This window comes from Coregonus clupeaformis, chromosome 28 (assembly GCF_020615455.1).
Source record: "Coregonus clupeaformis isolate EN_2021a chromosome 28, ASM2061545v1, whole genome shotgun sequence".
Classification (NCBI taxonomy): Eukaryota; Metazoa; Chordata; class Actinopteri; order Salmoniformes; family Salmonidae; genus Coregonus; species Coregonus clupeaformis.
The window spans coordinates 35,642,485-35,698,317 of NC_059219.1; the positions used below are offsets into that span (position 1 = coordinate 35,642,485).

At 42.3% G+C, this 55,833-nt stretch overlaps 1 protein-coding gene across 1 annotated transcript; it reads right to left on the reverse strand.

Annotated features, from left to right (window-relative positions):
- Positions 1-334: 334 nt before the first annotated feature.
- LOC121542522 (ras-related and estrogen-regulated growth inhibitor) lies at positions 335-52,761 on the reverse strand. The gene is made up of 5 exons (XM_041851917.2): positions 52,485-52,761; positions 48,254-48,427; positions 9,068-9,124; positions 5,304-5,377; positions 335-2,295 (listed from the first exon to the last, which is right to left on the reverse strand). Exons 2-5 carry the CDS (start codon positions 48,312-48,314, stop codon positions 1,885-1,887), a joined length of 603 nt encoding a protein of 200 aa, XP_041707851.1. The 5' UTR covers positions 48,315-48,427; positions 52,485-52,761; the 3' UTR covers positions 335-1,884.
- Positions 52,762-55,833: the final 3,072 nt, after the last annotated feature.

Consider the following 55,833-nt stretch of genomic DNA (forward strand, 5'->3'; position numbering starts at 1 on the left):
ATCTTCAAAGTAGTAGGCATGTTGTGTAAATCAATTGCAGGGTTTGAAGTAGCATTAACAGAAATAGCCCTTTGCCTTGTAGCCTTCGAGGGTGGTTCCCCCATGGTTCGATTCATGGAGGGCACCTTTCATGATGATTGACAAGTATTATGCAAATGTGACATTTCCCGCCACTCTAAACCACAATAAACCATAATATTCGTCATGCAGCTCCTAATAGTGTATTTGTTAGACTGTCAAAAAATAACATAGACATTTGTTTATGCATGACAACATACTGTAACAGATGAATCAGAAAGGAGACATTTTCAAACTCGTGTTGGATATACATGTTTCTAATGTTTAATTACAATTGCACAGCAAATTTGGCCATTTGATCCCATGCTCAAAACTCAGAGACAGGTTGGGTACATTGGAGAACAAAGAAACAGCATTTTGTTAAAATACAGGAGTCATGTCCACCATGTCTGCCTCTGGGTTATGTACTGTACACTTCTTTGAGATAAATGATAAAGGCAATATTATACATAGTTTACAATTAAAGGTACATTTAACGTCCATAAACAACGTCCCTGGAATGTGAACCGGAATGATAGATGGCAACTATTTCCCTGGACGGACGGTACCATGAAACAGTATTAGCATTGATTTACAAACTGAAATCTTTGGGCCCCTCCGCTCAGCCTCTGTGTTATTTGATCTTGTTTTAGGTTCTTTAGATGAGAATGTATTTGAGATAGGATCTCTATAGCTCTATCCTGGACAAATACATGGAGTCCTTCTATGCTTGATATGACATGGTGGTTGAGGTTTGGGTGGGGGTGACATTGTTTGATGTCAAAATAGTATGATGGACATTATCATGTGGATAGATGGTGAATAATTGTTTATTTGACAACTCATGTCCCAGCTCAGAGGATATGTCTAAGGTCAACAAGTACCCAAGGCCAACAGAGCTCTGCAAACGGACAGCATAGTGATGTAAGACCATGATAACTCTGTTGATGTTTCAATGAATCCTTCAACGCTCCTCAAAGAACAACTATACATCCGTTGGCCTAGAGCAGTGTTTCCCAACCCTGGTCCTCGACTACAGTACACATTTTCATTGTAGCCCTGGACTAACATACCTCATTCAACTCATTGAGGGCTTGATGATTAGCTGACTAGTTGAATCAGGTGTGCTTGTCCAGGGTTACAATAAACATGTGTACTGTTGGGGGTACTGGAGGACCAGGGTTGGGAAACACTGGCCTAGACCATATCAAAACATTATCCCACAAACAATCTACAGGGAGAGGAAACTACAAATCGTTTGTCCATCATTTCTGATAAACAAAAGGTTGGGTTCATGATGGACATTATTTTGTATATTTTGTTTAAAGTTGGTGGAGCTATAGATACAAAACTGGCGTATTCACCATGCTGCTCAAGAAGGAAGAATTGGGACTTCTAAATAACGGATTCTTTCTACCCTCTTCCTTGGCAGTTTACAGAAATGTCCCAGTTGGCTATGAAACAAAAGCATCTTCACCTCCCTCAGGGACAAAGTAGTTCCCATCATGTGATTCTTATGTTCCCCTTTGTTGTGGAGCATGGTCAAAGAGAAAGTAATAATAGCCAACAGCTTTCCCCTTTAGAATCAGTGTTGAATGAAGAGCGATTTTCGGCACACTCGGTATCAATGCAAATCTTAATTGATTGTGCATTGATACTAAGTATGAAGAGGTTCGCTGTTCATTCATAATTTAATCATCCTGCTCCTTAGCAGCTGGGATGGGTGTTTGGTATATTTCCACACATCTAAACCCTTGAAATCAGTCACTTTGTTCTTTAGTTGGTCTTGAGTTTATCCTCTTTGTGAAGTGTGCTCAGCAGCTCCCCCTAGCTGCTGATCTTGGTCAGCATCTTGTTGATGGCCTGCTTGACGTGGGTGGTGGAGCTACGGCGCCTGGCCTTGCCCTGGACCGCCTTGCGGCGCCTCAACTCGCGACACAGCTCATGGAATGCTTCCGCCACCATGCCACCCTCGTCGGCGCAGGCCGAGCACTCGTAGAAGGCGCACGCCATCTCGGCGGCCAGCCGCTCGCCCTCCTCTGTGCCCACCTGTCGGGCATGTTCCAGGTCGGCCTTGTTGCCCACCAGAACCAACGGGACATTCTTGGGTTTCTTAACTTCCTCTAGGAGGCCCCGTAAAGGAGCCACTTCGTCGAAGCTGCCCCGGTCAGTGATGTCATAGACAATGACGAAGCCGTCGCCCCAGCGCATGTGGCTCTCCTTCTGCTGCGTGTCCTCCTGATGTAAAGATACAGGAGGGAAGGATCTTGTTAGCGACAATCTGTTGGCAACTAGCTAGCTAATTAGAATACTGTTGACCTTTGATGTTGACCAATAGGCCACATGGCAAAGAAACAGTAGTTCTCTGCTGGCCTTCATTGAACAAGTGATGGAGAATTGAGGCATCTGAACTGAACAGAGCTTTTTATACATGTTTGTAATGGATTCAAATGCTTTATTTGTCCTTTCTCAACATAACACTTGTTAAATCCCCCAGATTTGAACAGTCGGCTACCCTTCTGAACTGTGTGCAAATTTCAGCAGCTGCTACTGATTTCATCAAGTCGGAACAGCCAGTCCTGTCGTAACAAAACGTACTGGTCGTGTGATGAAAAAAATGTGTCTTAAACTAAGCAGGAGCCAGAGCCAGAGATATTCTTGACCTCAACTGTTATTGGCAATAATAACACTGTTACAATAACTGTTGCATAACTCACATTGAACACAGTGATTGATACTTGACATCTATATAACTGACCGACTTTTGAACTTATCTGATTTATGAGGTATAAAGATGCCTTCGGGGTCCAAGAAGAATCAAGAATCAAAGGCTTGATATGTACTCTTACCACTTTTAACGGCTTTGAAGCTCAAGAGCGCGAAGAAACCTCAACTCTACACTGGCTCTCTGACAGAAAGACAGGTCTAGCAACGCTCGGTAATGCCCTCACCTAAACTCTCACTCCCTGCACTCTCAAAATAGAATACAATGTAATGAGAGAAGGATGTCTTGGCTGGACGTGTCACAGGGGAAATTAGCAGCAGGCAGAACACCTACAGTGAGGGAAAAAAGTATTTGATCCCCTGCTGATTTTGTACATTTGCCCACTGACAAAGACATGATCAGTCTATAATTTTAATGGTAGGTTTATTTGAACAGTGAGAGACAGAATAACAACAAAAAGATCCAGAAAAACGCATGTCAAAAATTGTATAAATTGATTTGCATTTTAAAATGAGGGAAATAAGTAGTTGACCCCTCTGCAAAACATGACTTAGTACTTGGTGGCAAAACCCTTGTTGGCAATCACAGAGGTCAGACGTTTCTTCTAGTTGGCCACCAGGTTTGCATACATTCTCAGGAGGGATTTTGTCCCACTCCTCTTTGCAGATCTTCTCCAAGTCATTAAGGTTTCGAGCCTGATGTTTGGCAACTCGAACCTTCAGCTCCCTCCACAGATTTTCTATGGGATTAAGGTCTGGAGACTGGCTAGGCCACTCCAGGACCTTAATGTGCCTCTTCTTGAGCCACTCCTTTGTTGCCTTGGTCGTGTGTTTTGGGTCATTGTCATGCTGGAATACCCATCCACGACCCATTTTCAATGCCCTGGCTGAGGGAAGGAGGTTCTCACCCAAGATTTAACGGTACATGGCCCCGTCCATCGTCCCTTTGATGCGGTGAAGTTGTCCTGTACCCTTAGCAGAAAAACACCCCCAAAGCATAATGTTTCCACCTCCATGTTTGACGGTGGGGATGGTGTTCTTGGGGTCATAGGCAGCATTCCTCCTCCTCCAAACACGACGAGTTGAGTTGATGCCAAAGAGCTCCATTTTGGTCTCATCTGACCACAACACTTTCACCCAGTTCTCCTCTGAATCATTCAGATGTTCATTGGCAAACTTCAGACGGGCCTGTATATGTGCTTTGTTGAGCAGGGGGACCTTGCGGGCGCTGCAGGATTTCAGTCCTTCACGGCATAGTGTGTTACTAATTGTTTTCTTGGTGACTATGGTCCCAGCTGCCTTGAGATCATTGACAAGATCCTCCCGTGTAGTTCTGGGCTGATTCCTCACCGTTCTCATGATCATTGCAACTCCATGGCATGGAGCCCCAGGCCGAGGGAGATTGACAGGACTTTTGTGTTTCTTCCATTTGCGAATAATCGCACCAACTGTTGTCACCTTCTCACCAAGCTGCTTGGCGATGGTCTTGTACCCCATTTCTGCCTTGTGTAGGTCTACAATCTTGTCCCTGACATCCTTGGAGAGCTCTTTGGTCTTGGCCATGGTGGAGAGTTTGGAATCTGATTGATTGATTGCTTCTGTGGACAGGTGTCTTTTATACAGGTCCCGAGTGGCGCAGTGGTCTAAGGCATCGCAGTGCTAGCTGTGCCACTAGAGATCCTGGTTCGAATCCAGGCTCTGTCGTAGCCGGCCGCGACCGGGAGACCCATGGGGCGACGCACAATTGGCCCAGCGTCATCCAGGGTAGGGGAGGGAATGGCTGGCAGGGGATGTAGCTCAGTTGGTAGAGCATGGCGTTTGCAACGCCAGGGTTGTGGGTTCGATAAAATAATGTGTGCGCTAACTGTAAGTCGCTCTGGATAAGAGCGTCTGCTAAATGACTAAAATGTAAATGTAAATGTAACAAACTGAGATTAGGAGCACTCCCTTTAAGAGTGTGCTCCTAATCTCAGCTCGTTACCTGTATAAAAGACACCTGGGAGCCAGAAATCTTTCTGATTGAGAGGGGGTCAAATACTTATTTCCCTCATTAAAATGCAAATCAATTTATAACATTTTTGACATGGGTTTTCTGGATTTTTTGTTGTTGTTATTCTGTCTCTCACTGTTCAAGTAAACCTACCATTAAAATTATAGACTGATCATTTCTTTGTACAAAATCAGCAGGGGATCAAATAATTTTTTCCCTCACTGTACGTACTAGCAGCAGCAGCACATTTATCTTGGGATGGAAGGCCTATGCTGCTGGGTTCTCTCCCAGATGGCTAGTATAATATGTTTACCCAAGGCTGATTAGAACAACACAGAGCAACGCTAGCGAGGATTTGGTCTAGCGAGGACTGCTACTGCAAATATGCCCTGATAAGTCGTCTTTATACAGTAGGGTTGAATTGGGATTTTCAACTGACTATGAATTATTCTTATTCTATTACCAGACACAGTACAAATATTTCTCTACGCAAACGTCTATGTTTTCTGTGCAAAGTTGCCGAAGCTCCTACCTGTCCGGCTGTGTCAAGGATCTCCATGGTCACAACCTCATCGTCTATGGTTGCTTGATGCCGATATGTTGATTCTGGAAAGAACAAAAATACTAAATGAAAACAAAGTTAGAAGATGCTAATATGTTTATGTCTATCATGCACCGTTGAGCCCACCTGGTTGTTTAGGCAGTCAATGAACCTCATTAAGTTGAATTACCTCTGGCTTGCCTCAGGGCAGCTTGACCAATAGGATGAGAGGTGGTCAGGTCTTACACACCTGGCTGAAGGACACAGGTGTGAATGCTGGCTATGACCCTCTTTGTTTTCCCCTGGTGAGGAGTCATTTACCTGAATTGCCCCTTGTAAAAAACCCATCTGTGTAAACTCACCAAAACTTCAGATCTCCCTGTAAAGAGGGATTTCACTGCTGTCTCGACTGGAGAACATGGCATTATTTAGCAAGCCTATTGTGTTTGTAAATCTCATTTTAGGCTCCGTTTCAGATTGTGACTCAGTGTCTGTTCAAAACATGCTTTTTCAAGCACGGTGGGTGGCTACTATTCGAGACGGCGGGTGTCTGGACTTTAACCGTCAGCAACACCAGAACGCGCTGCTGGGGTGTTAGCTAGCTGCGCGTGTCATTTTTACCCAGGTGCAATCTGGGACATAAAACGCTGCGTGCGTGCCTGCAAGATGTCACAGAGCGCCGTGAGCGACTGCTAGGGTGTTGATTTACTGCCCTATATAGATGGAAGGTAGCACCTTTCTGAGGGGCGAAGCCAGGGTCTCACACTGAGTCTCACGGGACATCCCATTTCAGCTTCCACACATTCACACACATGCAAGTGCACCCCTCCACCACACACACCTACTCTGTGTGTTTGGGTATTGACAGCATGGACAGGAGGGCTTAGGGATGATTTAATGGTCCAACCTACATATCTGAAGATCTTAAGGAGGGCCAAAACCCCAGTCATTTTCCTGGCAGCAAATAACTCATTTCCTAGCAAGAGCCTAGAGCCTCTAGCTGCTGTTGGTGTTATTTTAGAATGCGGAAAGAGAAAGTCTCATACCAGAATATTAACTGGAAACAACAACAGATCTGTCAATTGCAGCTTTTATCAGCCCCCCATCTCAAGCTGTTTGTACTTGTTAACTACTACGCTTGTTAGAAATGTTTTTAACTCACTGGATTGCCAAACATCCATGATATGATTCAGCCAAGCAGCTGCTTTCCTATTTGTTTCTACCTGTGCTATTTATTACCCTTATTGTGCAATGTCATATGACCTCAATAAATTGATTAATAGTAGATTTCTAGTAGGTAGTAGTTATAGTAGTAGATTCCTCTGCCCCTTGTATTGAGGAGTGACTTGGTAAGAGTTAATTCCATGAGGTAAATAAGATTAGATCAGAGAGGGTATAAATTGTTGTTCACAGCTACTTTCGGCATATGCATGAACATAAAGGTAACCTTTTATATTAATGAAATGCAAACTTACATAATTACACTGCTCACATGCTTCCCATTGAGTGACAATGAATGGAATTATCTTATTCCTTTTCTACAGTAGAGAGGAGATAATATTAGCGGTTGCGTGTGTTAGCTGGGCAGGGTGGAGTCGGATAAATAAATAGCTTACAATTTAACAATAACAGAGAACCACCAAATATGAAAAAACATAGAAATGCATTACTCTGTTTTTTAATTCTGGGGGGGGGGAAAGTCTCCTGACAAGACTGCCGCAATGAGAAGGGTGTGCCGCCATTGTCAAAATATTGGTGTCATGTCAACAAGCATGACAATGCTCCGGTCCAAAGCCAGGAAAATGCATTCACTGACATATATTCTATGACTATGGGAAAGGGGTATGCTTATACTGTATGTTTATGTATTTATATATTGAATTGTGTAAACTCCATCCAAAAAATGCTTTTCCTGATGTTAGTCACTGTAGCATTCTTTTGTAATCATATTTAATTTATCCCCCTTGCACAGGTTAAATCCTAACTCCTAACCTCTGATAATACAGATCAGAATTGAGGGAACATCAAAAAAGAAAACAAGGTTTAAACAGCAATCATCATATTCCTACAGTTGAATTATGTAACAATATGATAATGAAATGGTAAGCGCTCTGTTGTAAAACAGCTTCATTTTGCACGGCTGTCTAATTCCCCCCCAAGAATCTGATAAAACAAATTAGCAGATGGCGTCTCTTAGAAGTCAAGAGAAAGATGTGGTAGCATTTTCCTCCAGATTTCCTTTTATTATCATACCTTCATCAAATTCATTTGTGTGTGCAGACTGTGCACCTACGCAAACTAAGTGCTTCTTGAATGTCAATCGAAACAGATTGCTGTTCATTTAATTACAGGCATTTTGAGATTGACAGCCTGGGGTTGATGTAATCAGAGAGCTCCATTTTAGGGGTTATATCATCATATGATGAAATGACCAATTTAGTAGACTACAAGGCACGTTATTAAAATCATATTACTTTTCTGGACTCAAATAAAGCACCGAAGGATATGTGTAACCTACAGTATACACACTGGGTACTGTTCGCAAAAACATGAATAAATTGCTTCCAGAGGCTGTTTTGAAACTTATTGTCCGGCGTTGTAATTCAATATTCTCCTCAATGTCCATCTCTCTCTCTCTCTCTCTCTCTCTCTCTCTCTCTCTCTCTCTCTCTCTCTCTCTCTCTCTCTCTCTCTCTCTCTCTCTCTCTCTCTCTCTCTCTCTCTCTCTCTCTCTCTCTCTCTCTCTCTCTCTCTCTCTCTCTCTCCTCTCTCTCTCTCTCTCTCTCTCTCTCTCTCTCTCTCTCACATATGATGTCAGGACAAAAAAAATATACATATCTGCAAGATCCAATTTCCTAACATTGAAATGTCTACATGCAATGAGGCTTAATGCCTATATCATGTTACTGCTCCCCATGCCAACAGTTGGGTCTGTACCATGGTGTTATTCAACTTCTAATGAGGTACGTAGCATGCCATCGAACCATGAACAAAACAACCCCAATATTGTTCTAGCTTCAAGCAAAACATGCCACAATAGGCTTTTCCTATCCAATGACAGGATGTAGGCCTACTACACAAACCTCCCCTTACATGGTCACTGTGGTCACCTAGCCTAAATATGAACCTGATTAGCCTGTGGCTACTATCAAATGCTACTGTCTACAGACCTAGATTGTAAATCTTCTGTAGCCTTCCTGCAGTGAGTGAATTCCCTTAGATTGTAAGTGCTATTCTACACACTGCAATGGGCACACCTTGACTTAGCCATAGTCAAACACATTTCTCTGGAAAAATGTAAAACCGACAACTGGCGTGACTGAATGATGCTTCGCCCTTAAACCTTAAACTTAAGGCATCGCCTCTCTCCCTGTCTCATAATCACATAGCATTCATAGCATGTTAAATCACCGACCAGGCTTGTGATGTAGTTTTGCTTAAAAAAAACCCAGGTCAGGCCTAACCTAGAAGGCATTTTGTCAGGAAATGAATCGGTATGATGTGTGGAGGAGCTATGGATGAAATATACTACCCCATGGGGAGTGATTATTATTATTTTGGTTGATATCTTGATATGATAACTCGCAGAGATAGAAGGCCTTTGAGGTCCGATAAAGCCTTTGATACCCAAAATCATAGGGAGAGTGGTTTACGTGCTGCACGAAAATCACACGAAGACTAGTGTTGTGCAGGTTGTTTTCAATGCTGCCTAGGACAGATGGAGGAGAGCAGGAGGAGGAAGTAGGGTGTCTTACCAAGCGTTGGGTCATACTCCCAGATGAAACGTCTGGTCAGAAACCTCACCACTAGAGCTGTAGAGATGGAGAGAGGGATAGATTGGGGGGAGAGAGAGAGAGAGAGAGAGAGAGAGAGGTATTAACATACTGTGCTGTAATTTAATTCAATCAATCAACTTAAATATAGAGAAAGTAAAAACATGAAGATAGGATTATGTCTTGACAGACAGAGATAATCAGTTTGGGTGGGATGGAACACTCTCCCCACTCAGTATCAGATGCACAGAGTGCTCATCTGATTATGCAACACTTTCTTCAGTTCAGAGGGACAACAACCTCGCTCTGATATGCACATCTAATCAGAGCCACTTACAAGCAGCAATGTATGAGACAGATGCTTGTAAGCCTTAAAGGGACCATGTGCATACCGTTTTGATACAGCAGCATGTCATCTGAATACAAATATGTATTAGCGGTCTGAATTGTTTTACATCCTCAAATACAGTGTGTGTTCAGAGACAGCCTGCTAGACCAAACATATGTTCCCCAAATATCTAATTACCCCTATCTTTTCATATAAAGTCACTTTGTGTCTGTTGTCATAATTGTGAAAACCACGAGACCATGCTATCCAATGATAGTCATTCCCATAGAAATAGAATAGAACACTACACTCAAAAAAAAATGCTGGGTTGTTTGGATGACCCAACTGCTGGGTTGCAGGCATTGGGACACTTAGTTGGGTTGTTTTCTTTAAAAACGGATGGGTTATTGATGCTGGGTGCTGGGCTTATTGAGATATTGAGATATGACCCAGCAGGTCAGATCAGAAGACTGGCCACCCGTGAGAGTAAACGTGATAACAATACAACAGAACAGATTAACATGTTAAGGTTGAACACTGACACCTTTGTGGTTTAAATGAGGCTTACAAGTGTTTGACTTTCTAAAGAGCCTATGCATATCCCAATGTTGGGATAAATAATACATATCCTAATATTGTATCTCAATGTTGTGATATGTAAATAATAATGTTGGGAAATGTATATTTGAATATGTAATGAACAAAAATATTCAAGAATTTTTTTAATTTTCCGTGTACAAATTTAACACGATGAACAGGAATTATATTTGCTCTCACGGGTGTCCAAAAATAACTGAAAGCCACGCCCCTAAAAGGCCATGCCTCCTGAAAAGACCTAGCTGCTGGGTCAAAATAACCCAGTGTGTGTTCTGTCCAATATTTACCCAGCGCTGGGTTACCAAATAACCCAAACTGGGTTGTTTTTAATCCAGCATTTTGTAGAATGGTAGCGCTATCGTCATTCCGAAGGTAGAGTCCCAGTTCAAATAATTAAATATCCATATGTGCCACGGGAACATTGACCTCCTGTCCTTATTGTAGAATTAAAAACCCATTGGCTGTAGTCGCTGTAGCCACTTCCCTGTGGTTTGGAAGAGTGCTGTCTTACAAAGGTAAAAATAGCTTCGGAGGACGATTAGGTTTCTATCTATGATTAATCCCACTCCTCACTTCAGTTGGATAATACTTTAAATGATTGATATTATTATGGCTGCACCATAAATTATCATGATAAAAGTTAATTTATTAGGCTACTGAAAGGCTGTTGATTGTGATCTGATACTTTAAGTGCATGTAGGGCCTTTATTTGACATTAATAGAGATAAAATAAGTGTTGTAGAGTGTGTTATTTATAGTGTTGACATTATCAAGTTGATAGTCTAGTAACTCCAAGTAAATGCAATAACTGCAATAATTGCCATTCAATTAGGTTGAGATGTGAAGATAATAAGAGCTTGGTAATTCCATCCAATATCTTATCTATGTAATAGGTATTCGAGGCATTAAAGAAAACTGTGTTTTCCACAAGTACATAGAGTAGCCAGCCAAATAGAAAAAGTAGCCAGCCAGGCGCCCCCGGGCCGGGGGGCTTGCCACCCAGGGTTCGAAATGTTTTGCAGAAGGAGCTCTATTTTAGTGGTCTCTGGTACATTCTAATGCCTTGAGTCTGTATACCCAGCTGATTAGCCGATGGCCGGCACTAATGGAAAACACTGCTGCAAATCACAGCTAGCTTTCAAATCTGTCAACCTGATGTCCACTCAGTCAAAACAGTTAGGGACAGTTCTAAATTTACTGGGGTGGTCCAAAATAGGGGAGGGCGGCAGGTAGCCTAGTGGTTAGAGTGTTGGGCCAGTAACTGAAAGGTTGCTGGTTCGAATAGCTGACCTGCGAAAATCTGTCGATGGGTCCTTGAGCACGGCACTTAACCCTAATTTGCTCCAGGGGTGCTGTACTACTATGGATGACCCTAAATAGAACATCTTAAATTGTCAAACTTTTTTTTTGCTTTGGGGAGGGTTGTGTGTTTTTTTTATTAGGCAGAGGGGAGGCTAATGCGTTTTTTCCCATGGTTTACATTTGCTCTTTTGAAGGTTTTACTATATAATTTCTTCCATCCTAGCCAAATGTCCTCATCTGCTTGCATGCGCCTCCCCTATATCAAAGTGTTTTGGTACTTCCTTTATGCACTATGCTTTTCCGCACGCTAACTTTTACTATACCACAGGTATATATAGTCTACCAGTCTGTCTATCCTACCTTCTATCCACCATTCATAGTGATAGCAATAGGCTAACTAGCAATCATACCCCACATAAAAGCATTTAATCAATTTTCAATATCAATCCACAACAACAAATAGGAATTGCTGATAGGCAGCGGAGAGGCCAGGTGCATCATTGCGCATGAAAGAACAGTGAAGACATGAGACACGCAGCTCAAAAAGCTCCCCTTTCAATAAATACTGAGGGTCTTATTTCTGGTGACATGATGATGATCGTGCAGACTATACATGCACTGTATCTGTGAGCTGAGTAGGCATTCTGCTATACCTACGTAAAACTATTTGTGACAAAACCTTCAGTAGGCCTAGAGTTGAAAATGCCATGGAAACCCATTTAACTTGTATTTTTTATTCAGTACATGGGAATTTAACCTTAAAAGTTATTTTTATGTGCACTACCTATTTACGCACAGACTTTTATCTGCAACAAGTGAATTTGATGGAAACACAACTCTGATGGAAAATGTGCATATTGTTTTTATGCAGATTTTTGAATACTTGCATGAAAATCTGTCGCTAATTGGATGGAAACCTAGCTATTGACACCTTAAAGACTCTGGCAAGTGCGCTAGTCCAGTGTCACTTTGATTATGCCTATACATCATGATTCACCAGCAGCCCCAAACATCTAAAGAATAAGATACAGACCAGCCAAAACAAGCTTGTAAGAATTGTACTTAAACTACCCGCTCATACTCATCTGGAGGCGAGCATTTTAAGCAGCTAGGATGGCTATCTGTGGTAAAAAAATAGTAGTATTAATTCAGCTGGGTCTGGTCCACATAATTATCACGGACTCAGCCCCTAGGTACCTTTTTTGTTAGGGATGTCCACCAGCATAATACCAGAGTCAGAGACTCTAATATTCACTGTTTTAAATTTAAGAGTTTATTTGGTAAGAACACATTTTTATACACCGGTGCTGTTGAGTGGAGCAAACTACCACAGCAACTCAAAGCCATACCAACCACTTTTAAAAAGCATGTCAAAAGCTGGCTAATGTGTGAACAGTATAACCTTTTTTTGTCTGTATCTCTAATGTCTGTATCTCTGTAATGCCTGTATCTCTGTAATGCCTGTATCTCTGTAATGCCTGCATCTATGTAATGCCTGCATCTCTGTAGTGTCTGTATCTATGTAATATCTGTATCTATGTAATTGTATATGTATTTGTGTAAATAATAGGGACCGCAATGGAAATAAGTCCACAACTTTATTGTGCAATCCCGGTCACTTTTAAAAAGCTTTGTACTGTGTGTATATACAGTTGAAGTCAGAAGTTTACATACACTTAGGTTGGAGTCATTAAAACTCGTTTTTCAACCACTCCACACATTTTCTTGTTAACAAACTATAGTTTTGGCAAGTCGGTTAGGACATCTACTTTGTGCATGACACAAGTAATTTTTCCAACAATTGTTTACAGACAGATTATTTCACTTATAATTCACTGTATCACAATTCCAGTGGGTCAGAAGTTTACATACACTAAGTTGACTGTGCATTTAAACAGCTTGGAAAATTCCAGAAAAAGATCTCATGGCTTTAGAAGCTTCTGATAGGCTAACTGACATCATTTGAGTCAATTGGAGGTGTACTTGTGGATGTATTTCAAGGCCTACCTTCAAACTCAGTGCCTCTTTACTTGACATCATGGGAAAATAAAAAGAAATCAGCCAAAAAATTGTAGACCCCCACAAGTCTGGTTCATCCTTGGGAGCAATTTCCAAACACCTGAAGGTACCACGTTTATCTGTACAAACAATAGTATGCAAGTATAAACACCATGGGACCACACAGCCGTCATACCGCTCAGGAAGGAGACGCATTCTGTCTCCTAGAGATGAACGTACTTTGGTGCAAAAAGTGCAAATCAATCCCAGAACAACAGCAAAGGACCTTGTGAAGATGCTGGAGGAAACAGGAACAAAAGTATCTATATCCACAGTAAAACGAGTCCTATATCGACATAACCTGAAAGGCCGCTCAGCAAGGAAGAAGCCACTGCTCCAAAACCGCCATAAAAAAGCGAGACTATGGTTTGCAACTGCACATGGGGACAAAGATCTGAGTTTTTGGAGAAATGTCCTCTGGTCTGATTAAACAAAAATCTAATTGTTTGGCCATAATGACCATCGTTATGTTTGGAGGAAAAAGGGGGCAGCTTGCAAGCCGAAGAACACCATCCCAACCGTGAAGCACGGGGGTGGCAGCATCATGCTGTGGGGGTGCTTTGCTGCAGGAGGGACTGGTACACTTCACAAAATAGATGGCATCATGAGGAAGGAAAATTATGTGGATATATTGAAGCAACATCTCAAGACATCAGTCAGGAAGTTAAAGCTTGGTCGCAAAAGGGTCTTCCAAATGGACAATGACCCCAAGCATACGTCCAAAGTTGTGGCAAAAAACATTTGTGGGCAGAACTGAAAAAACGTGTGCGAGCAAGGAGGCCTACAAACCTGACTCAGTTACACCAGCTCTGTCAGGAGGAATGGGCCATAATTCACCCAACTTATTGTGGGAAGCTTGTGGAAGGCTACCCGAAATGTTTGACCCAAGTTAAACAATTTAAAAGACAATGCAACCAAATACTATTATTCTGACATTTCACATTCTTAAAATAAAGTGGTGATCCTAACTGACCTAAAACAGGGAATTTTTACTAGGATTAAATGTCAGGAATTGTGAAAACTGAGTTTAAATGTATTTGGCTAAGGTGTATGTAAACTTCCGACTTCGACTGTATGTATTATTTTAACTGACAAATATAATTTCCCCCTAGTTGATCATTGTCTGCAGCCGGCTCTGATCGTAGTGTAGGCAGGGAGAGTGAGCTCGTCCGTGGTGGTCGGCGAACCCTCAACCTTCTGGCCCGTATCCCGGCGAGGCATTGACTGTGCCACAAAAGCATGCTGAAGTGGCAGTCGATATCCACGTTTCTAAACACAGGGTCGCTATAGTTATTGTTATTTGTGGTCGTAAACATTATTTTGAGTTAATTATATGAGGAGGAAGGGTGTGCAATGTTTTTTTTACAGTACAATGGGAGGGTCATGTGAAAATATTTTTCATATTGGGGAGTGGGGTGCATTTTATTTTTTACGACACCTTCAACTGTCTCTTATTTATTCGATTTGCTTCCTCTTGACAACGCTTCACTCCAACGCTTTGCTTGAAATTTGCATAAAGTAGAGCAGAGCTGAACTTTTTCTACCACTCCACTAGCAGGGTTCTCGCCGCTCACCTTCCCACAATCCCCTGCACATTTCTCTGCGTGCCCTCGTTGAAAATGAATGGGGGCGGAACTTCTCCTGCCAAATTCGTTGTTGGTGAAAAGCCACTGTAAGGCGAAGGTCTCAGACTTCAATGGGAGTATGGCGGCAGGCGGTAAAACGCAAGCAGTTTTGCAAGCGCCATGGTACGTGGTGCTCGCTCCAGTGAGCGGCGCCGCTGGCTTGGCGCGCCAAAATTAGCTGAATTCTTGAGCGGCCGCCACGCATGGTTGACCAATGTGCAGAGTTCATCTTGTCAAACAAACAATGTTTTAATGACAACATTCGAGCTGACAACAACCGGGACTACTGGTCTCTACACACGGTAAGTGGATTTTCTTGCGGTTCAATTGCCGTTTACCGCGGTCCGTCTGTAAGAGCCTTTAGACTCATGACCGAGTGATGCTGCCGCACCGCGCAGAACCCCAAACCTGGCTGGCTGCAGTCTGATTTGCCTTATCATTAAAACAGGCCACACGCTCCCGTTGCGCTTCCTCTGTAGCTAATTATACAGTCATCTACCCCCGGTAATTTAGCACCACGCACCACCGTGTAATCCAATTAAGATTGGAAGAATTTTCACATGACCCTCCCCTTGTACTGTAAAATAAATTGAACACCCTCCCATCTCATAGAATTAACTCAAAATAATGTTTACGACCACAAATAACAATAACTATAGCGACCCTGTGTTTATAAACGTGGATATCGACTTTGCCACTTCAGCATGCTTTTGTGGCACAGTCGATGCCACACAGGGCTACGGGCCAGACAAGCACACTCTCCCTGCCTGTTTCATTACACTACGACCAGAGCCAGCTGCAGACAATGATCAGCTAGGGGGAAAACAGATTTTCAACATTTTGTTGCCATATTTATAATTATATAAAATATATGCAACGAATTTTCTATCAACAGGTTTCTGTGCCAATGCACCACACAACCAATAAACAAAGCATACCGACATCGGGCACTTCAATATCATGGTTTGCGTTTTCAACACCACAATAAATAGACTATGTCAATCTGGACAAACAGAGAATGCATCCCTCCCTATCTTGTAGGCTTACCCAGTATCGATGGATTGGTTTGACAATCTCCGAATGTCATTCAACTTTTTGGTGTTTTGTAACAGATGTCTCTTCCATTCATCAATTGGCCACTGCACAGTTTGGATTGATTGATTGATTTTATTTGTCAGTAAAAAAAAATACATATACAGTGGGGAGAACAAGTATTTGATACACTGCCGATTTTGCAGGTTTTCCTACTTACAAAGCATGTAGAGGTCTGTAATTTTTATCATAGGTACACTTCAACTGTGAGAGAAGGAATCTAAAACAAAAATCCAGAAAATCACATTGTATGATTTTTAAGTAATTAATTTGCATTTTATTGCATGACATAAGTATTTGATACATCAGAAAAGCAGAACTTAATATTTGGTACAGAAACCTTTGTTTGCAATTACAGAGATCATACGTTTCCTGTAGGTCTTGACCAGGTTTGCACACACTGCAGCAGGGATTTTGGCCCACTCCTCCATACAGACCTTCTCCAGATCCTTCAGGTTTCAGGGCTGTCGCATGGCAATACAGACTTTCAGCTCCCTCCAAAGATTTTCTATTGGGTTCAGGTCTGGAGACTGGCTAGGCCACTCCAGGACCTTGAGATGCTTCTTACGGAGCCACTCCTTAGTTGCCCTGGCTGTGTGTGTCGGGTCGTTGTCAAGCTGGAAGACCCAGCCACGACCCATCTTCAATGCTCTCACTGAGGGAAGGAGGTTGTTGGCCAAGATCTCGCGATACATGGTCCCATCCATCCTCCCCTCAATACGGTGCAGTCGTTCTGTCCCCTTTGCAGAAAAGCATCCCCAAAGAATGATGTTTCCACCTCCATGCTTCACGGTTGGGATGGTGTTCTTGGGGTTGTACTCATCCTTCTTCTTCCTCCAAACATGGCGAGTGGAGTTTAGACCAAAAAGCTCTATTTTTGTTTCATCAGACCACATGACCTTCTCCCATTCCTCCTCTGGATCATCCAGATGGTCATTGGCAAACTTCAGACGGGCCTGGACATGCGCTGGCTTGAACAGGGGGACCTTGCGTGCGCTGCAGGATTTTAATCCATGACGGCGTAGTGTGTTACTAATGGTTTTCTTTGAGACTGTGGTCCCAGCTCTCTTCAGGTCATTGACCAGGTCCTGCCGTGTAGTTCTGGGCTGATCCCTCACCTTCCTCATGATCATTGATGCCCCACGAGGTGAGATCTTGCATGGAGCCCCAGACCGAGGGTGATTGACCGTCATCTTGAACTTCTTCCATTTTCTAATAATTGCGCCAACAGTTGTTGCCTTCTCACCAAGCTGCTTGCCTATTGTCCTGTAGCCCATCCCAGCCTTGTGCAGGTCTACAATTTTATCCCTGATGACCTTACACAGCTCTCTGGTCTTGGCCATTGTGGAGAGGTTGGAGTCTGTTTGATTGAGTGTGTGGACAGGTATCTTTTATACAGGTAACAAGTTCAAACAGGTGCAGTTAATACAGGTAATGAGTGGAGAACAGGAGGGCTTCTTAAAGAAAAACTAACAGGTCTGTGAGAGCTGGAATTGTTACTGGTTGGTAGGTGATCAAATACTTATGTCATGCAATAAAATGCAAATTATTTACTTAAAAATCATACAATGTGATTTTCGGGATTTTAGATTCCGTCTCTCACAGTTGAAGTGTACCTATGATAAAAAATTACAGACCTCTACATGCTTTGTAAGTAGGAAAACCTGCAAAATCGGCAGTGTATCAAATACTTGTTCTCCCCACTGTATACACACAAATATTTTTTAAGTGACTGGGATTGCACAATAAAGTCGGGGACTTATTTTCATTGCGGTCCCTATTTTTAACATAAATACATATACAATTACATATATACAGACATTACAGAGATACAGACAAAAAAATGCTCAACCTCTAGATGAATATGAGGGGGGAGTTTAAGTACAATTCTTACAAGCTTGTTTGGCTGGTAGCTTATTCTTTAGATGTTTGGGGCTGCTGGTGAATCATGATGTGTAGGCATAATAAAAGTGACACTGGAGTAGCACACTTGCCACAGTCTTTAGGGTGTCTATAGCTAGGTTTCCATCCAATTAGTGACCCTTTACTCAGTACTTTGTTGAAGCTCCTTTGGCAGCGATTACAGTCTCAAGTCTTCTTGGGTATGACGCTACGAGCTTGGCACACCTGTATTTGGGGAGTTTTTCCCCATTCTTCTATCCTCTCAAGCTCTGTCAGGTTGGATGGGGAGCGTCACTGCACAGCTATTTTCAGGTTTTTCCAGAGATGTTCGATCAGGTTCAAGTCCGGGCTCTGGCTGGGCCACTCAAGGAAATTCAGAGACTTGTCCCGAAGCCACTCCTGCGTTGTCTTGGCTGTGTGCTTAGGGTTGTTGTCTTGTTGGAAGGTGAACCTTCGCCCTGGTCTGAGGTCCTGAGCAGGTTTTCATCAAGGATCTCTCTGTACTTTGTCCGTTCATCTTGCCCTCAATCCTGACTAGTCTTCCTGCCGCTGAAAAGCATCACCACAGCATGATGCTGCCACCACCATGCTTCACCGTAGGGATGGTATTGGCCAGGTGATGAGCGGTGCCTGGTTCCCTCCAGATTTGACACTTGGCATTCATGCCAAAGAGTTCAATCTTGGTTTCATCAGACCAGAGAAACTTGTTTCTCATGGTCTGAGAGTCCTTTAGGTGCCTTTTGGCAAACTCCAAGTGGGCTGTCATCTGCCATTTACAGAGGAATGGTTTCCATCTGGCCATTGTACTATAAAGGCCTGATTGGTGGAGTGCTGCAGAGATGGTTGTCCTTCTGGAAGCTGTGTGCCTTTACAAATCATGCCCAATCAATTGAATTTACCACAGGTGGACTCCAATCAAGTTGTAGAAACATCAAGGATGATCAATGGAAACAAGATGCACCTGAGCTTAATTTCGAGTCTCATAGCAAAGGGTCTGAATACTTACGTAAATAAGGTATTTCTGTTTTTGCTTTGTCATTATGGGGTATTGTGTGTCGATTGATGAGGGAAAAAAAATATTTAATCAATTTTAGAATAAGGCTGTAACGTAACAAAATGTGGAAAAAGTGAAGGGGTCTGAAATCTTTCCGAATGCACTGTAAACGTACAGAAGGAGGGTAATTTGTAGATTTCCGATCCAATTATTTTGTATAAAGATAAGCATTATATTGTTGATTATAGGAGTAACTCTGGTAGGCCTGAAACAGTCTTCCTCACCTCAAGTTCAACTGTCGGAGTCAGTTGGAGCGCCGGGGCGCACTGCCTTCATATCATAGGCCTGCAGTAGCTAAAGCTTAATAATAGCCGCACCATACCAAACCTTCACAAACATTTCTAAACTTGATTAGGGTAATATCAAAAGTAAGTCAAGCCATTGTTTATGAGAAAAACCCACTACTCTCCCCTGTGCCCCCTCCCCTCTTTTGGACCACCCCTCTCCCCAGTAAATTTCGATCTGTCCCTTACTTCAATCTTAGGTTTCACATGGCCCCCCCACATTCTGAAATTGCATTTCTGTCCCCCACAGTTTTAGCATTGGAATGTGATACATTCCAATTGAGTGGTTCTTCACTAAATTGGGCTTTTCTGTCACGATCGTCGGGAACAGAGGACCAATGCGCAGCGTTATTTGCGAACATATTTATTAAATAAGATAACACGAACAAAAACAACAAAACGATAACGTGACGTCCTTAGATAAACACAACCTACTTGGAACAAGATCCCACAACCACTGTGGGAAAACAGCCTGTCTAAATGTGGTTCCCAATCAGAGACAACCAGCAACAGCTGACACTCGTTGCCTCTGATTGAGAACCACACTGGCCAACATAGAAATACTTAACCTAGAATGGAAAACACATGAAAACTCACACCCTGGCTCAACATACTAGAGTCCCCAGAGCCAGGGCGTGACAGTACCCCCCCCAAAGGCGCGGACTCCGACCGCGCCAACCAAACACCACAGGGGAGGGACCGGGTGGGCACTCCGCCTTGGCGGCGGATCTGGCTCCGGGCATGATCCCCACTCCCTCTCTAACCCCCCAAAGTACCCCTGGTCCGGTCTGGCCCTGCTGGCCGGAGCTGGACTGAACACTGGTGGAGCGGATTGCTCTAGCTCCGGCGTGGAGCAGCTGACCGGTACCGGACCAGGCACCGGTGGAACAGGCACGGGCTGTGCCGGACTGACGACGCACACCATTGGCTTGGTGTGGGGAGCAGGAACAGTCCGAGCCGGGCTGGCGACGTGCACCATAGGCTTGGTGCGGGGAGCAGGAGCGGGCCGGACCAGGCTGACAAAGCGCACCACTGACTTGGTGCGGAGAGCAGGAATGGACCGGGCCGGGCTGGCGACGCGCACCACTGACTTGGTGCGGGGAGCAGGAACAGGCCGGGCCGGGCTGGCGACGCGCACCATAGGCTTGGTGCGGGGAGCAGGAACAGGCCGGGCCGGGCTGGCGACGCGCACCATAGGCTTGGTGCGGGGAGCAGGAACAGGCCGGACCGGGCTGACGAAGCGCACCATAGGCTTGGTGCGGGGAGCAGGAACAGGCCGGGCCGGGCTAGAGTCCCCAGAGCCAGGGCGTGACATTTTCAATACCTTGTTTGACTTACTTCGGTTCTGCTTGGAAGCAACACATTTTGCCACTAATGTGGTTAAAGTAAACTCAAAAAGCAGCTACAGTCATGCAACTAGCAATTAGTCCCAGACCAACCTCAATGCAGAGCACAATATCATTTGTCATTTTGGAGAGCAGGTAGCCAGAGCTGTCCAACTAGGCTACAGACCCATTTTTCTTCTTCTCTTGTTTGCCTGAAATTCCCGGCGACCGTCTAGGTCAAAGTAGTTGTGCCTTTTTCAGGTGGAAAGAACAAGCAATGGAGTGTGAAGCCTTGTTCGAGGTAACATACAATATCTGATGTCAGTGCTGTTCAAATTGAACCAGACTCAAAATGCTCAAAAGGCTTTGGATGAATTCCTAGAAAAGTAGAGCTTTTACAGATAATGTGCTTCCTTCCATAAGAGCTCCTTCAAAAGCAAGAATGTGTTATTGTAAATGTCTCTTATCAGTCCTAGTCTAAAACCACAAGCTTACTGAAAAACATGGTGCAGGGCTCAAAAACACAATAATGGCTACTCCACTCTTTTCCTGCCAGGCTGTGTTTCAGTAGATGATAAAGCTCTTATAAACCTGTGTTCTATTAGCACAGGCCAAGGGAAAACAGCTTAATCCTCCCCATCTGAATGGTGCCGCGGCTGCTACACAATATCTAGTGACTATCTGTCTGACACACTGACTACTAGATCAATAGCCTCAGAGGAGCGAGGACTGTGGCCTGTTACAACTGGGCTGTCGTTAAGATCAATAGCTGAGCCTTGGGAAAGAAGAACATCATGGCAGATTTCACAATAAAACGGAAAAACAGAAAAACAAAACAAGCCCAGACTTGTTAGAGAATTGACTCAACATGTAACCTAGGCAGGAATCAAAAAAGAAACTACCCGTTTTTATAACCTGGGCCAAAGTGTCAGAGTAGGAGTGCTAGGATAAGGTCCCCTCTGTCCATGTAATCTTATTCATTATGATCTAAAAGTCAAAACGGATCCTAGATCAGCACTCCTACTCTACGGGCCAAAGACAAACAGAGAGAGGAGGACCTTTAAGTTTGCTGTCTCGAGTCAACATAGCAACCATGGGAGGTGATTAGAAACAGGTTCCTTTTGTCTCGGGGTGAACTAATTACCTTTATAACATCAGAGGGAGAATGTCTGTCTGATAACAAACAAAGCAGAAGCAATTAGCAGCTCCCAAGACCTTGTTCTGGACCAGTGCCAGTGTTATTTATTGAACAGGCCCCTATTGATTCCGCCACAGCCACCAGACAGACACCCCACAGCCCCAGGGTTCCAGCTTGCCTTCCGGGGTCACAAAAACTGCTGTGAGGTTCCTCTCTCCCATGAAGACCTAATCTCTGTCTGGTGGGTAGTCTACACTAGCCTGGTTAAACCTGACTGAATTTGAGTGCAGTGTTCAGTCTGGTTTTACCAGGCTAAGCCTCCACAGTACAAATATTTACAAGTAATTTCCCCCCTCTGTGTTTGATATGAATCTTTCATTCATTTATTGATGTTTTATGACTACAGAGCTGTCATGTTTGTTGCAGGTCCATTTGGGACATTGCTTTCTCATGGTTTACATTAACTGGCCTGGCACTGAGATCCAATCAAAGTTGAAGTAAATCATTAACTGGAGTGGCTGTTTGGGTAGTTTTAATTGCATTTCTCTACACAGTATCCTATCATCTCACTGCTGCTCCATTGAAATGTTGACTGACTGACATGTAACTTGTAGGTAACATGTATGCCGGTCACCAAACTCTTATAATGAACTCCTCCACAAAATAAACAGTGTTACTCCACTCAACAATATAAAACCCACATCAAATTTGTTCTTAAAGCAATTTAAAATGTATGGGGTCACAACCATGGAAACAAATGTATTATTTGGCACAGCTGAGGACATGACTGTATGTAATGTGAAAAAGAAAGCTTATTGGCTACAGTGCAGGTCCAATGCGTCATGCACTTCATGTGGCCGCCTCGTGACATTCCCCCTCCTCTCATGTGACAAATTGATTTTCAGATCAATTATGGCATTATGGGGTGCATGTAGGCCGGGCCCCATAGATCTTACAGCGATCACCATGACGATTGATTGCTGTTGTCCAGCTGATCTGCCCTACACAGGAACCAGGGCTGGTGGAAATCAAATAACTGTCTATTTAGTAAGAGGAGTAACAGAGTAGGAGGTGTGTGTTTTCATACATACTTGTTTTCCCATTGCCCAATCCTATCTCACCAGTCATTTGTCTTTGACAGTAGGTGCAGTGCCAAAAGGCGGTTTGAGTTGGAATATCCCATTGATCAAATCTGATCTGAAGAAAGTACGGTCTTATTCTTGAGGACATGCCTGTAGCTACAACTACTTCAAGAAAATAGCAAAAACTGAGATGTATTTAAGATCTGTCTAAGTGTGATTCTGGCAAATATAGACTGGGCTCATTCAATTTGATCCTCTAAGACCTTACCAACCTGATGCTCACTGTGAGGATGATTATAACTACAGTATGCGAGCTGGCGTGTCACCAGGTTTACAGAAAATATATGGTATGCAATGTAAAGGTAGAATTCAACTGTACAGAATACTGTCGAAATATTTCAATATGTGGTCTCTTAGTAGGTCTCAAGTTAATTTATCCTTTGAATAACACAAACCTGTACACTACCATTAAACACTGCATGTTTATGCTTCTATTTCTAACACTTTGTTCTGTCTGCCTCTTTACATGCAGCTTGAGTTATGTAGCAGGCATTTTAACAAGATGAATATACAGTGAGGGGAAAAAAGTATTTGATCCCCTGCTGATTTTGTACATTTACCCACTGACAAAGACATGATCAGTCTATAATTTTAATGGTAGTTTTATTTGAACAGTGAGAGACAGAATAACAACAAAAAAATCCAGAAAAACGCATGTCAAATATGTTATTAATTGATTTGCATTTTAAATGAGGGAAATAAGTATTTGACCCCTCTGCAAAACATGACTTAGTACTTGGTGGCAAAACCCTTGTTGGCAATCACAGAGGTCAGACATTTCTTGTAGTTGGCCACCAGGTTTGCACACATCTCAGGAGGGATTTTGTTCCACTCGTCTTTGCAGATCTTCTCCAAATCATTAAAGGTTTCGAGGCTGACGTTTGGCAACTCGAATCTTCAGCTCCCTCCACAGATTTTCTATGGGATTAAGGTCTGGAGACTGGCTAGACCACTCCAGGACCTTAATGTGCTTCTTCTTGAGCAACTCCTTTGTTGCCTTGGCCGTGTGTTTTGGGTTATTGTCATGCTGGAATACCCATCCACGACCCATTTTCAATGCCCTGGCTGAGGGAAGGAGGTTCTCACCCAAGATTTGACGGTACATGGCCCCGTCCATCGTCCCTTTGATGTGGTGAAGTTGTCCTGTCCCCTTAGCAGAAAAACACCCCCAAAGCATAATGTTTCCACCTCTATGTTTGACGATGGGGATGGTGTTCTTGGGGTCAAAGGCAGCATTCCTCCTCCTCCAAACACGGCGAGTTGAGTTGATGCCAAAGAGCTCGATTTTGGTCTCATCTGACCACAACACTTTCACCCAGTTCTCCTCTGAATCATTCAGATGTTCATTGGCAAACTTCAGACGGCCCTGTATATGTGCTTTCTTGAGCAGGGGGACCTTGCGGGCGCTGCAGGATTTCAGTCCTTCACGGCGTAGTGTGTTACCAATTGTTTTCTTGGTAACTATGGTCCCAGCTGCCTTGAGATCATTGACAAGATCCTCCCGTGTAGTTCTGGGCTGATTCCTCACCGTTCTCATGATCATTGCAACTCCATGAGGTGAGATCTTGCATGGAGCCCCAGGCCGAGGGAGACTGACAGTTCTTTTGTGTTTCTTCCATTTGCGAATAATCGCACCAACTGTTGTCACCTTCTCACCAAGCTGCTTGGTGATGGGCTTGTAGCCCATTACAGCCTTGTGTAGGTCTACAATCTTTTCCCTGACATCCTTGGAGAGCTCTTTGGTCTTGGCCATGGTGGAGAGTTTGGAATCTGATTGATTGCTTCTGTGGACAGGTGTCTTTTATACAGGTAACAAACTGAGATTAGGAGCACTCCCTTTAAGAGTGTGCTCCTAATCTGAGCTCGTTACCTGTATAAAAAGACACCTGGGAGCCAGAAATCTTTCTGATTGAGAGGGGGTCAAATACTTATTTCCCTCATTAAAATGCAAATCAATTTATAACATTTTTGACATGCGTTTTTCTGGATTTTTTTGTTGTTATTCTGTCTCTCACTGTTCAAATAAACCTACCATTCAAATGATAGACTGATAATTTCTTTGTCAGTGGGCAAACGTACAAAATCAGCAGGGGATCAAATACTTTTTTCCCCTCACTGTAGTGAACTGGATTGATCTTTATATTGTAAAGAGCAGTTGGAGATCCATTAGTGGCACTCAAGGCATTTAAACAAATTATACTGTAATTGTGGGTATAAGGGCAACACACAGAGATGCAAATAGCAAAAAAGTGACAGCTCAGTTAGAAAGCTTTTCCAACGTCATAGACTGCAGTAGTCAGGACCGACTCGAGCCATGCTGCAAAAAAATACTCTGGTCACTTCCTGTGAACACGAGGTCACGGCTCTGTGTCAGTCTCAGCGTCCAGCGGATGCTTTCCCAGAGCCCCTTTCACCGCCAGACGCTCTCTTGGGCATGTTTGTGTTCCCTGGGTAACAAGGGTCTCCAGAGCCATTGATAAACAAGATTTGAAAGGACAACAACTACAACGTTGCTAGATAAATGGAAATTGATAACCAAAGGAACTTGTTAAGTCTAGAGTTTAATCGGACGGAGACATGGATGACTTCCATGATAGGCTACATCTTTGCAAAATGTCATTGGCAGCTCCAATGATGGTCTGTAGGCCTAGTAAGAAGATCCTTGTTTAGATTATTTTGTAAATCATTATTGCCAATTAACTGTAGTGGCCCTAGCTAGAGCTGTATTTGCATGAGTCAACACTTTCCTTTCTAGGGCCTCTCTGCTCATTAGTGGGTATCATGACCTACACAAGGCTGGTTTCGTGATAAGAATGTGTACACTATAACTTACTAGGGGCCCAAACAAATATAATGACAATGTGCTATGCCCCATACAGTTATCCAAACTCTAAAGAGATGAGAAATTAGGGTAGGTGATTATTTCATACAATGCTTAATTAGTAGGCCTAACATTTACAGAAGAAGTGCCAATCCTATCAAGTGCAAACACAACACAAATTTGTTCATGACTGTGTAATGTACTGCCTCTCTGCCATTTCCCTGGACTCTGATACCAATCATCTTCCAAAAATGGAACAAATAAATGACCTCTGTTACTACAAACCTCTGCACAATGTCACAACACTAAGATAAGCAAATCCTTTCTTTAATTTAAAACCATCATGAATCACAGAAAGTCCCCCCTGAAAGCTGCAGCTGGGGAAAATTAATACCTCCCTTTACATTTACATTATAGTCATTAAGCAGACGCTCTTATCCAGAGCGACTTACAGTTAGTGAGTGCATACATTTTTCTTACTTTTTTCTTTAAATACCAGTGTGAACAGCCTGCCTCCAAAACTGGCACATCATTTAAATGCTGTGTTTGTTTACACACACCAGTGATGTGCAGTCAGGGTGTGTGTATAAACAGAAAGCTGTTATGAAAAGCCAAATACAAAATGGACATTCTTTTTTGTTATCTATGCTTAAAATTTGCTAAAACTGCATCAAAAATCATAAAGGCGCCAGGGTATTCATGCCTTCCTTCCCATCCATTCAAATCGTGCATGCTTATTGCCTAAACATGGTGTGTGGGTAAGCTTTGGGCGTGCCTACATCATTTGGCGCTCGCATCCGTTGAACTGAACAAAGCTAGATAGCTAGCAAAAACAATCTGACAAATGGACCTCAAACTATTTTCCAAGTTGGATTTTCCAAGGAAAACTTGGTATAATTCAGAGAGGGCGACCAACACCTACGCTTCCTGACCTTCATCAGAGGAAGGGACAGAAAATCATCCAATCGAATGCACCACACTCAGCCTGACAGACACAGCAACCCAGAGCAGACAGTCGATCACAGATGAGAGGAGAGGAATGTTTTACAACATTCAAATGAAAGCCAGATAATGTTGTAATGTTTTGGGGCATGTTCTTCAATTGGAGGATAGTCAATGCCGAAGGTTTGGCTCTATCAGCTGCAATCAGAACCTGACCAGTCTAGAAGATAGGGCTTATATGTACTGTAAGAGTGCAGACGTACACTATAGATAGATATACACTACCTCTGTACTTTTCCATATACAGTATGAGGTCACAGAAGAGGCAAAGGTAAACCATGCCATCTCTGCATTAGCTGGTGATTATGGGTTTACCTCTAAGTGAACCCTCTCGAGTTAAGCCATAACCTCACAGGCCTCAGGCTATATCGTTCCTGTTTGATCACAGCATGTAGGCCTATTAGAGAAGTGCTAAATGCACAGAATGATGTTAATGTAGCCATGGGACACAAAAAATAACCATGCACTCTATTCGACCTGATACACCTCATCCCTAATTGTAGTATACATATCCTTAAATGGGTGTGTAATTACTCACTTGTTCAGTCAAATCGAACTCATCTCTTTTCAATACACCTTTATGGGACTAAAGGATTATGGAGGTCAATGGGGATGGATTGCTTTTGATTAAATTAAAACAGGTTACTTTGAATGACTGAGAGTTCCCCCGAAGGAGAGTCTGACCAGTGTCACGCCACTTTGTACGTGTTACAACTCTTTATAAACATACAAACAATGAGGGAAAGGGGGGGGGGGGGGGTGAGAAAGAAAGCCGCCTTTCACTCCTGGCCCCTACGGCAGCATAAAGTAGGACACTTGGGAGAGTACGATTTCTCACTTTTCTAAGGGTGCAAAGGACCAAAACCCGGTATTGTCGGTTGGGACTCTGGGAAGGGCGTAAGGTTTCTGATACTCCTTTGGATCTCTCGCTAATCTGGCCAATGAACAATTGGGTTCTACTCGTATTCACCCTGGTTCACGTGTCTCCCAGGTGATGGTGGGAGATTTCCTGGGGTTATCTCCTTAAATTAATCAGGAAGCAAGTACACATGATTTGACATTGTGTAAGATATTTGAGAGTCATTGAGCTAATATGAGTTTGAAAATTACCTGTGACATGGAGGTTACTAAATAGATGACTTCATAGGGAATGGATGACTAGGAATGGAATTGTTTATTTATAAAAAAAATACTTTAGCTTAGATATCACTTTATGAACACTTAAAGATAAAATACCTAAAAAACTAATAGTGGGTGTGTTATTGCTCAACTATTCCTACATTTAACCAGATGTTTAGCCAAAAATAACCCTACTACGGATTATGAATAATTGCATAAACATATGATTTTTCTTGTGTTACACAGGACTTAAAATATTTATGTTCTGCATTATGCTATGAGTGAATGGAGAACACCTGGCAACATATAGTATTGTATTAAATCAGCTAAAAACCTCCATCCAGAGGAGAGATCTGAACAGATCTTTGTGTCTACCTAATGACTACACTCTTTGCACCTGTCTTTCTATCTAGAACCTAAAAGGGTTCTTCAGCTGACCCCACAGGAGAACCCTTTGAAGAACCCCTTTTTGGTTCCAGGTAGAACCCTATTGGGTTCCATTTCGAACCATTTCCCCAGAGGCTTCTACATGGAACCCAAAATAGTTTTACCTGGAACCAAAAAGGGTTATACTTGGAACCAAAAAGGGTTCTCCTATGGGGACAGCCGAAGAACCCTTTTGGAACCCTTAAAAAAAAAAAGAGTGTAGCATTAGAGTGTGTTGTGTCCACCTGAAGACAAGCACTAGAGAGTGTGTTGTGTGTTATTGAGAGGGTGGACAGATCCACTTAGGAACTCAGCCATTCACAGCCACTCAATTTGCCAAAAGGGTGCCACAGGAAAACAAATACATTAACCTGAGTGTTTCCTCACAAGCCCTGCGTCTTAAAAAGCAAAAGAAAGCAACAAGAAAATGCTTAATAGATCCACCATTACATTTTAAAAGCCATCCTAATCTCCCGAGATACAGCAGGGAAGGCTGTTAAAAGGGAAAGTATTGCTAACGATGACTCAATCGCCACTAAGGAGACCAGCGGCATAGAGAACATGTGACGAACTGGGGGCGAGCAACGCAAGGGCGAGGGAGCGAGGAGTACGTAGACCTACATACGTATGGATAAATAATCTGGGAGAGCATTTTAGAGTGCATGGTCTAAAAATAAATACATAAATAGGTTAATAAATAAATAAACCATGGACAAAGCGCCCATCTTCCTGCGACATAATTGCTCCAGACAGAGAGAGAGAGAGACGAATAGGAGCTAGATGAGTGGGTTCAGTGAAAGTGTGTGTGGACGCTGAGGTAGACGGAAGAAAAGCAAGGTCTTTTGACAACTCAAATAGAGGTTAGCGCCGAGGACTTCCTGTTCCACTGTGAGGACAAAAGGATGCTCTGGGGTGGAGATAATACGTTCAGAGAGAGAGAGAGCAAGAGGAAGGAAGGGAGGGAGGAAAGAGGAGAGGAGATGCTGTTGGAATTGTCAATGCAACATGTGTGCCAACATGTGGCAAGCATACATAAACTGTAAACCTTGTTTATACCTGGTGCTAACCCTTTGTCCTGATCTTGTCCACATTCTGATTTTGGACAGGTGTAGACGATTAAAAGACACATTGTGATCTGATTGTGATCAGATCTTCCTAACCACGCACGCACACACACACTGTGCCAGATCTGTATCACCTGGCCACACTTGAAGTAGCATTCCCCTCTCAGTTTCTTAACTCAGCATTGTAAACAAACAACACCCAACAGGCTGACTACACCCACCTACCCTCATTCCGCCTGTCTAACCCTAAATCATTTCCCATCACTTTTTCACTTCTTTTCTTTGGCCCATTTGCTCTCACCAAGTCAATCTCTTATCAGGACAAATTACTGATGGTAATGTTAGCTGGCAGGCACAGTCCCTTTACTGAGGAGAAAAAGGTGACAGAAGGAACACTTACCAAAGGAATAGCAGGATCCTGTTTCCTAAGATTTAGTCATTAATTTTGTATGAGTTTTCGCCAGCAGACAGGCAATTCGCAAGCCCTCGAGGAACCTATGAAGCTAAACAAGTAGCTATATAATTCATATCTTATAATGCAATGTCTTACGTTATTAATGGATGGCCTTAAAAACCCATAGCCTGCAAATTATATCTTGCCCTAGCCTGCAAAGTATGTCTAGCCGTATATAACCTGAATATTAAGCCCTCGGTCTGGAAAATAGGCTACTGTAGAATATTTACTCCCTGTCTATGCTACAAATCACTCTGGCTGTAAATCAATAGAACAGGAGTGGTGTGAGTGGGTCAGAACACCAACACCTTCTATGAAATGTTCTTCACATTCTAAAAGCTTATGTAGCATGTCCGTCTGAACTCAAGTTACCTGTGTAGTCAATCAATGTGAAAATAAATAATGCATTAATTTGCTTGGTTTGTCAGGGTTCTGGAAAACACGCAATTTAATAAACAGACCAGCATGCCAATTCCCAGTGCGTGCCATGGGCAATTTCACACATTTCCCATAACCACCCTCTGATCTCTTTTAGCCTCTAAATGCCTAGATAACATACTGTATGCATAAGTCGCAGAAACACATTACATGGATCAGCATTGCACTGTATTCTGTAGCCGTGCCAACATGTATGGGGTACATCTCACTTAAAAACCTTGCATGAACTTGGCTCGCGCCTCGGTTTTAGAAGTTTGCCCGAAACATTCTAATCATGAGGCAATGTGCACACGGCAGTAAGCTAAAGCGCGAATGTTCCAAAATGCAATCAATTAGCGGGAAAACAACATTCTCAAAAGTGACCGCAAATGCGACTATGCATGGAATGCTTTATTATAAAGGTGGATTGTTATGGTGAAAATGATCTTCCCCAAACTTGAAACTCAGATGCCGCAACTAGCATATCTATGTATGCTAGTTAGGCTCTACACCGGTTGTAAAGCAGATTAATGTGCTTAATTTTATGAAGTTATTTGGCCACTTTAGTTGTGATACAAACCTTATCAACCTATAGGCCTATGGGATAGGCTACATGAGGTGTGTGACTATGATTTGAAAAAGTCGGGGGATAAAAAGGCATGTGCTGTTTCTTGCCTTACTGCACATGCTGGGCATCATTCACAAGTGATAATACATCATTCACAAGTGAAAGGCTAATATTGTCACCCATCAGACTATTCTTAGTTTAATTTTGTCTTACATATACATGTGTGAAATTAGTTTTGATTTAGAATGGACCATTATCATGCACCTGTCGAGGAACAGGGGCAGGAGAAAAAAATACATGTCATCTATGCACTTAAATAGTGAAGCAATGTGCTTAATATTAGGAAAGTTGAGAAATAAATATAGTAGGCCTAGCCTATAGAAAGGTGATGGGATCCTCCTATTTTTAATAGAGCCTATCAAAACTCTGTTTTCTCACACAATTGCATAGCCTATAGAACTGTTGTGCAACATGAGCTCATGGGCTCTCATGAACTGGACTCTCGGTCAAGTGGAATTTGACTGCGTTCATGACTCGTAACTGCAGGTATGGCAGTAAGATGGTCACCGTAATAGCCCTAGCTACAGGGTGAATCCTAACTTCCACTGAAGTGACATTTTCACTTAGTTATGCATTGATGTCAATGGGGAATCTAAGGGAAATTCGACTTAAGCAGAAGTTAGGTATCACCCTTCAATACATCATAAATGATTTGAGATTGATCAGTGCATAACCATTCTCTTTTATCCTGTTCAGAAACAATTCGACACTAACTCAATTCAATTGACTGTCAATCAATAAGGTTATCTGTGTCCTTTAATAGCTAAATACAGGCCTTGAGAAACACTAACATGCACATATTAGCTGCCTTAATTTTTATCAATCGCTATCTGTTAATTGGCCTTGGTTGTTCAGGGAGGATTATGAAAGAGAAGGTGAAAAAAATGCCATTACTTTCAAGACTAACTGTCTCTGGAAGTTACTTGTGTAATAATAATTTAGAAAAGTTAGTCTTCTTCTGTTTGGTGATTTTTGCCTTCCCTGATGACAGCAATTTGCTTGTTCTCAGTTGACTGAGCTGGCATGTTATTTGGTTGCCCATGTTTTCATCAGAGTAACTGGCTACAGACCATATGCCCATTCTATCCAGTGTACCCTCCAAAGTACTTTGGTTATTAAAACTGTATTAAAAGTATTCAAGTAGTTATTCAGTGTGTGCGCGCGTGTGTGTATGTACAGTGGGGAAAAAAAGTATTTAGTCAGCCACCAATTGTGCAAGTTCTCCCACTTAAAAAGATGAGAGAGGCCTGTAATTTTCATCATAGGTACACGTCAACTATGACAGACAAATTGAGAAAAAAAATCCAGAAAATCACATTGTAGGATTTTTGATTAATTTATTTGCAAATTATGGTGGAAAATAAGTATTTGGTCACCTACAAACAAGCAAGATTTCTGGCTCTCACAGACCTGTAACTTCTTCTTTAAGAGGCTCCTCTGTCCTCCACTCGTTACCTGTATTAATGGCATCTGTTTGAACTTGCTATCAGTATAAAAGACACCTGTCCACAACCTCAAACAGTCACACTCCAAACTCCACTATGGCCAAGACCAAAGAGCTGTCAAAGGACACCAGAAACAAAATTGTAGACCTGCACCAGGCTGGGAAGACTGAATCTGCAATAGGTAAGCAGCTTGGTTTGAAGAAATCAACAGTGGGAGCAATTATTAGGAAATGGAAGACATACAAGACCACTGATAATCTCCCTCGATCTGGGGCTCCACGTAAAGATCTCACCCCGTGGGGTCAAAATGATCACAAGAACGGTGAGCAAAAATCCCAAAACCACATGGGGGGACCTAGTGAATGACTTGCATAGAGCTGGGACCAAAGTAACAAAGCCTACCATCAGTAACACACTACGCCGCCAGGGACTCAAATCCTGCAGTGTCAGACGTGTCCCCCTGCTTAAGCCAGTACATGTCCAGGCCCGTCTGAAGTTTGCTAGAGTGCATTTGGATGATCCAGAAGAGGATTGGGAGAATGTCATATGGTCAGATGAAACCAAAATAGAACTTTTTGGTAAAAACTCAACTCGTCGTGTTTGGAGGACAAAGAATGCTGAGTTGCATCCAAAGAACACTATACCTACTGTGAAGCATGGGTGTGGAAACATCATGCTTTGGGGCTGTTTTTCTGCAAAGGGACCAGGACGACTGATCCGTGTAAAGGAAAGAATGAATGGGGCCATGTATCGTGAGATTTTGAGTGAAAACCTCCTTCCATCAGCAAGGGCATTGAAGATGAAACGTGGCTGCGTCTTTCAGCATGACAATGATCCCAAACACACCGCCCGGGCAATGGAGTGGCTTCGTAAGAAGCATTTCAAGGTCCTGGAGCGGCCTAGCCAGTCTCCAGGTCTCAACCCCATAGAAAATCTTTGGAGGGTTGAAAGTCCGTGTTGCCCAGCGACAGCCCCAAAACATCACTGCTCTAGAGGAGATCTGCATGGAGGAATGGGCCAAAATACCAGCAACAGTGTGTGAAAACCTTGTGAAGACTTACAGAAAACGTTTGACCTGTGTCATTGCCAACAAAGGGTATATAACAAAGTATTGAGAAACTTTTGTTATTGACCAAATACTTATTTTCCACCATAATTTGCAAATAAATTCATTAAAAATCCTACAATGTGATATTCTGGATTTTTTTCCCTCATTTTGTCTGTCATAGTTGACGTGTACCTATGATGAAAATTACAGGCCTCTCTCATCTTTTTAAGTGGGAGAACTTGCACAATTGGTGGCTGACTAAATACTTTTTTCCCCCCACTGTATGTGTGTGTGTATTAGAAGGGCATGTCATGAAAACAATCAAACCTGTGGGGGGTCCTGTGTCATAAAAAATCTGACTACAACAAAACTGTGAGCAACAGACTGTGTGGTCTATAATATAACCACCTGAAATATGGTGAACGTCCATCTTCGGGGCAGCAATACTTGCCGGTTTCTTTGTTTTCCAAAGGCCCAACTCTTCATCCTTGCCCTTTCGGCATGAAAGACTGTTTACATATCTCTTTAATGAGACACTTGCATTAAGCTGATTCATGGTCTTGAGACGTTGGGTTGGAAACCATAAACAGCAGTATTTCTGGGCTGAGAAGAGGAGAGCAGCGGGCAGGATACTTTATTATTGTTATATTTTCTTCTCTGTCAGGCAGGGATGGAGGGAGCGGAGGGAGAGAGAGGCAGGATGTTTGGGGAGCTAGCAGACGGGCCCTTTTATGGGACCACATTTCGCACTCAATAAAATTTGTTTCCACTTTATTTGGACTCCCAAATAAAAATAACACGCTGCCAGAGCCACGCTGACACCTCACATCACACAAGAGTGTGTGTGTGCCAGTTTGTGTGTGTGCCAGTCTGTGTGTGTGTGTTTGACAAATAGCATCTCCAGACTCCAGCATCTCTCCAGTGAGTCAATAAGCCAAAGCCTGAGAAGTGCTGGCACAGACTACATCCACACAGTCTGTCAATATACTCTGTTGCTTTATTAGACATGGGTCTATGTGTCTAAGGAGGTCAAGATATCTCTCCAACCAATCAAAACCAAGTCTCACAAACACACACCGTTCTCAAGCCAAGAAATGTCTCTTGCCATTCCCTGAACCAACCAATCAGGGGTAGACAATACTCTGCTTCTTTATTAAACCCGGGTCTCTGTGTGTGTAAGATTTTTTTTACCAACCAATCCGAACCAACCAAGTCTCACAAACATGTACACACACCATCCTCCTAAAGCCAGGAAACTTCCCTTTCCCTGAACCAACCAATCTTCTGATTATGATGGTAAATGTTTTCTGCTGGCCAACAACCCATTGATTGTGCGTGTGTAACGTTAACATGCAGTCACGCTCCCGTTCTCCTACAGAAATAGACCCAATAATATCATCCTGTCTCCAGGAGGCCAAGAAGGAAACACTCCAAATGGGAAAAGGAGGTGATGCTGACGGTCTGAAAATCACAACGGAAAACAATCTATTGGAGACACAGGCAGAAGATGTACTGTGTACTCCAATGTAAGATTCCTTTTGAGGAAGGGGGCAACAGGTTTGCACTGAAGCCAGAATGTTTTTGTGCCAATTCATACTGCAATAACTCTAATAAAGTACCTTTTATGTATATGAAGAAAATAAAAATAGGCCTACGTCTTCACATGCTATTCCACGTACCCTGTATCCGTATAGTCTGTGGGATGTGCGTAACTGTGTATGTTATCCTGACTCGTCATTATAAACAACAGCCATATTTGTGAGCCATGAAAGAGGTCTGAGTAATTTGATGTTATGCACCCCATCGAGAACCTATGTTAGGAACAACTTATTGAAGAGACAACAAAATGAATCATCCCCTTTCAAGTGTGTAGTGTGGTAATATTTATCATATATACACATGTATTATATACCTCACATGACTCATAATAAGAATAAGCAATTAACCTATTAAAATGTTTATCTGACTCCATAAAGATTATTTAGCAATATGCAAGAGACTATAGTTGACTTACAGTAATAGGCAATCAAGAAATGCTTGAAAATTGAATTCTAAATACAAGTGTATTTAATTACTTTGTAAAATGAATGGATTCACATACAAGGCATAAAACTTAAGTTACAAGGCAATGCTGACATTAACAAAAGCATTATTATAGGCATATAGATCCTAAGCTTAACTTACAAGACAAAGCATGAACAAAGAGATGCCTAGAAGCCTAGGAAATGAGAATTGATCATACAACCTTCCTCCATGGAATGGATACAGGATAAGAGAGAGAACAAAGGCTTTTAATTCAATTTATAACATCTGAAGGTGTAACTCTTTCAACCCAAAACCAACCACCATTGACCAATGAAACGATACCAAGTTTACAGTAACCTGACTACCAGGGTCAATCTCCAAACGGTGTCACAGCATTTAAAGGCTTGTGTGGGGGATAAGACCAAATAACTCAGAATTCCCGAGAGGACAATAAAATCCCTTTGCATAGAGTAATTTACAGTTCACCCTGTACAGATACAAGTTACCACAGAGATCATACATACATATAGATAGCTTCAGAGTCCTCTTTAGGGGACAAGTTTCAGATAATCTTATTCTATAATATCCATGTCTGGTATATATCACACATTCAATAGTCAATCCTCTGGATACTGTAAAGGAGGGATTCATTTTGGCCTCTCAGAGGGGGAATGGTTTACTTGTCCTTGGGCATTGTCCTTTCCTTGTGTTCCTGCACCATTTGCCATGCAGCTCCAGGTGTAAGAGAGCAAATAAATTAGGGCAGAGCCTACAAGTGCGTCCATGCATGCGTGTATTTGTATTTATTAGGGATCCCCATTAGCTGCTGCCAAGGCAGCAGCTACTCTTCCTGTGGTCCAAACATATTAAAGCACTTACATTACAAATAAAACAAAATATAAAACAGTACATCATGACATTATTACACCACTACCCATCTACAATACCACCATACAACAATATCACAATGTGTGCGTATGCATGTGTCTATACCCTTGTGTGTGTCTCTTCACAGTCCCCGTTGTTCCATAAGGTGTATTTTTACCAGTTTTTTAAATCTGATTCTACTTGCATCAGTTACCTGATGTGGAATGGAGTTCCATGTAGTCATGGCTCCATGTAGTACTGTGCACCTCCCATATTCTGTTCCGGACTTGGGGACTGTGAAGAGACCTCTGGTGGCATGTCTTGTGGGGTATGCATGGGTTTCCGAGCTGTGTGATAGTAGTTTAAAACAGACAGCTCGGTACATTCTGCTTGTCAACACCTCTTACAAAAACAAGCAGTGATTAAGTCAATCTCTCTTCCACTCTGAGCCAGGAGAGACTGACATGCATGTCATTAATGTTAACTCTCCGGCCGTGCTGCCCTGTTCTGAGGCAACTGCAATTTTCCCAAGTCCCTCTTTGTGGCACCGGACCACACTACTGAACAGTAGTCTAGGTGCGACAAAACTAGGGCCTGTAGGACCTGCCTTGTTGACAGTGTTGTTAAGAAGGCAGAGCAGCGCTTAATTATGGACATACTTCTCCCCATCTTAGCTACTGTTGTATCAATATGCTTTGACCATGACAGACTAAACTGCTTGGAGTAACCCTGGATTGTAGTCTCCTCAACTTGCTCAATTTCCACATTATTCATTACGAAATGTAATTGAGGTTTAGGGTTTAGTGAATGATTTGACCCAAATACAATGCTTTTAGTTTTGGAAATATTCAGGACTAACTTATTCCTTGCCACCCATTCCGAAACTAACTGCAACTCTTTGTTAAGTGTTGCAGTTATTTCAGTTGCTGTAGTAGCTGACGTGTATAGTGTTGAGTCATCCGCATACATAGACACACTGGCTTTACTCAAAGCCAGTGGCATGTCGTTAGTAAAGATGGAAAAAAGCAAGGGGCCTAGACAGCTGCCCTGGGGAATTCCTGATTTTACCTGAATTATGTTTGAGAGGCTTCCATTAAAAGAACACCCTCTGTGTTCTGTTAGACAACTTTTTATCCACATTATAGCAGGGGGTGTAAAGCCATAACACATACGTTTTTCCAGCAGCAGACTATGATCGATAATGTCAAAAGCCGCACTGAAGTCTTAACAAAGCAGCCCCCACAATGTGTGTGGGTCAGCGTAGGTTGTCAGAAGAGTAATGGGCTACTGCACTTTCTACTCTAACCCTACAATCCTTAATGCAAGTGTCAATTTGTAATGAAGCTCCGGGTCTTAGCTTCCGGGAAACACTGCAGTGGTTCTGTCAGGTTAACCAGGCTACCGATAAATTCTCTGAAAGCAAACACACCCACCTTCTCTCTGACTCAAACTCTCTCCTCATCCACTGATAACCCCTGTCTTGCTGAATGTAAGTAAGCCTATATCGTTGAAAAACACAACATGCATAGTATATTGTTGGGATCATAGCTGGATATAATTGACATGAGAATCTGCAGAATAGTACAGAAAATTTGCAAAAGCACTTAGCTTTGGCCAAGTGCCAATGTTTCGTCATATTCCTTTCACTAGGCAGTGACTTTCTCTTGTAATTGACGTTGGAGGCGGCTGTCACCAATTTTCAGCTACCATCCGCACACTCTCTTTGGTCAAAGACGTCAGTCTCAGAATTGCAACGGCTGGACTTCTGAGAACCATACTGCTACGTCTAACCTCTTCTTTCAAGAGACTTCAAAGGAAAATGTTTTACAAACTGGTGCCTGATACGCCACAAAGCTGCAACCCTAAATGTCTCCTCACCCCCTTTTCCTCAGACTTTTATCAGTACACTCTGTGCTGGAGAGTAGTACTTCTCTCTCATTTATTAGGATTAATGTATTGAAAGTCATGTGGTTTTGAATATTTGTTACTGTGAGTCATACATCATTATTAGAAGTAAATATCTTGTGCCTGTCTAATTCATGAAGTTAGCAAAGGCAACAAGAATGTCATAGGACAGGGCTACTCAACTACTATTTGAGAAGGTCCAGTGACACAAATTGTGGTACAGCGTAGTAACAAACAGTCATCTACGACTTTGGAAACATGTTACACTACCATTCAAAAGTTTGTGGTCACTTACAAATGTCCTTGTTTTCCATGAAAACATACATGAATGAGTTTGAATAGGAAATATAGCAAAATGGAAATGTAGTCTACTAATTGATAATTATTTTTAATTGAAATAATAATTGTCCTTCAAACTTCAAAAGAATCCTCCATTTGCAGCAATTACAGCCTTGCAGACCTTTGGCATTCTAGTTGTCAATATGTTGAGGTAATCTTAAGAGATTTCACCCCATGCTTCCTGAAGCACCTCCCACAAGTTGGATTGGCTTGATGGGCACTTCTTACGTACCATACGGTCAAGCTGCTCCCACAACAGCTCAATACGGTTGAGATCCGGTGACTGTGCTGGCCACTCCATTATAGACAGAATACCAGCTGACCGCTTCTTCCCTAAATAGTTATTGCATAGTTTGGAGCTGTGCTTTGGGTCATTGTCCTGTTGTAGGAGGAAATTGGCTCCAATCAAGCACCGTCCACAGGGTATGGCATGGCATTGCAAAATGGAGTGATAGCCTTCCTTTTTCAAGATCCCTTTTCTTCAAATCTCCCACTTTAACACCACCAAAGCACCCCCAGACCATCACATTGCCTCCACCATGCTTCACAGATGGCATCAAGCACTCCTCCAGCACAAATGTTCTTCTTTGTGATCTGAACACCTCAAACGTCGACTTGTCTGTCCATAACACTTTTTTCCAATCTTCCTCTGTCCAGTGTCTGTGTTCTTTTGCCCATCTTAATATGTTCTTTTTATTGGCCAGTCTGAAATATGGCTTTTTCTTTGCAACTCTGCCTAGAAGGTCAGCATCCCGGAGTCACCTCTTCACTGTTGACGTTGAGACTGGTGTTTTGCGGGTACTATTTAATGAAGCTGCCAGTTGAGGACCTATGAGGCGTCTGTTTCTCAAACTAGACACCCTAATGTATTTGTCCTCTTGCTCAGTTGTGCACCGGGGCCTCCCACTCCTCTTTATATTCTGGTTAGAGACAGTTTGCACTGTTCTGTGAAGGGAGTAGTACACAGCATTGTAGGAGATCTTCAGTTTCTTGGCAATTTCTCGCATGGAATAGCCTTCATTTCTCAGAACAAGAATAGACTGACGAGTTTCAGAAGAAAGTTATTTGTTTCTGGCCATTTTGAGCCTGTAATCGAACCCACAATTGCTAATGCTCCAGATCCTCAACTAGTCTCAAGAAGGCCAGTTTTATTGCTTCTTTAAATCAGCACAACAGTTTTCAGCTGTGCTAACATAATTGCAAAAGGGTTTTCTAATGATCAATTAGCCTTTTAAAATGATACACTTGGATTAGCAAACACAATGTGCCATTGGAACACAGGATTGATGGTTGCTGATAATGGGCCTCTGTACGCCTACAGTGAGGGGAAAAAAGTATTTTATCCCCTGCAGATTTTGTATGTTTGCCCACTGACAAAGAAATGATCAGTCTATAATTGTAATGGTAGGTTTATTTGAACAGTGAGAGACAGAATAACAACAAAAAAATCCAGAAAAACGCATGTCAAAAATGTTATAAATTGATTTGCATTTTAATGAGGGAAATAAGTATTTGACCCCCTCTCAATCAGAAAGATTTCTGGCTCCCAGGTGTCTTTTATACAGGTAACGAGCTGAGATTAGGAGCACACTCTTAAAGGGAGTGCTCCTAATCTCAGTTTGTTACCTGTATAAAAGACACCTGTCCACAGAAGCAATCAATCAATCAGATTCCAAACTCTCCACCATGGCCAAGACCAAAGAGCTCTCCAAGGATGTCAGGGGCAAGATTGTAGACCTACACAAGGCTGGAATGGGCTACAAGACCAAAGCCAAGCAGCTTGGTGAGAAGGTGACAACAGTTGGTGCGATTATTCGCAAATGGAAGAAACACAAAAGAACTGAGAGGATAACTTCACTGCATCAAAGGGACGATGGACGGGGCCATGTACCGTCAAATCTTGGGTGAGAACCTCCTTCCCTCAGCCAGGGCATTGAAAATGGGTCGTGGATGGGTATTCCAGCATGACAATGACCCAAAACACACGGCCAAGGCAACAAAGGAGTGGCTCAAGAAGAAGCACATTAAGGTCCTGGAGTGGCCTAGCCAGTCTCCAGACCTTAATCCCATAGAATATCTGTGGAGGGAGCTGAAGGTTCGAGTTGCCAAACGTCAGCCTCGAAACCTTAATGACTTGGAGAAGATCTGCAAAGAGGAGTGGAACAAAATCCCTCCTGAGATGTGTGCAAACCTGGTGGCCAACTACAAGAAACGTCTGACCTCTGTGATTGCCAACAAGTGTTTTGCCACCAAGTACTAAGTCATGTTTTGCAGAGGGGTCAAATACTTATTTCCCTCATTAAAATGCTAATCAATTTATAACATTTTTGACATGCATTTTTCTGTATTTTTTTTTTTGTTATTCTGTCTCCCACTGTTCAAATAAACCTACCAGTAACATTATAGACGGATCATTTCTTTGTCAGTGGGCAAACGTACAAAATCAGCAGGGGATCAAATACTTTTTTTCCCTCACTGTATGTAGACATTCCATTAGAAATCTGCCATTTCCAGCTACAATAGCCATTTACAACATTAACAATGTCTACACTGTATTTCTGATCAATATGATGTTATTTTAAATGGACAAAAAAATTGCTTTTCTTTCGAAAACAAGGAAATGTCTAAGTGACCCCAAAATGTTGAACGGTAGTGTATATAAAATGTGCATTAAATACATTAAATGAGACAATAAGACACATTTGAATGAATTACAAGTTATTTCTTTTGAATGTAAACATGTGCGTCATTGCATCAACACTGCTGAAGAACAAATGTGGTTACACAGTTGTCTATGCAAAAAGTGCACTGTGAACCATTGTACATGGGCCTTGAATTATTAAATAATATTTACATTAAATAAAGTGCATGTTTTCTGGAGAACAAAGGAGAGTTGAACAAAAATAATAATCTGAATGCTCAGAAAGTCACTGTGGGCCATGCAATATTCATGTATAAGCCACTCTGGACCTTGCCCTTGCATCAATGAGAGAAATTGCACTTTCTGTCTCCTGCCAATGCTTTGAACTTAGGCACAAATGGTGTGAGAGCAACTCTAAGAAACTGGTGCAGGTGTTCATTGGTGAGCCCGGTGCGGTATTTGTTTTTTAATAAAGTTCATTGGGGAGAAGGCTGATTCACAGCTGTATGTGGAGACAAACATGGTCAGGATTTGTAGTGCCAGTTTCTTGAGAACAGGGACATCAGCTGCAGGCACAATCTTTTCCCAGAAAGTGACAGGGTCACAATCACCAGCCTGCTCCTTAAAAGCCACATTTTCTAGCAGCTCAATCAACTCCATTTGCAGTGATTCAACATCTACCCATCTGAAGATCTGTTTTGCTTCCTCTGACAACTTTGTCACATTTGTGACCAAGAAGTGGTTCTGGATGAGCAGCAGCAGTTATCTTCCAACATTGAAGTAATCAAAGCGAGCCTTGAAGCTATCCATTAGCTTCTCGATGATATCAACATGTTTGGGAACATCTTCATCTCCCTGCGTTTGCACCAGAAGATTGGGGAAGTGGACAAGTTCTCCCTGGAGATCATTCTTGAAAAGCTCTAATTTCTTCTGGAAAGCCTGGACTGCTGTTATCATATCACACACTGTGTTGTCCCGTCCCTGCAGCTTAACATTGTTGATTAAGGTGTGATGTAATGTCTGTCAAAAATGCAACGGTTTCCATCTTCTCCTCATCTTTCAAAAACTCTGAAAACTGAGTTGCCTTGTCACTCTTTTGCTCTGATAAGAAAACGTTGATTTCCTCACAAATGGCCCAAAAGGATTCCAAAACCCTGCTTTTGCTGAGCAATCTGATATTGTTGTGCAGTAGTAAGTAATCAAAACTGGCATTGGCCTCTGTCAGAAAGCATCGCAGCAGGCGTTGTTATAGGGATGATGTTGCTCTCAAAAAGTTAATTAGTTTCATCATCGTTGTCATGACCTCAGAATACTATTTTCCCAGACTGGCACACAGGACTAGGGCTGTTACGGTGACCGTATTACAGCCACACCGGCGGTCACGAGTCATGATGGCAGTAATTAGGTTTCTCCAAGCTCTGATGCTGCTGATGGTCATTAGTAGCCTACTAAACTTGCTAACTGCCTGATACTCTGCACTCTAATGTCCCTCTAATCACGCTGACATCACTGCAAATGTAATCGAAAATCAAACACTTCATGAGAGCCCATGAGCTCATGTTGCGCAACATTTCTATAGGCTATGCAATTGCTTGAGAAAACAGAGTGATGGCCTCTATTAAAAAGAGTAGGATCCCATCACCTTTCTATAGGCTAGGCCTACTATATTTATTTCTCTACTTTCCTAATATTAAGCACATTGCTTCTCTTTACAACAGAATGGCATGAAAATACAACCAAGGGAATAGCGTCCTCCATTCGCTATTTAAGTGCATCGATTTTTTCCCCCTGCCTCTGTTTCGAGACAGGTGCATGATAATGGTCCATTCTAAATCAAAACAAATTTGACATATATATTATTTAGTACAGTGAGGGAAAAAAGTATTTGATCCCCTGCTGATTTTGTACATTTGCCCACTGACAAAGACATGATCAGTCTATAATTTTAATGGTAGGTTTATTTGAACAGTGAGAGACAGAATAACAACAACAAAATCAGAAAAACCCATGTCAAAAATATTTTAAATTGATTTGCATTTTAATGAGGGAAATAAGTATTTGACCCCTCTGCAAAACATGACTTAGTACTTGGTGGCAAAACCCTTGTTGGCAATCACAGAGGTCAGACGTTTCTTGTAGTTGGCCACCGGGTTTTCACACATCTCAGTAGGGATTTTGTCCCACTCCTCTTTGCAGATCTTCTCCAACTCATTAAGGTTTCGAGGCTGTCGTTTGGCAACTCTAATCTTCAGCTCCCGCCACAGATTTTCTATGGGATTAAGGTCTGGAGACTGGCTAGGCCACTCCAGGACCTTAATGTGCTTCTTCTTGAGCCACTCCTTTGTTGCCTTGGCCATGTGTTTTGGGTCATTGTCATGCTGGAATACCCATCCACGACCCATTTTCAATGCCCTGGCTGAGGGAAGGATGTTCTCACCCAAGATTTGACGGTACATGGCCCCGTCCATTGTCCCTTTGATGTGGTGAAGTTGTCCTGTCCCCTTAGCAGAAAAACACCCCCAAAGCATAATGTTTCCACCTCCATGTTTGACGGTGGGGATGGTGTTCTTGGGGTCACAGGCAGCATTCCTCCTCCTCCAAACATGGCGAGTTGAGTTGATGCCAAAGAGCTCCATTTTGGTCTCATCTGACCACAACACTTTCACCCAGTTCTCCTCTGAATCATTCAGATGTTCATTGGCAAACTTCAGATGGGCCTGTATATGTGCTTTCTTGAGCAGGGGGACCTTGCGGGCACTGCAGGATTTCAGTCCTTCACGGCATAGTGTGTTACCAATTGTTTTCTTGGTGACTATGGTCCCAGCTGCCTTGAGATCATTGACAAGATCCTCCCGTGTAGTTCTGGGCTCACCGTTCTGATGATCATTGCAACTCCACGAGGTGAGATCTTGCATGGAGCCCCAGGCCGAGGGAGATTGACAGTTATTTTGTGTTTCTTCCATTTGCGAATAATCACACCAACTGTTGTCACCTTCTCACCAAGCTGCTTGGCGATGGTCTTGTAGCCCATTCCAGCCTTGTGTAGGTCTACAATCTTGTCCCTGACATCCTTGGAGAGCTCTTTGGTCTTGGCCATGGTGGAGAGTTTGGAATCTGATTGATTGATTGCTTCTGTGGACAGGTGTCTTTTATACATGTAACAAACTGAGATTAGGAGCACTCCCTTTAAGAGTGTGCTCCTAATCTCAGCTTGTTACCTGTATAAAAGACACCTGGGAGCCAGAAATCTTTCTGATTGAGAGGGGGTCAAATACTTATTTCCCTCATTAAAATGCAAATCAATTTATAACATTTTTGACATGCGTTTTTCTGGATTTTTTTGTTGTTATTCTGTCTCTCACTGTTTCAATAAACCTACCATTACAATTATAGACTGATCATTTCTTTGTCAGTGGGCAAATGTACAAAATCAGCAGGGGATCAAATACTTTTTTCCCTCACTGTATATGTAAAGACAAGATTAAATCAAGAATAGTCTGATGGGTGATAATATTAGCCTATCACTTGTGAATTATATATTTGCCGCCGGGAAATTCGAGGCATTATCAAGTGAGAGACTGATGAAGTGTGTACAGCCTGTGCAAAAAACTAAGCAGAGCTCATGCCCTTCATGCTACTTTTTTCAAATCATCATCATGCAGCCTTTGAATGTATTAAAAATCTAAACATATAGCCTAACGTTTGTATCACAACTAAAGTGGCCAAATAACTTCTTAAAATTAAGCACATTAATCTGCTTTACAACTGGTGTAGAGCCTAGCTGGCATTCATAAGCAGCGCGTGGGTTTCAAGTTTGGGGAAGATAATTTTCACCATAAAAATGCACCTTTATAATAAAAGCTCTACATGCATATTCGCATTTGCAGTCACTTTTGAGAATGGTGTTTTCCTGCTAATGGAACATTCACGCTTATAGCCTACTGGTGTGTGCATTGATGCGCTTATAATGTGAAGAAATAGCCTAATAGTTTATCAACATTTTAAGCTAAACGTTCTGATCTGTTGCGTCAGCCTCATTACTTAAAAAATATTTTTTGATGCGAGTGGTTGTATTAATTTGGGATCTATCGCATCCCACAACTGTCCCAGACTATGTTTTGGAATATTTCTTTCTCGCACAGAATAGGTCAGCTTTTGTATTATGGGGGATAGTAGATTGACATAGGCTAGTGCTTTTGCTGTTCGTTAGGCCTACTCATCTTGTTGGCTAACGAAAAGTAAATGTGGGCAGTTCTTCCAATATCTTCAATATGCGCCTCGGTATTGGATAAGGACTCGCGCAGTTGCGTCCCCGATGTGTCTGTCTTCACTTGTAGCCTGTGAGAAAGACGTGACTGAGAGCCATGTGAGTAAGAGGTGCTTTGGAGCCCACAGCCGTGAGAAGGGAATTATAATTATTATCAAGTGCTATCAAATTGTGAATGAAGTATGTACAGCCTGCGCAAGAAACAAAGCAGAGCTCATGCCTTTCATGATACTTTTTTCTAATCATCATTAGTCTCATCATGCAGCCTTAGAATGTATAAAAAATCTAAACATATAGCCCAACGTTTGTATCACAACTAAAGTTACATAAATAACTCTAAATTAAGCATATAGGAGTACCTGTTTCTTTGTTAACCGCTCAACACAGAATAGCCGCATGTGTGCACTCCCTCAAATCCTTTGGAGAAAATATCCTTTCTATTTTATTCAGCTATGTTCAATTGTATTCTTCATACTATAAAATAATAGAAAATAATGCCACGGAATTCTAAGCAAATCTTGTCTGCTAAATTAACTAGTGTAGCCCACAGCATAGCCAGATCAGGGCCTAACATAAGGACAACTCAGAGTATGCTATTCTGTTCTTCTGAAACAGACTACATTTTCTTCATATCATGTTTCTTTAGACCTGTCTAAAATAAATAATGGATTTATTGTGATGGATTTATTAGACTTTTTTAAATGTAGATGTTCCAAAGGTCTGCATCAGTGGCTTGTAGGCTATGCGTAGAAGCCAGGAGATGCTAAATGTGCTTATGTTAATTAACTGTCAATTACCGTGAGACTGGCAGTTATTTGCTTTACAATCACTGGCTGACAAAATTTCATGACCACCACAGCCCTACACAAGACAGATTGATGGATGATGCAGTGGTAAGATGCCAGGTTTAGGGTGGTCCTCTTTCAAACGTGCAACCAGTCCCCTCCTCCTTCCTATTATGGCTGGAGCTCCATCTGTGGTGATGGAGACCATGGACTTCAGATCTATCCCCCTTTTTGTCAGCATCCCTTTGATGGTCTCATGGATATCCTCTTCCCGCGTGTGTGCTTCTAGATTTGTTAAGCCCAATAGCTCCTCACAGAATTCCTTCTTTGTTTCATTATACAATCTGACAAACACTAGAAGCTATGCATTATCAGTGTTGATTCATCCACAGCTAATGAAATGCATGGTGCATTCTGAATGGCCTCATCAAGTTGTGAAGTAAAATCTTCAGCTAATATTTCAGTTTTCACTGCTGTGGAATGTGACAGCGGGATCTGTTGGATATTTTCCCTGATCTCATATTTTTGTTTACCTTCAAGCAAGGTGTCAGCAGCGTCACACATGCTTCTTTTACTAATTGCTCCTGTAAGTCGCTCTGGATAAGAGCGTCTGCTAAATGACTAAAATGTAAATGTAAATGTTTTACCATCTCAGCGTCTGACTTTTTTTTGGGGGTGTTTAACCAAAACCCAGGCTATCGTCAGTGCACTATCCATTGCACGTTGTTGTGCTGTCAGATAATTGACAAAAACTTTGGTGGTTAATCTTGTTTGTTCTCACGTCCTTGTCTTGATTGAAATTACTATGTTTGGCGTCATAACGGTGCTTAACATTGGCACTTTTCACGAGGGCTACTGACTCACTGCATATCAGGCACATTGGTTTTGTGCTGGTTGTGGGAAGAATTACTTTTCCGTCTACTCGTCTTTGAATATATGGTTTTCGGCATAACATTATACATTTTTTGAACAAGCCAGTTTAAGAAAGACACTGGTAACTAAGCTCCTATCTGCGGTCAAATCTTTCTGTTTCTTTCTGCCTACCTGTCCGGCGGTTCCGCAGAGGATATTTGCATTGATGTGATTGGGTAAGACATGGCCTCTTGTATTTGCATATAACCGTGCAATTGGATTAGATGGGGCACTAGTAGAGGTGGGCGTTGCTTCGAGAGAGAGAAAGAGAGGTTGCTGAGTTAGAGACCCTTCTCTGGGTCCGGACCCGGACCGCAGTTCGCCAGTTGAGTTTGGCTGTAATAGGAGGATGATGTCTTGCAATATACAGGGCTGGGCTGTAACACTCATACTTCCCTTTTATAGAAGTGGTATTCCTTATTCCACATGACCTATTAGTGGTTAATAATACATGTCCATGCAAAGTACACCCTGCTGCCTGCCTGTACAGTACTTACAGTACTTTATGGGTTATCATTGAATCATTTGGCATCTTGCTGCAGTTTCCAAAACAGTCCCTGATTTGACCTTCACAGACATCAGTGTTACATAATGGGATTATTAAACATGGATAACATTCAAATAAATATTTTCCAACGCCATGGAGAGCAATCTCTCTTCATTTGTGCAGTGAAAGAGACATATGCTCTTCATTATCTTGTTAGCTACTGCTGATATCATACTAATCAGCATACTAAATACGGTGGTCCGTTTAACATTTGCATTAGGCTATACAGGAACGCTATGCCAGTTTGTAATGATGATTCAGAATGTGTTGAATTGGCTTGGGTAAAGTAAGGGCACTTCAGGCCAGAACAACAATCAGCTGATTATTTAGCATATTGTTTCTTGTGTAAACATCACTGAAACATGGAAACTAAAACAAATACTGCTCTTCTAACAGAAATAAGCCCACAAGCCATATCTCACTGACTCACTCCAATAGATGAACAGAAAGAAAGACACAAACATGGAAAGACAGACATCCGGAAGACAGACAGAGAGAAACAGACAGAAACAGATAGGCATTAGGCACATATGCATACTGTACTGTACAGCGGACGGACAGGCAGGGAGGCAGGCAAGCAGACAGACAGCCAGACAGTGGTCCTCCTACCTGATTTACCCACTCCTGCTCTTCCGAAAACGGCCAGCTTTACCTCCGGGCTCTTTGCCATGGCAGCAGGTAGCGACCGGAACCAGAACGGAACAATCACAGAGCTGATAGATCACACAGCGGGTTCTGGGATCAGCGACCCATCCTCAGTTCCAGACACGGGAGCTGGGATGTCTGGGAAAGCAAACCATCAAATACGGGATTATGGCTTTAATATGAAACAGCTTGTCACAAATCAACTTAGATGTATTTCCTGCTGCTATCTGAAGCTATGTGAAATGACAGGCAAGAAGCCTTTGATATAAGATTTCCAAGGCAGTGAGTCATAAAAATGGAAAAGGCACACAATTCGAGGTCGTCCGGTTTATGTGGGATGAGGTCTCTGGATCTGAGAAAAGCATTTTGTCTAATGCATTAAATACATGTATAATGGGTGTAAGTGTTGTGTTCTCTGTAGTTTTCTTTGTAATGAGAACCCAGGTGTCATTTATTTTGAGGCTGTCAAATGGCTCTCAATTGTGTGCTAATTAAAAGACCCTCAATGCGCTGGAAGCCATTTTGGCTCAGGGGAACAGGTGGCTGCAGGTCTTTCTGGTTATCCTCATTCTGACAGGCAGTTCATCATTCTGATATTGTCTTATTATATGAAGGAGCTCCATATCACTAGGTAGGGAGAGGCAAAGTGAATATCGCTGTGAATGTGTCAGGGTGCTGTGGCTCCTGTTTATCAACAGCTTAGCCTTGACACACACACACAGGCTCACACCTACTGAAGTGATAGATGAGGCCCATCTGCAGAAGCATTACCGTGGGCAACAGCATCACCGCTGATATGAGTCACATACTCCTTTTTTTGCATGGCAGGCTGTTAGCAGGTGCATTAGTATCTGAGCTGGTGTGTGTGTGTGTGTGTGTGTGTGTGTGTGTGTGTGTGTGTGTGTGAATGAGTGAGTGAGAGAGAGAGAGAGAGAGCGCATATGTGGGAGGGCAGTCTTCTGAATTATTCATTCAGAAATAAAGCAAATGATTCTGTGCTCTAAATAACAGTCAATTCTGCACTAATCTGTTTAGCTAGAAACCAGCCGAGCTGTGCTGCTGCTGGCGCTGAAGATAACTTTAAACATCACGCATAGTACATTGCTTCACCTTTTTATGATGAATGACGGGAAACGATTGCACATTTTCTCTTCAACTAGAGAAATAAACACTGTTTAATTAACACATAGTGCAAATGTATGTCTAAGTCCTGGGCTGGCAGCTCCAATTATGTTCTAGCGCTATTTTTTTTCCTCATTTAGAAAATGGGTGCTGCTCAGTTCACCATATATACATTTTATATTTTAGTCATTTAGCAGACGCTCTTATCCAGAGTGACTTACAGTTAGTGAATGCATACATGTTTTTTATTTTTTATTTTTTATTATTATTTTTCATACTAGCCCCCCGTGGGAAACGAACTCACATCCCTGCCGGCCAAACCCTCCCCTACCTTGGACGACGCTGGACCAATTGTGCGCCGCCCATGGGTTTCCCGGTCGCGGCCGACAGAGCCTGGACTCGAACCAGGATCTCTAGTGGCACAGCTAGCACTGCGATGCAGTGCCTTAGACCACTGCGCCACTCGGGATACTGAGTGAAATTGGCTGCGTTCCAAATGGCACCCTATTCCATATGTAGCGCACCACTTTTGACTAGAGCGTATGGGCCCTGTACACTATATAGGGAATAGAGTGCCATTTGAGACACAGCCATTGTTTATTTGACACCAGGTTGGCTGAGGTCACGAAGTGCAGTGAATCACTTCCCATTAGCCAATCACAATCTTTCTCAGACCCTGGCACTGGTGCCATCGACAGCCATCCCTCAATACCACTCACTCCCTCACTGTCTTGTTGTGTACAGTCACACAGTACTCTCCTAGCCTTCACTCTCAAATTGAGCCCTTATATGGTATGATTGTGCATTGTCTGTGCCCTGTCCTAGCCTCCCAGAGGGGTTCGAGTGGCAAACGAGTGTCTCAGGAATCCATCACTTAACTCCCTCGCTCTGCTAACGTCAGTGTCACTTCCCTGGCCATTTATTGGCTCAACTACATGTATCACAGGTTCCCCCACGGCCCACACTCGATCTGTAATCCAATAACATCTCCTAAAGGGGAGGCCAGATGAATAGCCTCAATAAGGCCTGTGATGGATTGGGTTAAGTGGCTGCTAAGTGGTCAGGGGGGAACGAGGCCGGGGCAGACTTGGTGACAAATTGAACACATCTGGAGTTTTAAAAGAATAACGAATCCTGCCTTGGGCGATAGTGTGATCTGAGCATACTGAATGGGTGTGTGTGAGAGAAAGAGAGGGGTGGGAAGATATGGGCGATAGTTTTACAATGCAGGCAATGCACCTATGTTCTACACTACTTTAAGATCCATCGCTTAAGAAAACACCATCAAAGCCTGTTAAACGCGAGGGCGAGGAAAATTAAACGTGCTGGCATTTCATCTGAGGGCTGTACACTCGAGACCTTATCTAAACATTCCAAATTAGCAAATGTATTTTTCTTTCCACGTCAAAGCCAGAGCTCTGTGCCCATGCCCAGTCCCCAGTGCCATTTATGTAATTTAACGTTGAGTCAGCAGTGAATGTGGGTGGTGTCGTAGTTACTTCAGTAGACAGATTACAGGCTGCATGCTTCCAAACCCTGGGTGGAGACCTGAGTGAGTGCTTTGAGCATAGTGCACGACACGCTAAAGAAAGACCTCCAAAAACCACAGCTTTTCCAAAAGGGACACTAAAAACCCGTCTGATGTGTGCACTTTTTATAAATGCACTGTTTATCAGAGTCAATGTGGCAAATGACATTAGCAAAGAGATGTAATTCAATGTTCACTTTTCCATTTCTGTTGAAGAAGCTGTTGAAAAGGCTAAACCCTAATTGTGTGTATTTCAGTAGGCTGCACCCTGCCTGGACAATATAATAAAATAACATTCCAATCTTTCCAGACGGTAAACTGAAGAGCACATCATAGGCTACACATTGAAAGATCACACTGAAAATGCCATTATTTCATTCTGTCAAATTGAGCTTATGGTATAAAGCAGTGGCTGGCTCTTGGAAGTCCCCTCACCAATCCTGTGCGAACCCTACTCTGAGGGTGTGTGTGTGTGCTCTGAGAAGATCAGACCTGTTACACAACACTCCACACAGCCAGCTCAAGTCTTAAATGACATGAATGCAAAATGAGCAGCAATGTGATAATTCTCACTGCTTGGCTTGCACAGGCGGTGGGGGTATCTGACATATTAGTCCATCTTGTACATTAAACCCACAGTATGTAACATTTCTAGTTGTTTCAATTAATGATCTACCAATTGTTTTGGAAGAATATGACTTATAAATACCTTATTGGGCTTACTACAACTGTCTTGCCTTATCATAACCACACAAAAAAACTAAGTTTACTCCATTGTTTATGTTTTTATAGTATAAACAAACAATGTATAGCTTCAAGTAATGTTGCTCTAATTAAATGTATTTCCTTGAGCATTTTAATAGGCCTACAGATATAATAGAAATTCATTTCTATTTGCAAATATAATGGCATGCATTTGTTTCATTGTTTATGTTTTTGGACCTTTCTTTAGTACATAGATGTTTTATTGTCACATACACCGGATAGGTGCAGTGAAATGTGTTTTACAGGTTCTGCCATAGTAGTACGATGCCCCTAGATCAAATTACGGTTAAGTGCCTTGCCAAAAGGCACAGCGACAGATTTTCATTTTTGTCGGCAGGGGTATTCGAACCAGCGACCTTTCAGTTGGTTACTAGTACAACACTCTAACCACTAGGCTGCCGCATGTGACAGTGTGCTTTAATAATTTGTTCCTATCAATATAAACCATAGAAAATATATCATTGTTGGTGGCAAGAGGTAGGTAGGAGATGTGACACATCATTAGTCTACAGTTGACATTGACACGCTATTGACGTGGAACCAACGCGTATGTGGAAATAGAAAGGGAGACTGCATAATTACTTTAGAAAAATAATGAGAAATAGATATGAAATCAAATAAACTAAGCTGACTTACTCTAAGTCGTTTTTACCGTTTTAGCACTAATTGAATGTTGCCCCTATGAACAACCAGGTGACTTCAGTTAGGTTAGTTTTGGAGACCAACGACATTCCATACAGAAACAAGAAATCTCCATCTCATAATAAAAACTCGACTCACCAAACGACTGGCCAATGTAAAACTATCCTTGTTCTGAAAACAGCTGCGATGGAGGAACAAAAGTTCATCAATGTTTCTACAGCTTGTGACAAGGAGAGGCGATGTCTTGACTCGAATCCAACAGATTCGGACCCAGCGTTCCGAAGAGTCTTAGGAGCGCAAGGTGAACACATCTACTTGTCCTCTGATCAAAGCAAACTGAACTGTGGTCAATCACACGCACTGTCAAGGTATCTCCAAACGAGGGTCAGCTGCAAGACACGGAGAGGAGCTGCTGAACTTGAGTTTTTGGTAGCACATTGGCGCGCTGCATACCGTTGCATCTGTTGCAGATGGAAGCGGAGGCCCTCTACCGTCAGTAAAATGAAATAAAACACACCGTATGCTACAGTCAAAGGTGAACAAATATGTAATTAGGTTACAATGTTATTTGAATAATCAATTGATCTATCGTGGTATTGTATTGAAAGTAATGATTGATTACTAATTCAATGGATTTGAACATTTAAAATGTCATAGGCTATACATTGGTATGAGAGGAAATGTCCATCGACCTTTCCTACGATTTCTTTTCAGAATCCTTAGTTAGTTACTTTTGCTAAAATTATTTAGCATAAAGAGTTGATAAAGGCTTTGTAAATAAGGTGGCCTTCATTCCATTTGAGATCTGTTGTGCAGTTTGTGAGAAAAAGAGGGCTATTTGATCTTTTTTTCACATTCCCTGATACACAGTGAGTTAGTTTGGATGAGAGGAACCTTTTCTCCAAAGTCCACCAGACTGACAATACAGAGAGCAACCCTGTTGGTCAGAATTCCAGCTTTATATTGAGATAACTGTGGAACCATATGAGCAGGGCCATGCACAGACCTTTGGAGGGGCAGGTGCTCAAAGTGCCCCCCCCCCCCCAAAAAAAAAGAAAACATAATTGACTTAAATGTTTTACATTCATAGCTAATTATCTAATTCTCATGTAGCCAACAATTAACATATTATTAGCCTTTATTTTCTGCAAAATACTCATCCCACTGAAAGCAAGCAAAGGGGGGTGGGCTATCATCTGATCATAGCAACAACAACAAAAACTTGACTTCAATTTCTTACATTCATAGCTAATTCAGCCAGGTCACCTGTGATACAAGTCAGTATTGAACGTCCATCCATGTCTAAGGACGTCGGGAAATGATGTGGAAACCGGCCACTAGGGGCAACAGTGAGCGCTGTTACCTTCAAGTAGGTTTCGGTTTTGCTAGGGCATTGTGGACAGGGATGGGATGGGCGTAAGCATCTTCGAATCCAGCCATAGAAAGTTGTTTTTGACATTTTTGTTTTAAGCCTATCCCAAACCTTAACCCTTAGCCATTCTGAGTTATGCCTAACCTTAAGAATTCGGAGTTAATGCCTAAACTTAACCTTTACAAAATTTGAGTTAATGACTAAACTTAACCTTAAACACTTCGAAATGTAACATTTGGAACAACTTCGAAATTGTACTTTTGAGAAACATTGACATTCTGACGTGAGACTGTGAGAGCTTGTTGAGCTAGTTAGCTGTGCTGTTGAAACAATACAACTGTAACTAGTCTTTACCTGTGATTGGAGTTTATTTTGCTGCTGACATATGCCTCTTATTGTGTGTTTTTTTTATAATGTGTTTGTCATTCATACGGTCTTGTCTCTGTAATTTATTAATGATACTGAGTGATAGAACAATTTACCAAGTTGGGATCAATGAGTAAGTACTACCTACTCTCAGACCTACTACCAAACAGTCAAAAGAACGTCTGCCTGCTGGACAAGTGCAGTGCACGCACTCGTGTGGGGGCAGAGAAGTGAGGATGACAAAAAAAAAAGTATGTAAATTACCTAGTTTGATGGGCAATTCTTTAAATAAGGCTATCAAAATCAAAATAAAGACAGTCGCGCTATATGTAAGCTCCCAGGAATGTCTTGGGTAAAACACCAATGTTTCATCATCACTGTAGCTTCTTCAGCGTAATGTCATGAATGCTTGAAACAGGTTATGTAGGCCAAGCTGAGGAATGCTATCTATGTTTGTCCAACTGCAGTCCTTCAGCGGGGTGCTAAAATCCATTATTTTAAGAAAAACATTTAGCGAATACAACCAACTTTTTCCTCAACTGCAGTCCTTCCGCGGGATTCTGAAATTCATACTTTTAATAAAAACTTTGTGAATACAACCACCAACTTTTTCCTCAACTGCAGTTGAATAGGCCTATATTAGGCTATTATTTTCATAATCATATTGCAACATGATCAGATGCTTTACATAGTAATTCATTTTGATGTTAATACTATTTCAATTCATTTCATATATATACACAGCACATGACCAAATGTATTTGGACACCTGCCGTCGAACATCTCATTCCAAAATCATGGGCATTGATATGGAGTTGGTCCCCCCTTTGCTGCTATAACAGCCTCCACTCTTCTGGGAAGGCTTTCCACTAGATGTTGGAACATTACTGCAGGGACTTGCTTCCATTCAGCCACAAGAGCATTAGTGAGGTCGGGCAATGAGGTTGGCCGATTAGGCCTGGCACGCAGTCTGCGTTCGAATTCATCCCAAAGGTGTTCGATGGCGTTGAGGTCAGGGCTCTGTGCAGGCCAGTCAAGTTCTTCCACACCGATCTCAACAAACCATTTCTATATGGACCTCGCTTTGTGCATAGGGGCATTGTCATACTGAAACAGGAAATGGCCTTCCCCAAACTGTTGCCACAAAGTTGGAAGCACAGAATTGTCTAGAATGTCATTGTATGCTGTAGCGTTAATATTTCCCTTCACTGGATCTAAGGGGCCTAGCCCGAACCATGAAAGACTGCCCCAGACTATTATTCCTCCTCCACCAAATTTTACAGTAAGCACTATGATTTGGGGCAAGAAGCTTTCTCCTGGCATCCGCCAAACCCAGATTCGTTCATCGAACTGCCAGATGGTGAAGCGTGAGTCATCACTCCAGAGAACGTGTTTCCACTGCTCCAGAGTCGAATGGCGGCGAGCTTTACACCACTCCAGCCGACGCTTGCCATTACGCATGGTGATCTTAGGCTTGTGTGCGGCTGCTCGGCCATGGAAACCCATTTCATGAAGCTCCCAACGAACATTTATTGTGCTGAATTTCCTTCCAGAGGCAGTTTGGAACTCATTATTGAGTGTTGCAACGATAACAGCACTTACAGTTGACCGACGCAACTCTAGCAGGGCAGACATTTGACGAACTGACTTGTTGGAAAGGTGGCATCCTATGACGGTGCCACGTTGAAAGTCACTGAGCTCTTCAGTAAGGCCATTCTACTGCCAATGTTTGTCTATGGAGATTGCACG

What these genes read in the sequence shown, in the direction of transcription:
- LOC121542522 (XM_041851917.2), bottom strand. Translation starts at nt 48,314, where the DNA reads ATGGCAAAGAGCCCGGAGGTAAAGCTGGCCGTTTTCGGAAGAGCAGGA. An exon ending in AGCAGGAGTGGGTAAATCAG is followed by an intron (nt 9,125 to 48,253) that starts GTAGGAGGACCA and finishes CCATCTCTACAG; the next exon opens with CTCTAGTGGTGAGGTTTCTG. An exon ending in TCCTTGACACAGCCGGACAG is followed by an intron (nt 2,296 to 5,303) that starts GTAGGAGCTTCG and finishes TCTTTACATCAG; the next exon opens with GAGGACACGCAGCAGAAGGA.